This window comes from Lepisma saccharinum, chromosome 21 (genome assembly GCF_977018435.1).
Source record: "Lepisma saccharinum chromosome 21, izLepSacc3.1, whole genome shotgun sequence".
In the NCBI taxonomy this organism is placed as follows: domain Eukaryota; kingdom Metazoa; phylum Arthropoda; class Insecta; order Zygentoma; family Lepismatidae; genus Lepisma; species Lepisma saccharinum.
The window spans coordinates 29,256,875-29,328,963 of NC_139249.1; the positions used below are offsets into that span (position 1 = coordinate 29,256,875).

At 36.5% G+C, this 72,089-nt stretch overlaps 1 protein-coding gene across 1 annotated transcript; it reads right to left on the bottom strand.

Moving 5' to 3' along the window:
* Positions 1 to 11,672: 11,672 nt before the first annotated feature.
* Positions 11,673 to 45,224, bottom strand: Non1 (nucleolar GTP-binding protein 1). The gene is made up of 13 exons (XM_083142551.1): positions 45,044 to 45,224; positions 36,365 to 36,535; positions 34,769 to 34,872; positions 33,607 to 33,690; positions 33,152 to 33,305; positions 32,228 to 32,470; positions 28,603 to 28,644; positions 25,108 to 25,263; positions 19,655 to 19,787; positions 17,897 to 18,096; positions 15,979 to 16,257; positions 12,921 to 13,058; positions 11,673 to 11,926 (listed from the first exon to the last, which is right to left on the bottom strand). Exons 1-13 carry the CDS (start codon positions 45,089 to 45,091, stop codon positions 11,771 to 11,773), a joined length of 1,908 nt encoding a protein of 635 aa, XP_082998677.1. The 5' UTR covers positions 45,092 to 45,224; the 3' UTR covers positions 11,673 to 11,770.
* Positions 45,225 to 72,089: the final 26,865 nt, after the last annotated feature.

Genomic DNA, 72,089 nt, shown 5'->3' on the forward strand with positions numbered 1-72,089 from the left:
GATGGAATTCCTCTGAACTTCAATCGACCTTTTCTGAGGTTCTATTTGTGGAAGGTGAAGCTTCAACTTCCATTTTTTGTTTCTTTTGGAAATAATCTAATAATGTATTTCTCCTCTTTTCTCTATCCATCTTTAGTTCCACGTCAAAAATCTATTACACACGCAGAAACATAACACACAAAACAACCACTTCGACTTGCTACCTTGCAGACTGCAACTTGCTACAACCCCAGTGAACACCAGGACTTGGGACAAAGACGAGTGTTTGTGGTTTGGTTTGGAATGTCTGAACCATGCATCCAGCTTGGTCCAGCTCAAATTACGTCACCAGTGTTGACAGCAACCAGTAGTGTCAGTGTCAGTAGTGCTGGCAATTGCTAAATTATTTACACAGAAATTCAAGTGACATCTTTCACAAATTTTACAAGAAAATTCAATAAACTGAAGGCTGGAAATTGGTTGAGGAAAAAAAAATATCTAATTTGTAAAGAGCACAAAAGTAAATTGTATAATATTTTGGCATATTAATTGTTTTTATTTTGTTTACGAAACTGACTGGGCCAGTTGGGCTATATAACGAATCCCTCACCCCCTCCCGCCCTCCCGGCATGCTATTGTACAAAACTTCGCTTGCCTCGTTCGTAAAACCATGCTTCGCTACTGCCTGTGATAATTATTATTATTATTATTATAATTATTGATATTTTGAAATAAATATGCATCCAGGTGCGAGATAAGATTTTGACTTACTTTGCCTACTAATTGCAGTGATTCAAATCTCACAGAACTTTGCTCTGCTGGCATAAATGGTATAAGAAGGGGAAAGAAAGAAAAGGGAAGTTAGCAGCACTGTCGTAACAGGAAATGGAGGGTCATTCTCCTAAGAGGGTCATCGAGGGTAAAAGAAAGGGGAGGAGGGATTCCTTCAGTTTGCATTCCAAGGATTACGGCTCTTTTCTTGACCATACTGAGAAGGAAATTCTCCTTCCTTTTCGGTGACTAAGGAATGAATGAATGCCTGTGCATTGCTGTTACTCAACTCCAATATTATCAAAAGTAATTGAAGAAGCAAATACATTTCTCATTGCCAAATGTAAATATTTTACAATATTGGCTATTTGGTACTCAAACACATTTATTAAATAAAATTTATTTCACTTTTGCTTTGAATTTTTTAAAATGTCGAAACCAATGGGGGGTTAACCCCCACCAACCCCCCCCCCCCCTTGGCACGCCACTGCATGCCAGTACTCTTTTCCTTCAGATAATGCAGAGTTGGTTTCTATTTAAAGTCCACTTTATACACAGAAACGCTAATCAGTACAATTGAAAGTGGGATCCGAGCCACATCATGTGCACTGGCTATCGAGCACATATACTGCATATCCCACTTTAAACTGTAGGTCCAGTCCCGATTAGAATTACTGTGCATAAAGTGGACTTAAAACACCAAATCAATCAATCAATCAATCTTGATTAACACCACAACAACGCAACAACCTGACTATAACACCATCAGGGAGGCCCGAAATGAGCAAAATTGTTCATTTTCATGTTTTCTACGCTGAGTGTTTATCTGTGATTCATGCCCAACATCCCCACCCCCTCCACCACCAAGGAGCAAGAAAACTACATAAATAATACTGTATAGAATTTAGGGCTACATGAAATGAGTCTCTCATCCCAGAAAATATTCCCAACACCTCTGCATCCTTACTCATTTTCTTCATCTGCAGTCACTGAAGAAAGAATGTAGCCAGGGGCAGATGGGGGAGCAGGTGGCATGTGCCCTGGATGCCCTTAGATTGATTGGGGCCTTATCCCCTCCTCCTCATCCCCTAAATGTGCCTTCATGGCATGGTGCTATACGTATGGGGAACTTTTTCTTTCTTTTCACCTTTTACCTCACTGTTAGATGGAAAAAGGTCTAGCTGCTATTTCTACCTCGATTAATGCAATAAGTCCTTGTTGGAATGAGGTGATTGGTAGAAATATCCCTGTGCATTGCATCCTGCCATGAAGGCATAAATGGAATATAGATTAAGGTCATCAAGTTTTCCTTTATCTGGCGCTGCTCCGATTAATTCATTTAACATCCATTTCCATTTACTCATAATGTACGAGTCATTCCATGCGAAATCAACCAGCTCACAACCTGACCATCTCCATTTTTCATGAAATTTGGGGAGTTGGAACTTAGTAACCGTGTAAATTTTGAGTCTCGTTTGTCTTGTAATTATAAAATTATTCAAGGTCAAAGTTTGGAAAAATTGCCCCTTCTGAGCTTGTTTAGCTATACTAAATGTGATGTAACTTTGCTCCTATTTGGCCTAGGAAGCTGATAAAAGGTAAAGTGTTCCCCTGTGCATAGCACCGCGCCATGAAGGCGTATAGGGGGTGTGGGGGTAACGGCCCACACTTTCTTGATCCGGTCGTGAGTGGGGGTGATGTGATCAGCATCACGCCCCTGACCGCCTTTACCACCCAGGGTTTCCCCCAGGTACCCATGTTATTCGACCCATGTTATACACGTTGTCGCAATCATCTGATATTGTGTTTTTCTTTCCCTCCTCCTGGTGGAGTAATGTGTCTCTCGTATGCCACATGACATGATTCGTTCATTCCTCGCGTGTAACTGGGGTATGCAACCGTGCTCAACTTTTCGGATTTTGTGTTCGGTGCTCATGTTTTGATGTTTGAGGTCGGGATGTGCTGTCTTGAACGCATTTCTCATTGTCACGGTCCTTCTTGCTGCGTTACATACCCTTTCCATGTATTGTTCTTGCTGGAAATCCCCAATTCCTTTGAGGACTCCATTGCGCATGCGTGCAGTGAACTTTTCATAGTGACTTCCGGACTGAGCACATATGATTCCTTTATGATTCTCTTGGAACCGCCTCTCTATATGTGATAGTAACAGTCCCAGTTAGGTGTGACGATCACTTTGTCACCTTTTGCGAGGCTCCTATCTCGGAAATGAAGCCTCAGTCGTAAAAATGGAACTTAGACTTTTTGCTTGTTTTCGTGTGAGGAATCACCTCCCAAGCGTTGTAAACGACCTTTAGAAACACCCTGAATATGGATTAGAATGACAATACTTCATGAGCATTTACAGAAAGGAACCATTTGTAGCTCTACAAGAAGCATAGTCCAATGGACCTTTTGCTGAACTAAAACCTAACACTCAAGGGAAGGGAAGGGGGGAGGTTAATCTCTGGAAACATCTATGAACAAATTGAATAATGGCAAATATTTTAAAAACGGTCCAAAATATGCACTTAACATCCCCATACTTACCCCCCCCCCCCCAAGAGAAAAATCCTGGATAAAGGCGTCATTACAATGTACTAGAGCGAGTCAAAAGTCCATTAACACCCCCTATAAACATGTAAAGGAGTTATGTTGGGTACAATTGGTTATGTTAGGATGAGGGGGAACCATAGTTTTGTGTATCAAGCAGAGGTCCACCATATTGGATTCAATTCAAACATTTCAGTAGAGAGGTAGAATTTCACAAGAAATGCAGTGGCGAAGGTTTTTCCAACGTATACTTAACAAGCAAAAAGGGCATGTTAATGGACTTTTGACTCACCCTAGAACATTGTAATGAGGCCTTTTATCAGTCACATAGCTACACATATTATTTTGTATCTTCTGATTCCATTGCAGTCTCAGTTTGATTTTTCCATGTGTTTTAGAGTAGAGCATAGTAAGGGGCAATTTCTGCGACCTTTGACCTTGAATAATTTTACAATTACAAGACTAACGAGACTCAAAATTTTCATGGTTACTAAGTTGCATGCATAGTTTCCAACTCCCCAAATTTCATGAAAATTGGACATACTGGTATCTGTGTTGATTTGGCATGGAATGACTCGTATACCAAAACCAAGTTTATTAAGACTTAATTTTTATTTAGAGTCACTTTTCTGCCTCTTTTGGAAAATCGCAATAATAAGGATGAGTGATGATATGGTGAAATTGATTGAAGGGACACTCACAAAGAACTCCCATGCACAGGTTGGGATTTAAATCTGAGACCCTTGGTGTCATAGCATGTTGTAGTAACCAGTATGCCATGGCAGTCAGCAAGTTTATTAAGAGAAGCCTGTGGCACAATTTAATTCATTACCTCAATACAACTGTTTATGAGATTTTAAAATTTGGTTATTATTATTCTCAGAGATGTACTCAATTTGAGTAGTAGCTGGAGCAATCATGAAAGAGAATCTATCGTTCTATCGGATAAAATGAGGCTGAAGTTTAAGGCTCTGTGCAGTCATAGGGAGATGTGGTGATGACAAAGCAAAATAAAAATATTTCACATTAAATCTTTTACAGCTACATGCCATGGTAGAACAGTCTAGGGTTACCAGACGTCCAGTTTTCCTGGACATGTCCCACATTTTAGCCTTATGTCCGGTGTCCGGGAGGAATTGGAAAAATATCATACATGTCCTACATTTTGAACTAATAAAATGCATGTTGCAGTTGAACAAAGATAAATCACAGCAAAATTATTTATCTGCTAATGGATTTTCGCCCTTACAGCCTGGCAACCTTGATAACCTACAAGTTTGCACAGTAGCAAGACGTTAAATATTTACCAGTCAGCAGCTATTGCCGTTATTATAATTACAGCTATACTATAATCTATGTTTCGGATGGTTTGCATTTGCATTTATTGGTATACAAGGTGGCTGATGGCAATAATGCCGAACACAGACATACATAGGATTTTCTTTCGGGAGCGGCTGGACTTCTAGAATTGGATGGTGCATAACTGAGGAAACCACAAACAACAGAGATATTTGATCCCAAAATCTGGCCACGTAAGTAAGATACCTACCTCGGAGCACTTTCGCCATTTTTTATTTGTAAAGAAATGATTGTATTCCATTATTATTACTATGACGAAGAAAAAACCTTTGTGTAAATGATAATGGCATGAAACTTAGCAAACCTAACACAAAAAGAAAAAAGAAACTTCTAAAATTGCTATCAGCATCAAACCTATTACTCCTAATGTAAAAACATAAAATTTCCAACACACTTTTAATTATTTTTTCGTAGGTATTTCCAAATTTTTACTGATTTTTTTTTTGCAAGATTTATAGGAGTACTAGGAAATGCTTTAGATAGATAGATTGATTGATTGAATTGAAAATTCTGAGCACGTCAGCTCTTAGGCTATTTTGCAGCTGTCACATTATGTGTAGCCCAGCCCCTTATCATAACTAAAATAACCACGTGTCTGAAGATTAAAATATTCTTACCTGGGTTAAAAGCTGAGTTGGAAAGGGACACTCAGCACATACAATGACAAAACAAAACACAAGAAAACACACACGGTCCTACAGAGGATTATACGGGCCGTAGGTCCAGACACCAGAGCATTGTTGGCCTGCAAAAGAAACTGTAGGCGAATTGTCCATCACCATTTTGGGCATTTTCATTCGGTCTGTATTGCACAATATGATGATAATGAATTGAAATAAAGACGTCAATAAGCAGAAGGCAGTGCCATATATGCACCAACATAATTTCATTCCTTACAACAACACAGGATGTAGAATAAAAACTAATGAAAATAACGATTGACAATTTGACTACCATTATCTTTGCTGTTGACTGTACTATGTGAAAGTGAGGTTGACATTTGGGTGCCTTACCAGGTCGCCATTTACATGCCTGAAATGCTTTAGAATATTGGAAATTTTGAGACTGATGAGTGGAGTAAATTTTTCATATATTCTGTGAAGGGGTTGGTGCTTGCTCAGTATAATTTCAAATAATTTGATTGTTGTGAGTTTTATAACTACATTGCGACTAAGCCGATATTTTGGCTACTCAGAGAAAAACAACTGAAAACGCATGTAGTAAAAAGTGTATTATATAGCAGTTTAGTTTTGGAATTTTGTTTTTTAATAAATCGTTAAAAATTCATTACTTTTTAAACTGAAAATGTGTAATTTTACATTATTTGGTAACATGTTCTAATAATGTGTATTATTTACTGTGACTGGTGTCCTACATTTCCCTTGTAGCGATCTGGTAACCCTTCAACCAGAGGTGTATATTCGGGACTATCTGCGAAGCCCAGACTCGGGGAATAAAATACAGCAAAAATATCTATCAGAAAATGTGCATAAAATTGTTCATTTCAATAAGAAGATGAACCTGATTTCTTAGAAGTTGGAAACATTGCCCGCTTTCTTTGAATTCGCGAGACGGCTGGCCCCATGGTCTGGCCCAGCTGGCGGGCAACTCCACGGGGGTGACGGGTAAGCTTGACAGGGCTCCAATCAATGTTGCAAACCAATTTTTCCCACCATGTAATTTCCCCAGGATCAGGGAATTGTGGAGTCAAACTGTTACAGGAGAGAGAACAGGGTTGCATATGGCGGGGAAAAAACCCTCTGAACTTCCTCAACAGTCTGGGTCAATGTTGCAAACCAATTTTTCCCAGCATGTAATCTTCCCAGGAATGGGGAATTTTGAAGCCAAATTATTGTGACCAAAGGGGAAAGTGTCATGAGGCAGGGACAAGAACATCATTGAACGCATGAAGAGGAGTTGAAAAAGAGGTCGTTGATCTTCAAACAACTAGATACAGTGGTAAGTAGAAAATTGTTGGCTGAGTAGGAATGGTTTACCGAAATGACAAGGACCAGTTCTAGTCTAGATCGCGTCGAGTGGTCTTGGTGCGTGGAATTTATTTACTGGCGTGTGTAAAGTCCCCGCGTTTCTTATGTCCCCATCGGCAACCCTTTCATGAAACTTAACACTCACAACCATAGCAAACAATAGCCAAACCGCTCCCGATAAGCGCATGCACTCAGACGTTGTTGCCACATTTTCTTTACATTTCTTGTAGTTGCAAGACGTCTCTCATTATTTTTGCTCCATAACCACGTGTGGGGTTGATTTTTTTAACTAGTTGTGTTGTGTTATTTCATTGTTGTGTTATGCTGCTCTTTTGTTGCTTTGTTATAGTGTTGTGCTTTTAGTTTTTCCCTTAGACTTTGCATAATGCAAGATATCACTCACGGCTGCTAGTGAAAATCCCAAGTATGAAGACAACATTGCAGGACATTATTTCCTTCATGGAGAGCAGAGGCTAATGTTTATGTTCATAAGGAAGTTCATAAACAGAATATTCGATGATTTTTATCTGATAACCCATTTTCGACAGATCAAAGCTGAATGGTTAGTGTTGGTAAGTTAATGGTGTGGCGTGCTGTGTGGAACACGATTGGTTAGTCAATTTTCCTTCAACGGAACCTTAAATGCTTAGGGCTACTTGGATTTGTTAAATAAACAGTTTTTTTCATCCTTGCTTATGGAAGAAGGTAATTTTTACAGAGTTTTTTCAATAGGGAAGAACACCAGAACACTTATGGGAACGTTATGAACCAGTTTTTGTCCAAAGTTAGTTATCAGATGACAAGGGTCACATATTCTGTTTATAAACTTCCTTATGAACATAAACATTAGCCTTGTCACTGTGAAGGACTTTTAATTCAATGGAAGCGTCACACTGTAAATTGTTCGCGACAACCATTCATAATGCACAGCTCTTCATGGATGTATCCGATTAAAATAATGTGCAATGGCATGCGAACGTCTCTCCATAGACGTCACTTTGATCTCGATGCATTACCGAAGCGCTAAACAAATTTTAAGGCATTTTTCTAACACCTCGAAAAGGAGCAAATTGGTACAAGAATTCAGTCATAACTTTTTACTGGTTAAAGATACGTCGAAAAAACCTTCACCATTGCATTTCTCGTGAAATTCTAGCCCATTTTGATATGTCGCACGAACCCCTTCCCATTTAAAATTCTGAAGTTGAATTCAAGATGGCGGACATAAAGATGGTCGCCGACTGTTGTGGGTGGCGTCAATGTGGTTCCCCCTTGGCCAGATAACGATTGGTCATCGCCAATTTCAAATTCCATGCCGCAGTGGCCTTGTACTGAGGGTGTTAAGTGAGTTATTGAGCCACCCTGCATTGCATTTAAGTGTTGCTAAACTTAGTATGAATGGTGCATGTAGCAAACGCTGTAGCATATTATGACACACATGGTTAGGACCATAGTTTCCAGGGAAGGTGCTGTAAGAGCATCTACGCTCCGAGAGAATGTAGTTAATCGGCCACTGTAGTTTTATAAGTATTTTACATGGAAAATTTCGGTCATCCGTCTGAGCTTCAGAGACTAATATGAGAGACTTTTTTTTTTTTATTGCAGGAATTTAATCTTTTCTGTCCACTGTTAATAGTGAAGGTTCAAGTGTTTCGTTAACTGTATTTTTGTCACGTGTTGCAAGATTGAGGCAAATATTTGAAAATAGAAAAAATGTAAGCAAGTCAGTTGAAGGCAATGGTTTTACCTCTGGTCTGAGCTTCCGTACCATACTACAGCATTGCATACTTTAAAGACCTGTCACTGGAACTAAACAACCCACATTCATTAATATATGCAAGGCTTTACATCTTACCAAAGAAAGAACAGCGAGAACATAGTTACATTCCTATGGCTCAATGTGAAATGTGACTGATTCAAAACATTAGACTTCTTGCCCATTCTGTGCACGAGTAAGAGAAATGAACTATAGTTTGCAACTCTAGCAGACACCCTCAGTGGGGAGAGCAAAATCAAATTCTTCCTTGCTGTAAGAGTGGCCAGAGCCCTGCATAAACTTACCAGGTGAAACTTGGAAAAACAACTGTGCTTCTGGGACACTCGTTTGAATGAAATGTCACACTGATTGTAGCCTTTTATTTTATTACTGTTCATGTGGCAAGAAAATAATTATTGAAACTATTAGACATACAGAATTTCTAACAGTTACTCAAGACAATTTTGAGTTTGGAGCAGGTTTTCTTTTCATTGTGTTGCTGCTAAAACTTGGTGCTTGTAACAACCAATGCTACAAAGGTGTGGTAACAATATCTTAGTTATGAAACACAAAGTTTGGTGTGAAAAAATTGTTGCACAAGGAGGTAAGGCATTTTTCCCTCCCACTCCTCTCAACGTCTTGACAGATGTTTCACAATTGAGAAGAATATTTCACGAGAAGCTAAGAGGGAGGGAGATGACCCCTGGTCCCCCTGCTAGATGTCCAAAAAAAAAAAGTTCACCAACTCCTCCCTTCCCATGAGAAAATAGTTATTCCACCAAAACTTGCAAGTACACGCAATGTTGTCCGATATGAAAATGCTGAATGACCAAGATTTTTTTTCATGTACAAATCTTCAATTTCTCACTGCCATATGTTGGACAATGAACAATAAAATCTACATTCTCAAGTTTGCAGCACTAAAAACCAAGAGGGCAGAGTAGGGATATTATCATGACGAGGTCTGGCCCAAAATCTAAATTAGTACATACATAAAAATAGAAGTAAAACTCACCAGTCTACTGATTTTATATCAGGCGACTGACTTCAGTACTTTCAATATACACTTTTTGCACATGATTTATACTGAAAATTAATGTATGCACAGTTGTATCCTTGGTATGGAAGGAAAGCTGTATTCATCACAAACTGATGTGTAAAGAAAATTATTTCCTTGCATTTCCTATGCCGGAACAAACAAGCTCAAATACAGATATTCTACTCTGAGCAATAACTCTTTTCCCTGACCAAGCCTCAATTCGGAAAGAGAAGGGGAGATTAACCTAGGCAAAGAAATTTCCTCTCTCTCAACTATGTACTATGTCTCGCGTATGTGTAATGTTTTTCATGGCTGATGAGTAGAGGCATGCAAATTTCGTTTTTGACTAAAACATGAAATAACTTGCTGTAATGTTCTTTTTTCATGTTTCTGAAAGGTCTGAGGAGCATTTTTCTACCCTGTTTTGTCACGAATTAATGCCAAATGAACTGCAAAATGCGAAATAGACTCTTAAACACGAAATTTACCATTTATATACTGATGCGACACTTTCTGAAGTCTGAAGTATCCTGTGAATTATGCAATTCACGGAAAATTGATTATTTCTGCTGTAAAGATTTGAGAAGTAAAAATGGACACCTTTACACAGGAATAAACTTAATACTCTGGTAACAACATAAATGCACTATTAGAAGGGATAAGTTTATTTTGTGTAATAAGTGCAGTTTTTAAATCAAATTTAGGATTATATTCACAATTTTAAAACCAAAATGTCATTTTATATAGCACTTTTGATGTGATTATTCACCGCTATAACACCAAAATTTTATTTTATTTACCGCTTTTGAACCCGAAATCGACTGTTTTTGTACCAAAATTTTGCTTTGTTATTTACCAAAAATATGTGCCTCTACTGATGAGATGACCTTTTTGACTGCAGTAGGGGGAGGAGCAAGACCAAAAGAGATATTATACCCACCAAGACTGAAGTACCAGGCCAGAATTCGAACCCTGCTAGCACAGGCAACTTGTTGTCTACTGTGACCTACATGAAAGAATGCAGTCTCACGTGTTGTATTGTAACCTAAATTGAATGCACCTTCCTGACCTGTGCTCCTATTGACTGAGCTTGAAATTTTGGCTGATGCCAAAAAACTAAACAAGATTTCTTTTAAAAAAATATTTGAATCTTCAATTTCTTATAGATATGTGTTTCAAAATATTAGGGCCCAATATGAAATTTGGGCTGATACTGAAAAAGTACCAATATAAAATTTACAGATAACGATAACCGATCCGATATAAAATTCCAAATGGTCATTGAAGAACCTCAATGGATCATTCATCTTAATAAATTATTGTTTCGAGGTGAATGGAGTGCAGAGTTGCATATTTAGATATTTATTTTTTAAAAAGGAGGACATTCAGATTATCAATAAAAATTATAACAAAATGGCAGAATTTTGCATTAAATTATCAGATATACATAGATATATCGGATCAGTAAAATAATCTGCAATTTTACCAATAAACCGATATGCCTATATCGACCGATACCGATAAGAGTACCAATTAATCTGTTCCATCCCTACAAAATATAGAGTCCAAAGTGAGAGGGCAGAGTATGGGTGGTATTAAGATGGTACTTGTCCATCCCTTGTCTCACATATGAGGTTTAACTTATTCTGTTTTGTCTCCAGTTGTACAATGGGATGCACAAGCAATATCAAGCAAATTGTCCATCACAGTGTTCATGCACTTTGTTTTACTCAATGGGAGCATAACAAATTGAAACAAACTGCCAATAAAATCTATCGACAGTCTCTGCACCAGTGTACTTAAAAAAAATTCCATAAAAAGATGTAGGATGCAAAAGGAAAACCAATGAATGTAGTCAAGGGCAATTTGCCAAGCAATACTTGTGCATCTCACTGTACATGCCTGTCTTGTGCACCTTAAAACACCTTCCGTTCTGTTGCGAGTTTCAACTTTAAAGAAGCCTGTCTCATTTCAACAAGCCTTGAAAAACCTGGTCTCATCAAAGTCTTTCCACCTCGACACTTGCATCCACGCAATGCACTTGGAGCTATCCTGCTTGCAAGTGTTCTCAAACCTTCACTACTTTACATGAATATCATAACCTTACAGTTAACTGGTGAATAACGTGTTGCATAGGCAAACATGGTTAGAAAAATGACCCCTAAGTGGAATCTAAGGTTTCGAAAGGAAGAAATAAGGTCTGGGTATGACATAAGACTAACAAAAAGCATCAAATTCAATGAATTGTTTATGAACTGTTCAAAACAATTCCAACAATATAGTACATGAAGATTGATAAATAAACTGAAGGCTAACAGCTGAGTGCAGTTATCTCCTCTGTGTCTTTCCAATTCCACGCTTCCCAGAAAACAAATGCTTGGGCATTTTATTGCCGATGAACCTGTCAGATTCTCCTTTGAGGCCCCTGTTGTTAATCTTCTTTGCAAGTGCCTTTGTTGCTATCTTCTTCAATTTCACCTTCATCTGAAATAGAGATTTAACATTTCATTACCATAAGGAACAAATAGAGAAAGTGTTCACATGCCAATCAGGAAGATATTGCTTAACTATTTAGTTTTTGACAAAAACATGAAATGTGAAATAACACACTGTTAATGTTTATTTTTCATGTTTTTGAAAGCTGCGAGGTGGATTTTCCTACCATGTCTTGTCACGAAATGATGCGAAATAAACTGCAAAACAGAGAGAGAGAGAGAGAGAGAGAACCACTTTTCATTCTTACCCTCTCTCTCCTCTCTCTCTTTGAAAAAAGGGGGAAAAGAAAAGGAATCCAGAAGAGAAGGAGAGGGGGGATTTTTTTATTCTCTCTTTCTCTCTCACCCTCCCAGGAGCAAACTCTTAAAACACAAAATTTATAGTATTATTTACCATGCAACACTTTATTATTTATTATTATTAATGAATTATCCTGTGAGTTATGCAAATACAGAACATTTATTAATTCTGCTGTAAATATTTGAAAAGCTAAGATTTGCTCCTTTACACAGCATTAAACTTAATACTCCGATAACTACATAAATGTGCTATTAAAAGCAAAATGTTTCTTTTGAGTAATAAGTGTAGTTTTTAATATTTAATTTAGGGTTATATTCAGCATTTTAACATCAAAATGGCATTTTATATACTGCTTTTGATCCCGAAATTTACCCATTTTTGTACCAAAATCTAGTCTGACAAACAGGCCCTTCTGGAATTTTGGAGACTTACCCATATCTCCTCTCTTAAAGTGAACACTGTCTGGAAACTAGGAATATATAAACAGATCCTGGTGGACATTCCTTACCAAAATTTAACTACACTTTGGTGAAGAAACTGTGTGTGTGTGTGTGTGTGTGTGTGTGTGTGTGTGTGTGTGTGTGTGTGTGTGTGTGTGCATGTTCAGAGAGATTCTTCTGCATCACTTTTCTTTCAATACAAACTATGTAACAGATATGGCAATTTGCCAAGGAAAACTCACAGCAACATCCTTCACGCCCATTTCATCCCGTGGAGGTCTTGAAGAACTTCTTGATCGACCCTCAGAGTCTGTACGAAGTCGTTTCATTGGAGGACGAGACAAGGACCTGCTTCGGCTCCTTGCCCTCTTGAAGTTAGCCTGAAAATAAAGGACACATCCATGCATTAATAAAGATGCTCAACACAGAACAAAGTTTTATGTTTTTAACTCACATAGTTTGTGAAGCAATGATAGCTAAAATTTTATTTATTTACTTGCAGTGACGTGCGGTGACGTCGATACTTGGGGTAGCAATCAGTGGCGTGCTCAAGGGGGGGTTGGTGGCTCATAATTTCCCCCATTTAGGGCCCAGTATTCCTAAAAATAGAACATCAATAACAGGAAAAGATTGCAAAATGATGAATGAGTACTAAAAAAAGTACACGTAACTCCCACCCCATTTGAAAATAAAAAAGATTTGATTTGACTACTAAACGAGAGATCCTGGGTTCGAATCTCGGCTTGGCCATGGGCATTCTTTGAGTGTGTCCCTTCATCAATTATATTGTATCATCTTCGCGATTAGCCAAAAGTGGCGGAAAAGCGAAGTAAAATAAACCAAATCAAGCAATCAATCAATGATTTGATTTGATTTTTGTTACTTAGCGTCGCTTTTTAATCACATTTGGTTAATTACGAAGATGATACGATAAATTAATGAAGGGACAAACACAAAGAACCCCCATGCCCAGGTCGGAGTTTGAACCCGGAACTCCTGGTGAGGTAGCGCGCTGTGATAACCACTCCCCCACGGTTGGTTGATTTGGTGTTTTAAGTACACTTTATGCACAGAATTAAAACAGGTAACAAAACACACTTTTTGTAGTTTCTTCAATAATATTCATTTGGCTTCTTGAGTTCTGAGATACATTTTTCATATCAAATTATTTCATTATTCACTGCAGAGTACAACACAGGAACAAGAATGCACGCTCATCACGGGTTCGAATCCCGGCCTGGATTGTTCGAGGTTCTTTCATTAATTTCATCACATCATCCTCATTTTCGCAATAACCAAATGTTGCAGAAAAGCGAAGTAAAATAAACCAAACCAACAACAATATGAATGTGCGTTCTCTTGCCCAAATAAATACATCCGTTGGAGGCCAAGAGATTAGTATACGTATAAAAAAACACACAACTAAAACGAGAGCGAGAGAGAGCCTGAGCAAATATTTGTAATTTAATCATTATATATTCCATATTTAATAAAATAAAATAAAATAAAATAAAAAAAGCATAACATTATTGTCTGCACATAACACGTTCCCATTTCATAAATAATAAAACTACATCCCATATTATACATACATATTGTACAACGTGTAAAATGTTGTGTAAATACAGAGATCATAAGTACTGCAGAAAATTTTCCCTTGAGTTCTTTAGATGATTTACAAGGGAATCGAATGGAAACCAATCCCCTATCTGTCCTATAGGAGATAGACTGGGGGACCTGAAAGCACGGGCTTTCAATCATTGCAGCGGGGAGAATGAGACAATGGAGGTAGAGGCAGAAATCTTCCCTTTTCCTTCGGAAACCCGTTTCTACCTGGAACTGCTAAGGCGGAAGAAGAGCGAGCTAGGCCACTTTTGCCCGCGGATCCCACTGAGGGACGAGGCGCGCGTGAAAAAGAAAGTGTTGCATATGAACTGTGGCTTTAACAAGACAATAAATATTGTGATTTGAAAATAATTAGAGATGCGAGATTGATTAATCTATCTCTGCTAGACTAGCTACTCCTCAGTGCACGTCACTGTTTACTTGCCACCTACAGAGAAAATTTCTGCAATTACTGTGGCAATGATAAAATATAAATGAATACAGTTGAACCCCTATTTTATATAATCACACATTATTTGTGGTCCCAGTAATACTCAATCTTTTACATGCTGCTATCTCTTTCTAGGTAATTACTGGGACTGTGGAACGTAACCCTTGCGACTAAATTATGACTGAACAGCAAGCGGTGATCGAGTTTTTCATGCAAGAAGGGCTTGCACCTAAGGCCATCCACACCCGTTTGGTCAAGGTATGCACGGACACTTCCCTTTCCTTGCCACTGTTTACAACTGGGTTAACGAGTTCAAGAGAGAAAGAAAATCCATTCTATATGAACTAGCTTCATCATCATCGAGAACTGTCAGAATTCCAGAAAACCTTAAAAAAAATTAGATGAAGTAGTAATGACAGAAGTTTAAAACTGTCTGAATTAGTGCAGACAATGGGCCTTCTGAAACCTGCAATTCACCAGATGCTTGACAGAGGATTTTGTAAGAAAACTATCTGCACGGTGGGTGCCAAAGTTGCTCACACCGCTTTAAATGCAAGATCGGGTTGACATTTCGAATGAAAATTTGGAATTGGTGAGAACAAAAAAAATTCTGTCTGACCTAGTAACCTGGGATGAGACATGGGTACACTATTATGACCCCAAAACTAATCAAGGCTTCTATGCAGTGGAAGGACAAGAGTTCTCCTCCACCCAAGAAGGCAAAAGTTGAAAAATTAAGACGAAAGCTGTTGCTATTTTTTGGGACTGCAGAGGCCCACTGCTGATCAAGTTCCGTCCCAGAAATACCACGATCAGAAACTTTGGTCGAATTGCATCCTGCTATTCACCAGAAGACTGGGACTAATGACAGGTAATGGGTGAAAGTGTTGCATGTTAATGCACCACCACACACGTCTCACATTGCTAGGGCTGCTGCAGAAGAACAGAGGCTCAGGATGATTAGTCACCCCCATAAAAGAAAATGTTTTGCATCCTTACAGGTTACATTTTAAAGACACTGAAATTTTGATTCATCTTCACATTGACTATGAGCGAACAAAATTCCAACTATATGCAAGATTTACAGATAAAACAGAACTATTAGTAAAAGCATTTTTTATTTTTAAAAAAAAAATTGGTTGAATTATGAAGTGTGTCACAGAGAATATCTGATTGACAATGAGCCTAAGGTGTAGTTCTAACATATTGCTCACAAAACTTATTAATAATAATGATAAACTTACATTCTTTGTGCCAGACATATCAACACCGAGATCCTCCATCTCCTTACGCAGACGAGAAGCAGATCTGTCACGGACACGTGCTGCACTTGACCTTGGTATGATAGGCTTCGAGATGTTCGTTTTCAGCCTGGCAACCTGTTTGTTGATGGCTATCTTTTCTCGGATCTTTTTAGCAAGGCGACGGATCTCCTTTATAGTTTCATCCTCCTCGTAGTTTGGAATATCGTAAACTCCAGCCTCTATTCTCATCTGCTCTTCCTTCTCCAATTCCTCCAATTTCTACAATAAAGGCATACATTATTACCTCAAAATAACGACTAATCACAACAATTAAGATGGATGTTGATTAGATGAAATTGCTAAAGGAACACCTTCAAAGAACATCCATGCCTGACTCTAATCTGGGAACTTTGGTGGCAAGATCAAAATTCGACCACCTAACACAGTCAGCCATCGGGTTGGCAACATGTGAAAGACTAGCTTTTAGTTTAAACTCATTAAATTGAGATTTACTCTCCAAAATTATGTCCTGCAAAGTAAATTTTCATTTAAAATTCTTCACAACTGTCCATGTTACCGGATTAATTACCTAATTGTAAAAACAATTTTTATATATCCTACTGTGGTCTCCACTAATTAACATTAGTCTTCATCAGGACAATATTAAAATGGCAGTAAATCTAAGATCAGATTGATAAAAGATAGAAAAACATAAAAAAGTTAACAGGATAAAATTAGGTCTGAACAAAATGACATAACAATGTAGACCACATCACTGAGATGATAATGTACACATCATTATTATAATTATGTACAATTTTTTATTACGAAGGGAGGCTGATAAGTATTGAGTTTTACCCAGAAAAAAATGAGCTAGGAGGTTCAAATTTGCAGGGGGTACTGGTAAATTCTTCTATAGGTGCAAAAACTGACTTCCTATGATTTTAACTTCCCTTTGTCGTTCAGGTCCAAAGTGAAAAGGCAGCACCTCCAGAAAAGAGCTCCAAAGGCATCATCCTGTTGCATGACAATGTCTCGCCACACACTGCAGGTAAAACAATGGTGACACTGACCCCCATCCAGCCTATTTGCTGACTCCCATCTGAAAAAACACCTAAGGGGACACCGATTTGGGAGTGTTCAGGAGGCAACTAATGCTGCAAATGAGTGGTTACACCAGCAGTCGGAAGAATTTTATTTGCAGGGATTTAAGAAGCTGCAGGACAGATTTCGCAAGGGCATTGACTTCCTGGGGGAATATGTAGAATAGTGTGGCAGTTACAGCTTCCTAGCTCAACTTTTTTCTGGGTAAAGCACAATATTTATCAGCCTTCCCTCGTACAATTTGACACGTTCGTTTATTTCATTTTATAATGCACAATTAGAGACACTGAATATTCATTAAAAAAAAAATTCCAACCACCCAAGATTGGGAGGGGAGGGGGGGCACTAAGACAATACTGTTTTGGGGTCTGACAAAATGATATGCACCAGTTTTCCAGTCAACATATCCTGGAAATTATGAAAAATACACAATTTTCAATATTTCTACATCAATATTATGTCCAGAAAATAATTTTCTGATTGAGTGATTACCTCATGTGCAATTATTTCAAAACAAAACTTGCAATGGAAAATTTATATATTAAACTTGAAATGTCCTGTAGTACTTTAAATTGTTGCAATTTTTATGTATTTGTTGAAAGTGATATTGCTTTGGAACTAATTTTTATAAATACTTACCAATGTATGAAATAAATGAAAATACAGTTAAGTAGTTGTCAAGAATATCCCAAAGCACACATGGTTCGCAACTCAGTATGCTCTGAAACGTGTCATATAACTTAGCTTTTAAGCCACATATAATTTTAATAAATCTACACTTGTTGCTCGAGGATAAATGATAATATAAAGGTACCTTTAATATATCTGGATCAATGTAATCTGCAAGGTTCCTCCCTTGCCAGAATTCAGGAATAATATCATACTTGTACTCATCTGGTATATCGTAGTTCTTCTTCAGATCAAGCACATAGTCGTCACCCAATTCCATTTCAATCTCTCGCTCCAGTTTTCTCCTGATCCTGCTCACTTCATTTTTCGGCTTCAGGGCTTGCTCTGGAAAAGAAAATAATTTGAATGGACTGAAAGAGATATTGAGACATATATTGGCAATGATTTCCTGAAGCATTGTAATTTTCATTATACACTTTAACAGGGATATTTCATACTTTTTAAAGAAAATGTCATTCAGATAAATTGAAGATTTCTTGGAATTTTGCTCTAAATGTAAAAACAGAAGTTCCTCAATATTCTCCTGAAAAGTTTGCATAACCACTCTTGTATAAGATAAAATAATACAATATATATTACTCTTAATGTGTTTTTCATTCTTATAGTGACATTTTGTTCTGGTTCCCAAAACATTCTCAAGCTTACGCTAACAAGATATATAAGTTTGATTGACTGATTGGTTTGGTTTATTTTACTTCGCTTTTCTGCCACTTTTGGCTAATCGTGAAGATGAGGATGAATCATGATATGAAATTTATGAAGGGGCAAAGAATGCCCATGCCCTGGTCGGGATTCGAACCTGTGCATTGTAGCATGCTGCACTGACCAATCTGCCACAGTGCATGGCAACAAAATATAAACATGTGCACGCATGCACACATACCTTAGATGGACAGTGACCATACATGAATCTAACATGACAAGATTATTAAAACAACAAAAAAGGACATTTCTCATATTTTCCTGAAGGAAAAACAGAACAACAAAACGTACATGTTTTAATGCAAAAAATTGTTGTTTTAAATACTTGCATTTTAAAACTAAATAAATACTGTGTAAATAACTTATATAATATGGTATCTTTAGAATTAGAAGTCATTCATATCTTGATGATGAATGGATCTTCTTCACTATATCCTTCCATTCAAATAACATTTTGCAAAAATTTTACACAGTTCCAGGTAAACAGAACAGAAACTCAAATATTTTAAGAAAATTGGAATGTGGCACATTGTTGACATTGAAATAATTTCTACCCAACTATCAGTAGGTGATGTTTTTTCCAGCTTCCATTTAAATGACTGAATGTTACTATGCCATAGTTCATGGTAATAGTAGAGAAGGTCTAGTATTGTTGCAGTAATTCTATGCTATGATAAGTCATTGTCACAAAAAGGAACACTTTGACATCCCATTTTATGTTGTTTTTTTTTAAAAAAAATAGGGAACAAACACAAAACAAGGGACTGTACTGGCTAATACGGGACGGACGTCTGGCCATCTTAATCTAACAATAGCTACCAGATTCTTTATGAATTTCTAGTGATCAGGGGATTTGGATAATAGATGCTGCAATTTTTCGCATCTACAAAGAAAATTCACATATAATTCAAAGAATTTCCACTTGACACCCTGTATATGTCCAATATACTAATAAAACACTGTAAGTGTTCATTATTAACAATAATAAATAATAATAATTACCCATGGTGCATCAACCCGTGAGGGTCAGAGCCCACATACAGACTCCTGGCAACACTAATTCCTCTTGAAATGATTATTTTATATCATATAAGTATAATATTGGGTTTTCAGAATTTTCCATCAGCCCATCCATGCATTTCATAAACACAAGCCATGAAAAATTTATTTACTGATATACCTGGTATGAAAGGAGGTCTTTCAACATCGTCCCTTGGAGTGGGCATAGCCACATGCAGCCTGTTAAGAATATTTTCAGTCTTCTTGCTGCTCATTTTCTTCTCCACACGGAAGCTGAGTAGTCTCTCACATGCCTGGAAGAAACCAAAATATTTAGCCATATTTTGTATACATCAGTAGTGTCCACTGAGAATAGGCTGGGCAAACGCCAATTGCATAATTTTTCCAAAGCTCTCTCACAATATTTTCATGCATTTGTTGCTTTCTGTATGTTCCATGAAAGGTTAAAAGGGGCTGAACCCCAGTTTGGATTCATTTACAAATTTCTTCATGCTTACTTTTCAATTGTACTGCTTCTCCATTGAGGAAAAATGCAATTCACCTATGTTTGAATCTGTTCCTATGCTCACAACCTATCCCTCACGGAACTTGTGTTGTGTTTCCACATTTCTCCTGTAAGTTTATGCAAGACTGCCAGCCTTCCAAACTGTGGGTGTCTGCAAAACTTGCAAACTCTATGCTGTAGTTCATTTACCTTATTCATATATGGGAGTTTGAGTTAAGTTGTTGTTTTAAGTCCACTTATGAAATGAAGTTCGTGAGGGAGCGAAGATCAGCAGGTTTGCCTGTAACTCGAGAGTAGTTATCACTTAATGCTTTGGATGTTGCAAGAACACGTGGCATTCTTGTGTGACAAATTTATGAGGAGAACTGGGCTAGCTATGTGAAGGAGAACAACAATTTGTCAGAAATTACTGGCTGATTTTGAAGATAAGCTCGTTAAATTCCAACGTCATGTTATCAAGTTACAAAAATCGTACAATTACAGTCTGGGACAAATAGACAATGCAGATGAAACACCAGTGTATTTCGACATGCCACGAAATTACACAATTAATCAGAGAGGTGCCTGTGAGGTCCGTATTAAAATGACTGGATATGAGAAACAGAGAGTCACTGTTACTTTGTGTCACAGGTGATGGCCATAAGCTACCGCCGTACATTGTGCCGAACAGAAAAGCAATACCAAAGAACGAGGTGTTCCCGAAGGACGTACTTCTTCGTGCACAAAAAAATGCTCATGAAAAACTGGGTGAAAAGTGTGAGGAAAAGATGACCCGGAGCTCTTCTGTGCAAACGAAGCATGCTTGTTCTGGATTCATTTCAGGGCCACATCACGGAAGGCATGAAAACTTTGTTAGCTGAGAGTTGTAATTCCAGGAGGCATGACGAGCCAACTACAGCCTCTGGACGTGTTAATCAACAAACCATTCAAAGCTAATGTGCGTAAGCGGTACGAAGCTTGGTTGACATCTGAAGACCACACCTTCACACCATCAGGGAAGATCTACTTCCACGATTGCTCACTGGATTTCCGATGCCTGGGAAGAGGTCCCTGCTAATACCATAATACAATCTTTCAAGAAGTGTAGCCTGACCAATGCTCTCAATTGATCAGAGGAGAACCTGTTGTGGGAGCATACAAGTAAACCTGATTCTGACCTGAGCCCTGCAATGGATTCTTCTGCTGATGGCGAGAGTGATGGTGAAAGTGAAGAGACTGATTGACAAAACAATTGTGTAAAAACAGAAGTTACCGATGTTGCAAGGTAAAGTACCGTATACCGTATTTGTAAACAAATAAACATGTACCCTATAGATGTTTAAATAAACAAAAGAATGTAACAACAGAAGTTACCAATGTTGCAAGGCAAAGTGCCGTATAGGTATTTGTAAACAAATAAATATGTACCATATAAATGTTTAAATAAACACCACAAACCACAAAGGTTAAAATATGAACGTCTTTGTGCATATTCCTGCACCTTAAATTCGAAGATTTTTTTTCTGAAAAAATTAGGCGAAAATTCAGGTGCACCTTAGATTCGATGGCGTCTTCAATTCGAAGAACTACAGTATTTAAAATGAATTATCATTAATGTAAACTGTTTTCGACTATGTTTAAGCATGATGTTATGTACTTGCTTGTACGGTTGTGTGTAAAACGGTGGGCATGTCTCTATGAGCTCATTTAAAAATTGTATTGCTTTTTTTTTCTATTTGATTAGCAAACAGATGTAAGACAATATCAAAGTAGATGGTTAAGTGGAAAAAAGACATGTTACCTTCGTCATGTGTAAAAAACAGAAATAAATAAATAATACTTCTTTTACTTTCCTCACAACCAACTTTGTAGATGATAAGCAATAAAAGAGGGGGAAAGAAACACACTGAAAGGTAGAGAGAAAGGGAAAAAAATAAATGAGTGCTAATTCACTACATTACATGTAGCTTTACTCAGGCGCGTCGCGTGATAATGTTCGCATGAGCACGTGAACACTCATGTATATGTTTTAAATTACGTACATATTAAATGCACACACACACACATATATTTAATTGAAAAAAATACTTTTTTGATGTTCGAATATATACACACAATTTACTCGGAGTTGACGTCTTTCACGTCTGATAACTTTTTTAGATAGTTGGTAACACTGACTCCTGTGTTGCACGGTTGCGATGAACACAATTGCTGTGTTGTGTGTTGTGAACTGGCAGCTAACGGGCTGTTGGCCACTATACCGCGGAAGTGTTCACTGGTCTGTGCGAACATATGGTGCTGGGAGCCCGGATTTTCAAGCGGCAATACTTCTTGCATTCGGCACCAGAGTGCAGCATATACAAGGCATGCCTAGGGGGACTCGAGACGGGCTGCACTACATAGTTGCAAACTTTAGTGTGAAGTCGCTAAACCTGGTGGATTTTAAATTCCAGTGGGCGCTAAAGTTCACGGAATAGTGACGCGCGACTTTTCTTTAGAAACTAGTCTGCAGGAGTTACATATCTTTCAAGGTTTATATGATTTGCGCATGTGCGGCTAAGGGCCATTCAGACTGTGCAACTTTTTTTTAGTAATCGACGTTTTTAATGCAAAAAAAAGAAGAACTCTCACCGAATTAAATTGCAAAGGAAAGTGCCGACTACATTTACATCAATTGAACGCGCATTTTTATGGTAACTATACTCAGAATAGTATGGAGTCCTAGGCCTAAATAGCTGTTACCGTAAAAAAATTTAATTGATGTTAGTAAATTATTTTTACTATTCTCTACGTTATTGGAATATGCTTATTGTGAAGAACAAAATATAACTTTCAGAATACTAGAGATGCATTTTTGCTACACATAATATTTTCTTCTTTGAAGTTAGAAAGTTAAAATGAAATATGCATAAATTCTCATTTGAAATTAAGTATTTTTTTAATGTACATATAAACGCACAAACATTGAAATTTAATTTATTGGTTGGAATAAACCTGATGTAAGTTGTTCTTTACAGCACTTTTTAAAAATATATTTTGCATTTTTCACCAGTAAATTTGATTCAGCAACTTTTAGCGCATGTTGAAGATTTAGCAACTTCTGCGTTTCAGTTGTTGGCAACACTGTTGCTGTGGGAGACCTGCAAGGGACACGTTATTTTTGGAAAGGTCAAGTTCCCTTCCTTTTGCGGGGCAATAAAAAAGCCTATGCTCTTTGGCGGCAACCGGCAAAACGCGGTTAGAGTGGTGTCGACTGTTGGAGAGCGCGATATCTATTGGCAAGCGGTTGGGTGACCTTATGCGCATTGGCTTCCAGACGTGCGTGCGTGTGTGTGTGTGTTGTGCCGTGTGTGTAGTGTAGTGTTGTGTTTTGTACACTATGAATACTGTTAGGAGTTTGAAAGAAACTCCATTTTCGCGAATGAGCGAAGCAGAACGAACTGAAGTAAAAAGGATGGGCCCTCACCAGCCGGACCTCTACATTGTACAAGAGGTAAAATACAAGTAAAATTCACCACAGTGGTTGCAACAGAAATTACTAAAGGAACTGTATCCTCTATAAAGGTAAGTGCCAGCATAATGTAGAATTTAGTTTCTCTTGATATCATTATTAAGTGCATTGTGCGTCGGTGTGTGGCGTTCAATTACTCGACCCACAGTGAGAATTTTATTTTTTTCTGTGTAATATCTAGAGCTCAATTATAAGTTTCGGCCGGTTATCCTTCAGGAGGGAGTTCATGTGCAAATGTATAATTGAAAGTGCATATTTAGAGTGTGTTCTTTGGCCACTTATTCGGACAAATCAGTAAGTAGTCTTGTTTGTAATAGATACATTTAAAAAATATTTTAATATATCTAAAAGAGAATTGTTATTCTTTTTTCATCGGACAGTTCTTGTAATTGAACAATTCACTCGAAGCATGGATGGGCAAAGGACACATTCTGGGCGTTTGTTACCATTTGCACATAGCTATACAAAAAGACTGCCTCTGGAAGGATTAGTTTCGTGCAATGCATAAGATCAAGGATGGTAAATATGTTTGATTAATTTTTTTGGTGTTTTAAGTCCAATTTATGCTCAGTAAGACTAATCGGGACTGGACCTACAGTTTTAAGTGGGATTCGAATAACTAAGTTCCTCCACGGGTATCGAACCGAGGACCCCTCGATTAGAAGGCAACGACGGGTAAATATGTTAATAATAAGAGTGTGCCGCGGCATCCTGAGGGGCGCAGGGGTGCTGCGAAATGTTCCAATATTTTCACTGAATTGTTAGTCAGTGCTATGGATGTTTCAAATATGTGCTTATTTAGTACATTTTTACATATGAAATGTTTCTGAATTTGAAATACGTGTTTAATTTTTAACTTAAGGCATGCAATCTTACAAGTAACTGACTGATGCAAGTGTTAGAGAGGGCTACATTCTGGGCGCCGCGGAAAAATCTTGAAACGCTAAGGGCCCCGTGAAGCAAAGAAATTTGAGAACCCTTGCATTAAATGGTCAAAATTCAATCTCTCTGAACAATGGCAAAATGATGCTAGGAAGGAAAATACGAAACACGAGGGAAGAAGGAACATATGGAATGTCACATTGATCATAAGCATCCCAACCGAGTTATTGTGGGCGGGGCGAGGTCATTCTGTATAATTCCCAAATATCTTACATACAAAATATTTTTTTTCTGGACTGGACGCGTCCTCCCCTCTGTCCCGCTAACGATGCACGTGCTTTCAATGCTGAATGAATGTGGTTGGTTAACATATGGTCGGTGTAATAGAAAGTAGATTGCGAAGTATGGTAGTCTTGCATTGTACATACCTGAGATTGCATGTTATACTAATTAGGTTGCACTAACCATTACTAATTGTAAATTGCGTAATTAAAAGGGTATTAATTGAATAAAAAAAATGTGTTACTTCAAATATAGCGTGATTTTTGTGGGAAATAGTTGAAAATAAGTTGAACTGTTATTCCTACTTTTTCAATTGAAGATGAAGTTACAAGGGAGAGGAGTAAATCTCCATTCAGTATAAAAAAATTATTGTGAACACCCGTATGTGAACAGCACGCGATGCCACTGGCTTTACTCCTTTTGCTAAATTCTTTATGTAAGGAAATGTAAGTACCTCCTGTTTTATTGTCATTACACCTTCTTCTGATATGGTGCTCATCTCATGCATAGGAATTCCCTCGTCCCTGATGGGGGCTAACGCTTTAAGCCTGTCCTCATCTAATTCATCAAGTCGTATGATATCCACCTTATTCAGAGCAACCAACAGGGGCTGGAAAAGAAAATACACAATGAGAAGTGGAAACTAGTCAAAGGATCAAAATTACAGACTTATTTTACCAAAATATATCTAAAAAAAAATATTGGCAATATATAAATTAGTAGGCCTATTTTAAAATGAAAGTGAGGTTTTCATTAAGAAAAATACATGGTATTTAACATCTCCACTGTCTTTCATTCTGTTCTAAAAAAAAATAACATTAATGTAAACAAAGGTTGTTTTGCAGCATAACATGGTAAGAAAGAAAAATCAATATGGCCTTTAAATTATATTAATTTTTCGAGCATGTACACTCCTGTTTACATGAAGTGGCACATTTTGTTAGGTTGGACAGTTGTAGTATGTGCCACTTTAACTAAAGAGGAGTGTACAAACAAGCAGTGCTCAAGAAGCACTTTCATAGTTGGGTTATGTTATCAATACCATATAATTACTACTACATTAGGATAAATTATAAAGAGAATGTCTTATCTGTAACTGAACTAAAAAAAAATTGCCTTCCAACTGAAAAGTTGCCATGTGTTCCCAAAAGATGCAATAATGAGGGAAATTAAAAATCCCCGATTCCAGTTAAACCATCATTAAAAACACAAATTACTGACCAAGCTGAAAACTGAGTAATACTGTTGTTAACACTTTCCACTCTGGCATAATTCAATTTTAATATCTCATAACAATAAAAGTTACGAGGGTCACTATTTATATTTTGAGCCTAACAATGAAAAAACAGGAATTTGGCATTGACAACTGCTTTATTGTTTTTCGAAGTATTCTCCTTTATGGTCAATACACTTTTGCATTCGTTCGAACCATTTGTCAAAGTAGTTTTTCCAATCTTCTTGAGACACCTCCATAATATGGTTTTTGAACGCATCAACGGCATCTTTCGCCGACGAAAATCGTTGCCCATGCAATTTATTCTTGACATTCGGGAAAAAGAAGAAGTCATTGGGTGCCAAATCAGGACTGTACGGCGGATGACCCATCAATTCGATTTTTTGACTGTTCATAAAGTCGGTTGTTAGACTAGATGTGTGACAGCTGGTCTTGTCTTGATGAAGAATGATCCGACGGCGTTTGTTTGTTTTCCGTATTTGACCGAAGACCTCTGGCAAACAAATTGTTGTGTACCATTCAGAGTTGACCGTTCTACGTTCCTCTAAAGGCACAGTTGCCACATGACCAGTTTTCCCGAAAAAACAGGCGACCATTTGTTTCGATGTGCTTCGAGCATGAACAACTTTTGTTGGATTGGGTTCATCTTGAAACACCCATACAGTCGACTGCTGTTTACGTTCCAGCTCATATGCATATATCCATGATTCGTCACCTGTTACAATCTTATATACGTCTTTTGAAGCACCACGATTGTATTTATTGAGCATTTGTTTGCACCAATTGACGCGAGCGTCTTTTTCAGTTTTTGTCAAATTGTGTGGGATCCAACGAGAACATACCTTTCTCACAGCTAAATGATCATGTAATATTTTATATATGCTGGTGGAACTAATGCCTATGGTTGCCTCCATCTCACAGTATGTCACATGACGATCTTGCAGTATTAGGTTTTGCACAGCATCAATGTTTTCTTGAACAACAACTGATTTTGGACGACCTTCGCGAATCTCGTCGGTGAGCGAATAGCAGCCATGATTAAATTCGTTATACCAGCGTTTCACAGTGGCAAAGGATGGGGCTTCATCGCCAAATGTGGAAGTAAGTTGATCGATGCACTCTTGTCTTGATAATCCACGTCGAAAATCGTAAAAAATCATCGCACGAAAATGTTCACGAGTTAATTCCATTTCATTGTTGTCGCGCAATCTCCAAGGCAACATAAACAACACAAATGAAGCTATTGACAAAACATTTGAAGTACGTTATGGTCAATAATGCCAGACGATTCCGTGCAAACGTCAAATCGCGCCTAACTTCAATCAGTGTTGCCAAGGCTCAAAATATAAATAGTGACCCTCATATCTTCAACAAAAATAAATGGGCACGTTGATGAAGAATTTAAAAATTTACTGGTAGGTTATTAGGATCCAGAATATGCAAAATATCTAGCACACAAATATTCAAAGTTTATGATGAAAATTGCATATCTCCCTTTATTTTTAGATTCTGTACATGCCACTTGCAACATTCAGGTACTCAACAGTCATACAACTTAAAGTCTACAGTGTCTTAGCATTACTCATATTTCTTAACTATGATGAATCAAGTACTGTGCCACTTAAGAGTTGGTTCAATGGCTGGTAAACATTTTGGTTATTCAGCACTGGGTTTTTCAATGCAAAAATAACCAATGGCACAATAGGTTGGGCACAGCAATTGTGCTGGACGTGGAATTCGCTCTTGTCTCAATTCGAATGAATTACGATAAGGCAAATGTGGTTCATGGTTTACATTGTAAATACAGAAATTCGCACATGCATATTATGTATTATTACAAAGAAATACATGTGAGAGGGAAGCTTTTTTTTCTAAAACAGATCAATCACACGAAATGCAAAATATTACATAGTACAAATAATTATGATTTTTTGTGGAACAAAGGAAAGGAGAAAACTTAAAATATAAATAACTCCCACTTGGGAATGTAATTTTCAGAGGTGGGCATTTTGCACACATATTTTGTCGACAAGCTTTGTACCCTCTTTGTGCATATTTCATACTTGGGAGAATCGAACATTCATTCTTTGTAAGCAACTTGTCTCTACCTGACAATGATATAAAAAAGCAACAATTTTTATACAATGGTAATCATTGTAAATAATAATCTCTCTCTCTCACACACACACACACACACATATATATACACAAAACATCTGGTCAGCACTGAAACTCATGACAAAACGGAACATGCACTCCAACCTACAGCCTACAACCATACCAGCAACTTGGTTTCCTTCACGATATAACAGATATCTATAGCACGGGTTTACAAAGTGAAGTCTGCCCACCATTATCCTTTCTTTTACCTGTTACTATGCACATAAGTTGAACCCTGCGAAGGAAAAAGGGTTTATTTTTACACCAATGTAACTTTTTATTGAAATATTTCTCGTTCAATCTGACTTCACAGATTGTCTGGTGTAGATCATTCTTTCGATGAGGCAGACATATTCTTTTGCAACTTCCAGTTACCTTACTTACCACTGAATAAAGCTCAAATTAAGAGTGAACTACGCATGAAAAACTCAAAATTTCAGTAACCTCTACCTAACCTAACCTATGCCAACTCGAACTGTGTCAACATACTCTAGAAATACAAAATAAATTATATTGGCTACAATTAGGACACAAGCATAATAAACATGTTCTTACCTTGTTTGCAAACAGAGGTCTAATATTTTCAAACAGCTGAACCTACAAAAAAATTAACATGGATTTAGTCAGAAAATTTACAAGATTCATACACTAAAAAAAAAAACAATCGAACATGGTGCATGTTAATGCAATCTTAAGTATGTTTTTGCTCTATGCACTGTCAGTGATACTTTTGAGCTCCTGCCTAGCCAATTTGCTAGCAGTCTTGAATTTGTTGCAGCAGTACTGGTTTCATTCCCTGGTGGAAGGTCAAAAATTTGGTACTGACCCAGCATCGTAATGGTAACTGGGGAGCTATGAAAGTAAAAGTGGTGGACTTTGGTTTCAAAATACAGAAAACAGTGTTGATGGAACATGACGCACTGACCACACATCAATCAACTAAAAACTGCTTGGCAGGTTCTGACCCTCAAAACAGTTGTTGCACCAAGGAGTAGATGCGTTCCATATCATGATTACAGTATGGGTGCTACATACGGTATAGTACAGAGTTAGCATAAATAATGTAATAAATTTGATACATACACTCTGTAAAAAAAAATTAGCATCACTTTGATATGTCAATTTGTAATGATAGTAAGTAAATACATTGACTAGTACTTAGTATGGCCACCCCTGGCCTTCCTAAGTGCTTCCAACCTTCGAGGAATGCTATGAATGAGATTTTGACAATATTCGTCCTCAATTTCATTCCAAACATGTACAATTGCTGCCATAAGTTCCTCTTTCGACCTGTATGTCTGATTACTAAGATTTTTGCACATCATAGCCCAAAGGTTTTCTATAGGATTCATGTCTGGAGAGTTGGGCGGCCACCAAAGTCTTTCAATATTCATATCATGAAACCAGTTATTCACCACCTGAGCACGATGACAGGTTGCATTATCGTCTTGAAAAATAAAGTAGTCCAAATTCTGTCCAGAAAAATGATGTCCTGCAGTTTGTAGAACTTTCCAATTCAGGATTTCCAGATATTGATCAGCCTTAACGGTCCTTGCGCAAATATGCATCCTGCCAATCCTTTTGCAGAGAAACATGCCCAAATCATAACACTGCCACAAAACTTTTGAGTTTCTAAAATACAAGATTTTGCAAGTTCTTCTCCCTTCCACATCCACAGTTTAACTGAGCTGTCCCTCCCCAGCAATTTGAATCGTTTTTCATCAGAAAATATCACATGTTCCCAATCTGTATCATTCCATGCGCCATAACGTGTGACAAACTCACGTCTAACTGTTGCATGTGCGTCAGTTAGTCTGGTTTTTTTACGTGGGATGTGTTTAGAAACACCCTGTTTCTTTAGTCGGGATACTACAGTAGCATGAGTAAGATTAATTCCCACCTCATTTTGAAGTTTATGTTCAATTTGGCGTGAGCTCATTCCTCTGTTTTTCAGTGCCATGTCCTTTATCATACAATCCAGTCGAGGTGATGTCTTTTTCTTTCTGCCAAAGTGACTTCTCAGTGATGATTTTCCATGTTCTTGTTGCTTTTGCAGGCAGCGGCTAACTGTGGATTGATGCATTTGAAGTTGTCGACCAATTTCTCTCTGAGAATGACCATCCATATGCAAAGCAAGAACCATTTCTTGCTTACGTGGTGAAATGTCACACTTTCTGCCCCTTTTTGTCAAGAAAACATGCTCAAATACACTACACAGCACCAGAACACTTCACAAATATGATAACGTATACAAACTGTCAATAATGAACATGTAGTTGCAACATAAAACACGTCACAAGTTGCACTACTAACAATCGTTTTACAGATTCCTGACAATTGATTACAAAGCCTTGCAGCAGTAACTGATTGCAACACCCTCTAGCGGACACTCCAAACACTAAATCAACATAAGAATAACACCACACTACGCAGTGAATCCAGACCAATACTTCAATCAATTGATTTCAAGTTTTGCAGGAAAGATGCATGCATGTGAAACTCAAAATTGTCAGCATCCGTAATAAGAATACAGTGATGCTATTTTTTTTTTACAGAGTGTATAATAAATCCATGGTGCAACAGGCAGCGAGGGGCAGGGCCTACCTACCGAATGCCGGCCTCACTCCCATTTGCCGAGTCATCCAACCAGTTACAGGGTGCAGTGTGGTCAGCCCAACTAACTGCCAGTAGTCGTCGTAGGTTTTTATGACCAGGTTACGCCACTCATTCGTAGCTCCACAATTCCCTCACAATAGTAGGCGGCCACCGGTCCCACACACAGGCCGAAATTTCAGGAGACTCGAACCTGTGTGTGCACGTTTAATTGAATCAAGATGAAAAAAAAAAAAAAAAAAAAAAAAAGTTTTGTTGGTCTACCTTGCAGCCTTGTAGTTTGCACCGTTCACCACCAGGGGCGATATTGGAGACAATGGCTTACATTGAAGTGAGGAGAGCTTCCCACATATACAAATCTGTAATTTGTGTGCAACATTTCCTTACAAAGTTTGCTGTATATCCATCCAGTGATCATGCAATTCGTAAGTGGAACTCCTAATTTACAAGAAGGGGCTTCATTTGTAAGATAATGTCAACAGGAAATTCCAGCAGAGGCACCAAGCTCCCGGTAGTGAACAATGCATGCTGCAAAGTAGACCAACAAAAACTTTTTGACTAATATTTTATCCGTACCAATTTTATGTGCCTGGATTCCATTTTAAAAACATGGGTAATATATGTGTTTCAAATTAATAACATATTTTGTGCATCTTAATAACACAAAAGGCAAGTCTGATACAGCACTCTGCAAGTAATTAAACATTTATAAAACTATACGATAAATATTCTACTACAGGTAGTTATTTTGAGTGGAATATACTCAGAAGGTTTGATGCTACTCAAATCATGAAAAATCTTTCAGGTCTTCAGATATGGGATTGTTAACCCATATTTAGTAATGTAGATGATAGTACTGCCATTTCCCAATCAATATATCTGTTTTGCTTGCTCCACATATAAAGTGAGATGCATAAATATTACCAGGCAAGTTTTCATTAATGTTCTTTTAAACAATGTGATGTTCAAGAACTGAAATAAAATCTCTCTGTACTAGCATCATGTAGCATGTGCAAGAAAAATGAAATTAAAGTACTGATGATAAATTTGCCTGGTAATAACTTATGCATAGAGGCATGCATATTTAGTCTTTAGTAGAAACACAAAATGTGAAATAACATCCAATATTTGTAATTTTTCATGTTTTGGAAAGGCATGAGATGCATTTTCCTACCATGTTTTGTCATGAATGATGTAAAATAAACTGCAAAATGTGAAATAAACTCTTAAACACAACATTTGGAGTTTTTAGTCTCAACACTTTCTTCAGTCTGAATTATTCTATGATTGATTAATACAGCTGTAAATATTTGAGAGGCAAAAATGGACCCCTTTATATTGGAATAAACCTAACACACTGATGTACTATTAGAAGGGATGTTTATTTTGTGTAATAACTGTAGTTTGTAAATCAAATTTTTTATTATATTCACCATTTTAACACCAAAATGTCATTTTATATACCACTTTTGATCCTGAAATTGCCCAGTGTTTGTACTGAAATTTTGAACTTTTATTCACCATAAATATGTGAAGTGCTTACGCATCAAAGTGAACTATACCATACCTGCTCTTCTATGGAGTGACCACACTGTTCGGAAATGTCTAGAATGTACAAGACACATGCACGCAGATGAGCAAGTGCAGTGACGGCCTGCATTTCAATGGTGTTCCGATCTTCCAACGGATGGTCCAGGATTCCAGGAGTGTCGATCACTTGCCAGCGGAGGTACTTGTAGTCCATATGACCCACATACAGAGACTTTGTGGTGAAAGCATATGGCTCAACCTCAACATCTGCTCTTGTTATCTGTAATAATAACATGTCACTTCAAATGTGAAACTATGCCTTGTGCCAAGAGGTACATGGTTTTACCAAAGTTAAAAACAGTGTGAAAACCAAAAACAACACACACCAGAAAAATAATACAGATCTTGGGCTGTTTTCATACTCTGCAGTATTGTATTTCACGAATATGCATATAAATTGTAAGTTACCAGCAAAACTTTACTATGTAATCAGAACAAAAATAACACTGTCAAACAAAGAGGGCCTAAAATATTTAGTGAAACCTCAATTTTATGTTTTTTAGGGGACCACAGGGGAAAAAAATTTAAGATTCAGGAAAATGTAATTTTATATCATTTTACCCAACTTGGATCATGAAGATAGAAGGTACAATGTGGAAAAATGTGCAATCCGGGAACATAAAACAAGGATTGCAGTGTATTTAAAACATTATGATTCAAACAATAAAAATTACAAATGCATGCAAACCTGAAGGACTTGTGGTCACCATTTATTTACTTGAACCTCTCAACACATGAACATCAAATTAAAAGCCAAAAATATTCAGGTATAATAATATTATTCTGTACATAAACTTTTAAATATTGACCAACTGGTAGACTTTTCGCTTCCGCTCTTTTACCTGCATGAAATTAAGGTAGAATTAATCAATCTCACCAAATGATGTCAAGTAAAACTTACCTTGTTAATAAAGCTTGATTTTCCAACATTAGGAAAACCGCAGATTAATATAGTCCTGGTGTAAGGGTCAATGGAAGGCAACCGAGCCAGATGCTGTCTCACCTGCTCCAAGTACTGCAAGTTTTGACCTTGTTTCTTCGTTATGGTGACCATTCTGCAACAAACACAGTATCAGAGTCAATACTCAATCAATTTAGTAAGGGCAAAAATTCAACAGCACGAGATTTGAACGCACCTCAATGCATTTCTCTGCACCAGATATCATCAGTTCTTGGTTCTGGTTTTACATGCTTTCGGCAAGACAACTGTAACTTGTGTAGATCACAATGTAATTCAATCATATGGAAATGAGGTTGTACAAAAGCTTAACAATTGAAAAAAAAGCTGTAGCTAATACTTAGCTGTTACAGTGAATGAAAATATGGCAGGTAAATTTTGAAATTGGATTCACTTACCTTCCCAGGGCTGCTCTTTTCAGCTGTTTACACCGATACAGGGAATCACCAAATTTCAACAGTTTCACATAATCCTTGGCCACACTGTCAAGCAAGAAACAATAGATTATTATAGGATTTATAGAATCCAAACATTTACATGCACCAATGCAATGTGGTTGTATATCTGGACCAACCACATTCTAATATATTACACACATTTCATAAAGGATGGTAAAAAAAAGTAACTCTGTGCATCATATTGGAGGTGATGTGATCAACACCATTCTCCAGCCATTAATGAGAGCATGGGTCAGCCTCAGAAGCACCTTGTCCACAGATACCAGAAAATATCTCACTGGATATCATATACCCTGGGTTCCCCACATACAGTCAGATATCTTCTTTACTGAACCCCCCCACCCCAATTTGTACTATTGGCAAGTATAACCTAAGTGTTAGCATTCCAAACTTGTACGCAAGATTGCCACTTTGTACATGTCTCATTGAACACTTTCCAGACTTCAGGTTCAGCCGAGAAGACCGATTCAATGATTTCCTTGGTCACAACTATAAGGCTGAGCTGGATCTTTGGCCGATGCTAGGGAAGCCATTTTTGAAATTTCCTTTCCTTTTACAAAATCACTATGATATTCCAGATTCTGAAAAAATTTGTGACGATTCTCCTAGAGCATTCACATGAATCTTCATGTGGTTTTCTTTTGGTATTTGCTAGATATTATCAATAGTTTAATATGTCTATGCAACCACAAATCTATTGTGAATATCTAAACAACGACGAAAGCAAACCACATGAAAATTCACATGAATTTTGTAGAAAGAATTCTGAGCAGATGTAATTTTTCAGAATTTGGAACATGATAGCGTTTTTTTTCAAAAGGGGGAGAAAATTTCAAAAACTACTTCACTGGCCTCAGCTAAAGGTCCAGCTGAGCCTTAAGCTAAGTTTTCTCCGTTTACCTAGTTTGACCTTGGACTTAAACAAAGGATAAAAATTGCTCAAGTTATTACTCAAACATGCATTTCTGTTGAACTATCATCCACAGGGTTTGTGATGTAGAATATATGGAATTATATTGATCTGGTAGTACGTTCCTAATAGCGCAACTGCAATAATAGCAGAAAAGCCCACTACTTGCAAGGCAATTAAAATGCAACATACTTGTCAATCAAATGTCGTGCTGTGTTTAGCTGTCCCAAAGCCAATTTGTAATGGTCCCTATCATACAAGATATTCAAAAGGTCAGCATAGAATGGATGGATATCCTGCAAGAGAAAAAACAAATAAATAGCACAATTTGAAGTAGATTAATCCAGAGCAATACTTCTAACATCATTTGGAAATTTGACACCTTTGTATGCAATAATTAGTAGGTAAAATTCCAAGCTATGGATATGGAATATCATAACCCACCACCAAAGTTATTGGTTCATTACCAAACCCAATTGTTGTTTGCAAATCTCACTGGGCATTACAAAATCTATTTTATTCAAAGGTATATAATTTCTTGCTTGCATATTTATTGGAGAAAAATATGTGAGGCCATTGGCTCACTGTACCCCCTCGAGAATTATGTTGAATATTTTATAATCGATAGATTTTGGATAGGCTTACCATTTCTTTTTTGGTCCAACCCAGGACATATTCGCACTTGTTAATGATGAATTTCAGTTTTTTTTTTTTTACAAAAATAAATTGAAATGACTTAAAAGACTTAACATTTTATTGGAACATTAAACTATAAATTGTACAAAAAAATATTAACATTATTTTCTAAAATCAATTCATTCATTTTCAAATGTTTAATTGAATAATACATTTTCTGATGTTTAGGAAGCCTCTCTGTTCTAGGTAGCATTATCTGTTAGTTGACTCAGTTGAACTTTTCACTAGACATGACTTTCTTTCAGAAATGACTTGCTTGTTTTAATAACATCATAAAATTCACAACATGAAAGTTCTGAATTGATTTTAACATTCAGCAGATGTTAAACAGTGGATACTAGAAGTCTACCGCTTTCTGCAGACCAAATATTCCCCATAATTGAAAATACTCTCTCAACTGGAGCAGATGTTTCAGGCAAAGACATAGCAAACTCAACCATTTTAGAAATGTAGTTACGTGAAATATCAGTCTTTTGAAACACCTTAAAAATTGCTTGCCACTTCTCTTCAATAGTATCTGGTACTTTTTCAGAACTTGAAGCACAACCTACCTTTTGGTTTTGAATTACCTTGTTCAACAAATAGGTCATCAATATTTACGGCATCTTTTACAATTGCATTAATAACTTGTGCACTCTCTTGTAAATCAGAAAAGGTATAATCAATCCTTGCCGGTCATACATTTTGGTCGTGAATATTCTATACCAGTAGCTATTTTCATGTTCAGATTCTCAAAATCCCGGACAGCTCAAAAAAACAGGACTGTCCGGTCTAATCCCAGACGTATGGTAAGCCTAATTTTGGATGTCTTACAGAATATAAAATTAAAATAATGCAAATATTTGATCCCAAAGTATGGCCCGCATAAGTAAAAACCTGCCATCTCTCAGAACTTTTGCTGCTTTCTATTAGTAAAAACTGGTGTATCCACACTCAAATATCTATCATCATGATTGTTCTTTCATATTTCGGTAAACATGAAAAATCTAACACTCTGGGTGAGGTCTTTTTCATTTAGCAAACCCCACATTAAATAATAATAATAATAGAGTAAGGTGTCACGTTATCAATGAAGTCACATGAAATACTTACATCTAATTTAGGAAACTCTTGTATGATCCGTGACAATCTATCATGGAAATTCTGTTGTGTGAATTTAACTTTCCGCATGTAGAACTGACGAATTCTTGATATTTTGTAATGCTTGTGTATTACAGTTGGAGTCTTTCTCTGGGTCTTTGAGAGCATTATATCAACGAAGTCCTGGAAAAGCACACAGTGTTAAGCATTTCATTTCACAACATAATGTAGTCTACACAAAATGTTATTATTCCTAGACTTGAAAGATTAAATAAATTAGTTAAAAAGGTAATTACACACAACAAACATAAAACTGCACTTTACTTAGAAACTTTTACTGTCAAATGTATGAATGCAAACAATCTTACTGATACCATAACTATTAATTTTCGCTAGAAAACATTGCAGATATACAAAGGACCAGGGTAGATAAAAATCATGATTTTTATTTAAAAAATAAAAAACAAGCTTAAAATTGCTTGTAAGGTCTCTGGCACCATACAGAAAGGCTCTTTCTGGTAAACGGCCCTGTTTCAACAGTTTGATTAACCTTTATTCTGCCGCGCGGGTCTGATGAAAGTAAGCCCAGTGTTGCCGAGGCTTTTGAGCACGAAATTTAAATTTGTATACTTATTGGAGAAAAATCGTAATAACTCTGGCAATATGGGACCAATCTACTTGGGATAACTTTTGTTTTGAAGCTAGGACATCAGCGCATGCAACTGTGTACAATTTGGAACGGTTACGGGCAGGTGGCGCAACCCCCCGAATGTCAATGAAAAAACATAAAAATGTAGAGTTTGCCCCCTCTTTCTTCGCTATTTTGGGAATATCACATGAACTTTTGCCTTTTTTTCAAGGAATGGACCTTTCGCAATAGAAAGAAACTTGTTTCATGTTTGTGGGTGCAATACAATTTGAATAATGAGCCAAAATGTAATTTTTTTTTTTTTACAAAAAATAGCCAATTTGCATATTACTCATAAAATTGTTATAACTCTGACACTATGGGACCAATCAACTTCGGATAACTTTTGTTATGCAGCTAAAACATCAGGACATGCAACCGTATACAATTCAGAACCCCCAACCGATGGAGTTCACCCCCTCTTCTCCGGCTATTTTGGGAAGAAGACACAAACTGACCCCACCCCTTAGCGAGACCTCCTGTTGAAAGCAAGCTCCCAAACTTCAAGAACAAAGATGACTCTGTGTGTCACATTCGGCATTGTTAGATTGAAGGAAAACAGCGTCATAAATAGCAAGCGTTTATGGCTTCTCTGCCAACTCAGGACTCGAACACATCAGGTGGGCTTGTTGGAAGGGAGAAAGTTTGGATGACATGATGGCAAAAATTGTTCGGAAAACGACTGTCAGTCTTTCCACCCCAATATAAAAATATAAGTGTGGCAACACTCGATAATTTTATCTAAAGCTGCATGGTTCAAAAATAAACCAAATTACGACAAGACACTTATTTTTTTGGTTTAAATTTAAACCAAATTTCAACTAAAGGTTAAAGCAAATTAAAAATTAGGCTATAGACATTCATCTATTTCCGATATTGTATATATGAACCTATTATGTAAATGTTTGTTTAGTGTATTAATGAAACTATAATAATTTCAGTAGCTTTTCTTTCAGTGAAAATAAAACATTCTGGAGTACTATATACAACACATTCGTTTTGGCTCCTGGTCGAGATAGCACATGACTGCAGAATGGTGAGGCATGGCATGGATACTGGCATTTTCGATCCGTAACATCATGTCGGAAATGTGTGAATGCAGTTGGCAATCACTTTGAACAACTCTTATAACACAGGTTAGTACTCATTATGCAATTTAAATACAATTTTCTGCATGCTAAAGATATGTGCTTAAAAATAAGTGGAACATCTTCTTCTTCTTCTTTTGCTCTACAGCCCTTGGTGGGCTCTGGCATCCCAAACAATCTTCCTCCACCTCGTTCTATCTTGAGCTACATTTTTCCAATTGCGTATATTCATCCTTCTCAAATCTTCCTCAACCACATCGATCCATCTTCCCCTCGGTCTTCCTTTTGGCCTTGTTCCCCACAATTTCTGATTGAATACCAGGCGTGGTAGCCTATCCTCTTCCATTCTCATCAGATGTCCCGCCCATCTTAAGCGTTGAGATTTTGTATATCTCACCACATGTTCATATTGAATCAATCCTTCTAACTCCATATTATTCCTAATTCTATAGGATCCATCTTCATTCCTAACGGGGCCAAAGATCTTACGTAATATCTTCCTTTCAAAACACATTACCTTGCTTCCTGCTTTAGATGTAAGTTTCCAAGATTCTGCACCATATGCTATAACTGGTCTAATAAGTGTACTATACAGTCTTAATTTTGTGTTCCTAGAGAGGTTTTTTGACTTAAATAATTCTATATGTGCATAATACTGTATATTTCCAGCCTGTATCCTTTGGTTAACAATCTCTTCTTCTTCTATGTTGTTATGTAGAAGAGCTCCAAGGTAAGTAAAAGTGGGTACTCCCTCAAATTGATATGTAACTACATTCAAAGCCAGAGAGTTTCGTCTGGCTGGTGATCTGGACATTCTCATATATATCTTGTTTTAGTTTCATTAATTAATAGTCCTATTTCTCTGGATTTAATATCCATCTTTAAAAAAGTGCTTTTAAGATCTGCAAGTGTCCTTGATATTATCACAATATCGTCAGCATACGCAAGTATCTGTGTTGTTTTGTAGAATATACTCCCCCTTTTTTGCAGTGGACTGATAATATCATGTAGTACAATAATGAAAATTAGGGTGGACAGAGCATCCCCTTGCCTCACTCCTGTTTCTATATTAATGGTTCATGAGACTTCTCCCTGCACCATGACTCCCGCTGTTGTATTTTCCAAGGTTACCTTTATCAATCTTATTAATTTATCTGGAAATCCTACTTTCTTGAATACTTTCATGATCCCAGCTCTGTGTAAGCTATCAAATGCTCGTTGATAGTCTATAAATAAAAAGTGTAGATCTATATTTTGCTCATAGAATTTTTCCATAATTTGAGATATGGTGAAGATGTGATCTATGGTAGATCTATTTGGACGGAATCCACATTGATATTCCCCTAGGATTTCTTCTGCCTGCTTAGATGCTCTCATATATAGGATATTGGAAAATATTTTGTATCCAATATTTAATAGTGTTATCCCCCTGTAGTTGCCACAATTCCTTTTATCACCCTTTTTATGGATGGGGAAGATAACTCCATATTTCCAACTACATGGTATTTTCTCTTGATCCCATATCATGCAAACTAGCTCATGAACTTTCTTCCAAAGTGTTTCTCCACCCTTTTTAAATATCTCCGCATGGAGCAAATCTTCTCCAGGTGCCTATTATTATTTAATTTTAATATTGCACACTTTACTTCTTCAAAATATGGTCTTTGTACCTCACATTCTGTAACTTGGGTTTGGTCTTCATCTGCATTATCTGTTATATTAAATTTAGGTTCATAGAGCTTCTGAAAATATTCTGACCATCTTTCCAGACATTTGGCTTGATCCGTAATAAGCTTCCCATTTTTGTCTTTACATAGGTTTAACCATAAGTGGAACATAACGGGTCGAAAACAGCCAGCATCCGTGAGGCACTGCGCCTCACCCTTGTGCAGTCATGCGCTAGCTCAGCCAGGGGTCAAAATGAATACACTGTAATTGCAACTTAAAATATTTTAGTCTTTGTTCTTGAATTTTGGCATTTTTTAAAATGATAATTTGGAAAATATCAACTGCCATGTTTATTTACAGTTTAATGATAATGACACTATGTATGGTTTAACATGATTACTATTTTATGTATTATTCTGCACAAAATGTGTGCTATTCTTGCCTATAAAAATTATTGAATTTTAAATCAAGAGAAATTTACATAAGTGTATTTGCATTTTATATATTACATTTCAGCTTCACCACATCAATACATATATTTTGTTTCCTTTCTTAGAGCCTAATTAACGCCATTAAATGATTACAAGATTAATGTACTTTCACCAAAAGTAATTCCGATATCTACAAAATCCTTATGTACATTATTCTATAAATTATCTATTTAAAGTGATTGAAATCAATCCACTTTGCAAGTGGATTTACAAAGGTTTGGGGTAGCGAATTTACAATATAGAGAGTATCTCCAATTTTGTTAATATTTGGTATGCTAACTAATTTTGGCCTTCTAATCACAAATCTGTTGTTAAAATGCGGGGGGTCACGTGTGTAAATTGGGAAACGTATGGGGCTACCCGTGAATGGTTTGTGGGGCTACCCGTGCATAATGTACAATTTCTACACGTGACCCCCGCATTTTAACAACAGATTCCTGATTAGAAGGCCAAAATTAGTTAGTATACCAAATATTAATGAAATTGGAGATACAGTTATCGTAAATTCTTACCGGTTTGGGAATGAGTGTAAAAGTAAATTTCAATAAACTTAATTTGCCTGTTTTAAAGTCTTTTGTGACAATATGAAAGCAATCAAACTTAACCTACTCAAAATGAACTCATTTTGCATCCTTGCGGTACTGGATTCCCCAGTGTAGTGTTAATCTGAGTGGGCTGAGATTTTTTATTCTGCCTTCATCCATTCAGAATGGTAATATCTGTTTTACAGATCTATACAATGTCTCGAACTGGATGATGAAAAGGGTGAAGAAAATGATGTTGACATATTTGGAGAAGAATGCAGTGATGATGATTATGTTGAAGAAGATATGGTACTACTTTACTATACCGGAGACACCTTCCAATGATATATTTCGCAATTTTTTACATTGCTAACGTACTATTCTGCATTGCAGAACATTTCTTTAGGTGAAATAATGAATTTCTAACAAAAATAATGTATATTTCTTACATTAACGAGTACTTACTGTTGTTCCTTATTTCCCACAAACCATCCACGGGTAGCCCGAAAAACCATTGACGTTAGACCAAAAATTCACGATAGCCCCACGAACCATCACGGGGACGAGGTATGCCTACTAGGTTAGGTTCCATTAGCACTCCTTTCATTCAATTTAGCATATACGGACAACATCAGCTTGTACCAGCAGCAATAGTGCGTCGGAAATAGATTTTCATAGAAAACCACATGCATTCGCATTAAAATTGATCAAAACTACATTCCCGAACATCAACAACGCTACAGAAAATTATTTGTGTAAGTACTTTCTCCTGTAAATTTTAAGAAATCCGTCTCCGGTATAGTCAAGTGTTACCGAAGATATTCTTGCTGATAATGAGGTGGATATTGAAACTGATATAAACAGTGACAATGAAAGTGACTGACTACAATAGCAATAGTATGGTAGGAAAAGAAAAAAATGCAAATCTATAGTTTACTCAAGAGGGAATAATTGTGACTCTAAAACAAACTCTGAGATAATCATTTATTTGTAGAGGATACGTGGAACACTTTCTAGCGTACGCCATTATATGTAAGGAACATTTCTGGTTTGTTATGAGATGTATTTGTTTTGACAACAAAAATACTGTGTGTGTGAGGAAAGTAGTGGTCCATTTTCTACAATTACAGTACTTACCAACAAGTTTGTTTCTAATTGTCAAGAAATGTACACTCCATCTACAACTGATGAACAGTTATTGGCTTTACGTGGGCAGTGTCATTTTAGAGTATATGTAGCTAACAAGCCAGTAAAATACAGAATCAAACTCATGTTATGTGAATATGATATCATACTGTATATGTTGGAAAGACCACACATAATTGTAAAGTTCCAATGGAGGGCTATTTTGTGAAGAAGTTGTCAAAACAAATCAACAGCACAATTACCATCACAGATAACTGGTTTACTTCTGTGCCACTTACATCACGATTGCTTGATGAACATAACTTGACCACGGTGAGCATGTTGAGGAAGAAGTATAAGGGAAACTCCCACAGAAATTGTAACAATTAAAGTAAGAAAATAAGAGACCAATTTATTTTAAGAGAAACAAAGTGTCGCTTCTCCCTTCTACTATTCATCAGAGCACAGGAATTGTCCCTGATTGAAAAAAACCTGAACGATCAATTTTTACAAAAAAAAAAAAAAAAAAAATGGCATGGACAAACTTTGATGTACATACAGCTGTTCCATGGTCTCACGAATGTCATGGCTTCAAAGCAACCCAAGAAAATGTCATCTACATCCTGGGCGGTAAATGTCTGTTATATCGGAGACACTTTCCTTCAAATTTACAGGCAAAACTACTTACGGAAATGAGTTTCTGTTGCATTTAACAAACTTCGTGGAGGTGTTTTGTCACTATGGAATGCTGCACAACAAAAACTAATCACTTTTGATGTAATAAAGTAGCCTTTTGTGCGAAGCGACAACATTATGCCGTTGTTTCTATTATGAACCTGCAGATGGCGCGAGTGTCGAAAGTCACGCGGTCTCGCGAGAGGAAGAAGTGTTTCCAAACGTGCCTTTTTTTTACAGGAAGAAAGGGTTTTAAAACGCGCCTTTTTTAACGACAAAGTGGGATGTCCTGGATGTGACGTGAAATTGTTTTCGGTTGTAGAAGATCCCTTGGATTTTGCAATCCAACACAGCGTAGTGAAAGAAGAAGTAGATTGTGCAAAATGTGGTAGTCCATGTAAGCTGCATGTTGGACGCGATGGAAATTGGTTATATATTTGTTCTAAGAGAATCGAGGTACATCGAGGTAAATTACGTGGCAAGAAAGTTCCGTGTGGGTTCAAACGTTCCGCAAGAAATGGCACATTCATAGGCTCTAGTAAATTATCGGTGGATAAGATAATAAGTTTTTGTAACCTCTGGCTTCATCTGCCTAATCCAAGACAAGTTTTAATTGAAGAAGAATTAGACATGAGTAGATGCTGTTGTTAATTGGTCTAATTTCTGCAGACAAGTTTGTGAGGAATGGGTAACCCAAAATTCTCGCCCCATAGGAGGCCCAGGAATTGTTGTTGAAATAGATGAAGCGAAGTTCGGCAAGACGAAGAGGACGTCCGATTGAGAAACAGTGGGTGTTCGGTGGAATGGAAAGAGGGAATCCCAAAGCTTTTCTCATGGTTCCAGTTGAAAATAGAGACGAACAAACTCTGCTGCAACTTATACGGAAATTCATTCTTCCAGGTACAACGATTATGTCAGACTGCTGGAAAGCCTACATAAATTTACAGGGAGCAGGCTACAGGCACCTGCGAGTGAACCACAGTAGAGAGTTCGTGGACACACCTGCAAGTGGACATACACATCAAGAAAACATGCGACGAATGTTGCGCGACGACATTCCAATACACTCCCAAAACATCGAAAGAGCATGGCGTAATGTACGTTATTCTATACCACATTTTGGACGGAGGAAGTACCATTTCTCAGGCTACCTAGCAGAGCACCTATTTAAAATAAATTTCCCAACGAAGATAAGAATGCACGGATTTTTCAAACAAGCCGGTACTATTAGATACATTTAAATTCAAAAAATGTAAAGATGTGTCACGTAATAAAGATCCGGAAGAAGCTATAATGGTAAGTTAATATCATAATTTTTACTAATGTAACCTAACCTAACGTTGCATGTTTTGAGACTTTATAGCATAATTAGAAAAACCAAATAATTCGTCGATGGGATTTTTTTTGCATCATGGATTTGGAAACACTGAAATTCGAAAACAAAAGACGTGATGTCATCAGCAAAGCAAGCCATATCGCACAGTTGCGTGCGTTTGTTAGCAGCTACGAAATGGCAATATTTTCGTGAAAATAGTGTGTGTTTTCAAGTAAAAAGGATAATGCAACCTTGAAATAGGTTCCGCAATACACAATTGGTAAGTACGAACCATTTGAAACTGAAAATATGCATTAGAAAAGTGTCTCCGATATAACAGACATTTACCTGAGCAATTTGTTTGCAATGCTCATAAAAATTTGTTTGTCACAAATGCACATGAGTATGATAGTTAATGGGACCCGATTCGATCAATGTGATAATTCATGTTCTCACGAACGTAAATAAATCACCTTGGATTCAGGTGCTCTCATTAACAAAAGTATTAACAAACAATGCTCTCCCTCTGTCTTTAAGGCAACTGCCCTTTTTAGAATTCAAAAGAAAAGTACAAAAAATATTAACCGATAACTGTATATATAGGGTAGAAGAATTCTTTGAAATTAATTGTATTAGGTAAAATAGTTATGATTGTAAAACAATAATGTTAACAACTAAATTTATGTAAGTGGTGTTACGTTTCTAAAATGCTTTTTGGATGTTTTTTTTTTTTTTTGTAAGATCTATAGATACTTTATTTGTACATTTCTGACGATTGTAATACATGTGATGTTCTCACATGTTTCTACAATAAAAATTATTATTATTATTATTATAAATATATACATTAAAATTAAGTTTTCGTTTTATTTCCTTGTATAGAGTACATTGTATTTCTTAGTAGTATTCAAGGCCTCATTAGCCCCTGCAGTATGCCAGGGATAAAGTAGCATCGTGGTATTGAGATTGCACACTGTAAACAATGAGTCAATATTTCCAATTGTGCATACAGTCTGACATATTTTGCATGTATTTTGAGTGTGGCAAAAAATTCAGGGTTCCTAGAATGCGACCTCAAATTACACACACTAATTTCAATTTATTTTCTTATACTTACCCTTGAAGCCGGGACATTGGCTATTTGCTTGAAATTGTACTGCGCCATCTTCTACAAAATATTTTAAACAAGTTCTTTATGTACAACTAATTAACTAATTTCCTTGAAAATTTAAGACCAGGCACACGTTGCACGCCTTCAGCACATGGCGGAAGAGTCCTGCCTGGCGTTGTGATGATGTTACAATTCATCACGCACTCATAAAGGATGACACAATTTTCGATAAAAACGTGTTATATGTTAATACATTCAGATCACATTCAGTGAATTGTGTTTACGTTGTTAATTTACATCTTATATTTCTCAAAAAATGTACACATTTATTGTTAATTTTTCAAGCATGGAACGTTTTTTGCAGTTTGTTCTCCGGCGATGGACAATTAATGAAACCCTCCACGGGAACAACGGGGTATGACTCATCGCACGTAAGTCAAACACCCTCTCGGTCAAGCCCAAGGGAAGGAAGTGCCTTCGCGGGAACACCATAATGGACATTTCCACTTTGACATGAAAAACGTTTTAAATCCATTCATTTTACAGATAATGACACAAACATGAGATGTGCAAAATATCTCGGCGATATTTGTTTCGGTTCTCGAGAAACACGCCTTCAAACATCGCTGAAATTCACCTCCTACGTCACAGATTTGAAAACGTTCTCTCCACAGACAGGAGGTCCTCTGACGTCATCACTTAGAAATGCGTGGAGGCGGGGCTTCTGCTCGTCCCGTCAACTTAGCTTGAGCCGCGGAAGCGACAGAAAATTCACTTGTTACTGTGTAAAACAAGAATCTTACAACTTCCAGTGCAAAAATCTGTGCTCCATTTCTTGGAGATGAATTATGCCCTAGCAGTATAGTAGTATTTACTATAATTCAGCCACTCGGTAGAGGGTTTTCCCATTAGGCTGACAAAGCAAACCTTGTAACAGTCAATGGCTGAACACGTGAACAGCCTTGTTCATTGCGAATACATAGGTTAGTTGTGACTGGCAAGAACTTATGTTATAGGAATGCCTTTTCTGGAATTACAATTATTTTCGTCATAATATTTTCTTCACAAATTTTAAGATAATACTTTTAGAACACACTGGTTTACACGCCAATTTCTGCAATATAAGAGGTGATACGGTATAAAAAGGTACGGTGAGTTTTTAAATTTCCTGCAGTAAATGACAGTTTTCTTCAGTTAATATATATTGCAAATTTTTGTATTTAGCCTACTTTTACGTCGCTTTTCCATTCACTTTGTTTAACCGCAACGATGAGAACGCATGGTTAATTTATTATGTATCATCTCTAACATCACATTTCTTCCCACTTTTGGCTAATCGCTACAATGAAGATGAATAACTACAAGCAGTATTCGAAATCGGAGTGCAGGAGTACACCCCCCCCCCCCAACACACACACACTACCACCAACTGCACAATCTAAGTATCACCCAACCTGCCATGATAAGAGACGAACTTTTTCTTCTGTCCCATCTCATTTCGAAATCATTCACTTGTCCCATCTCCTTTTATGAGACGAGACGGAACATGCCTCGTCTCCTGATCAACACTAACATCAACAATAGAAGCATCCCCCTAGCTGTCCCCAAAGTCTCAAGCAAACATCCTCCCATGTAACAATTTCCAGTTCAATGAAATGTCACTCACAAGGAAACAGTCATGCCCAGGTCGAGTCAAACCTGGAACATGCGACTTCCTCAGATAGGCATGAATTTTGTGTATAATAATTACAACGCCAGTCCATTCCTGGTAATTCTGAATCTGCAGTTTGGTTTGCATATATGAGCAGGATAATATTTAGTTTTCGAGGGCTGTACCGTCGAAACGAGGAGTCAAAAAATTATATATATATATATATATATATATATATATATATATATATATATATATATATATATATGAAAGTTTTTTTTTTGTATTTATAATGATAAGCCTTTGCATACGTTGTTAATTCTATATTTTTCTAGACTTGAGACGAGAACGAGAATTGCCCTCCAAAACCGAGACGGATGTTTATAAATTGAGACGAGACTGTCAATGAGACATTTACAAATAAACACGAGACAGACATTTTCAACTCTCAACGAGAACGAGACCAAGGCTGCCATGTCTCGTCTCGATAGGATCCTTAGTGGTGAAGTTGTGAACCAACCAATTAATGCGAGGTAACGAGATGAGGCGGCTTTTTTCGCAGTACAAAATTCAAAATAATTATATCGTACCATTTCAGTATGGGATATTGTTATACACATGGGCGTATATATAGTTCACTGGGGGAGGGATGGATCAACTTTTGGTATGATTAGGGTTGCTTTATTTCGTAAGTGAAAATCCAGGACACTGCTGGCCGGAAGCTTGTTGGGGAGCAGGGGGGGAAGGGGGTGCTGGTCCCGACAAAGTTGTGTGTATGTAGTCACACTACTTATTAATATTGATACTTTTCTGTTCATCTTATGTCACTACGTTTTTAAGAACCAAATTTCTTTAATATGATTCGAGGGGGGAAAAATAACTGATTTGACAGTCTCAATGTAGTTTCTTATCGCAGAAATTCCGAAACTATCAGGAAATTGCAGATATTGGTCTGCAGTCCCATCTGGTGTGTGGAATCACGAAATTTCCTTCCCATCCGTATCCCGTCCTATACGTCTCTAATTTAAGGAATTTTTCATGAACAAGCGGATAGAACAAGGAAACTGGTAATTTTAGTGAACCAAAAAAAGAGAGGGGTTGGACCCGTTGAATCCCCCTTAAATACGCCCATGGTTATACACATGATTTCCTTGTAATAATTATACATAAACTAAGTATAGATATGTACTGTGCAACTAATGTAATCTTCTCAATGTATTTTCTCTTATCTGCACAAAAATATTTTATCATAATTTGCGCAACAGAAATGGAACACAAACTGAAATTGCTTTATGGAAAAGAAAGTTAAATAGGCTTTATAAATAAAGTGAAGAATGTGAAAATTCCTATTTTGCACTACATAGGTTACGGTAAATATCGATAAATATAAGTTTAAAAAATATTTTTGAGTGTCTGGTCAGCAACCAATTTTATAAGCAATATATTTCGCATGGCCTGAGAACACACACGCAACTGAACCCTCCCATTTACCTTGCACGTGAGCAGCACGGATATTTCATAGAAGAATGATCATTACAAAGCATAGCTTTCCTTTCTCCTATCGCTCCTTCTTCCAGTATTTAAATCGGTACAGATTGTAAAACTGCTGCACGTGTTCGCTCACCGTGGGCTACCCATCCGGAACTGGACGCTCGAAGCAGACGACAAACGAGCTTTCCCTAAGGAGTGACGTAGTAACATGGCGGCGTCGTGTTTTCAGCGCAACGCTAGCCTCACAACTTTGGAAGTCTCGTTTCTGCCTTAAACTGGACGCAGAGAAACGCGAGAACTTGCAGGGGTCATTTTTCCAGGGTGTAGATTTTAAAATTGTTGTAAAAAAAAATTGAGTGGAAATGTCCATTGTAGCACAACAGCTTGCGGTTCGTAGGCTCACAACATGCCGCTAAAGGAAGTTAGATTGTGTCAAGCAAGAAAGAAAGGGATGGGTGTGTAGCATAGGCGTAGCTACGGGGTGTGCCTGGGCTGCTTTATCAAAGAGAATTAAATACACATATTTCAATAAGAGAGAAAATGAGCGGCATCTTTCTTTTTCCAGGACAAAATTATTAAAAGTAGATTATTTGAAATATTGAACTCGCTGAGTTTATCCCCGAATCCCGCCCCCTTCCTCAATATTGGTTAAAACTTACCTATATTTGTGGAAATAGGTTATTTTCTTTACTGAACGCTCGAAATTTAAAACTGATATAATACAGGGAAACAATATGTATAACAATAACAACAATGTGTCAGTAACATATTTGCTGCCAACAATCGCCTTCCCCTCCATTCTCACAATCAACTAATTATCAGTAAACATTTTGACAATGCAACTACATTGTTGCAAGTTTATTTATCAATGTCGCTGGTGGCTGGTATTTAAATCTCTTTCCTGAACCGACGTAGTTTACTTCGTTGTAACTGTCGTTGTACTTGCTTTTTCGGATTCTGTTGCAATTCGTCTCTCGGAATGATCGAAGGAGCCATTATTTGATGTAAATTGCCGGTTGTGGACATGATATTTCGTTCGTGTAAACTTACCGTACTTTTTTTAAATAGTGAGTTTATGCTCTAAAAGAAGATGGATCGTTTTCTCGTAAGACTGAAAAGAAACGAAGGTGGTCCTGATCGAAAGCAGACAGTTGAAAGTTCAAACGCCTGTGATAGTGCCAGTTGTAGTGGTATCGGTGTACTTGTAAATAACAAACCATCTCGTTTCGATGCTCCTGATGCTGAACAAACACCAGGTAAGCCTATTGACATATCAGTAGATCCTTGTGACCCTGTCAATGCAATACCACATAACAGAACAGAATGTGATGTAAGGTTGAAATTAGGACCTTACCAACCAAACCTGGTGGTTTTTCCTAGAAGTAGAATAGGTGGGAAAGAAAGGGCTTTTCAATCTAGCTGGTTTCACAGTTACAAATAGTTGGAATATAGTATAGCTGTTGACTCTGCATTTTGTTTTTACTGCAGAGTTTTTGCTTCAAACAATGCATTAGTGAGAGAGCACCTTGATCAAGCATTCATCACACGAGGTTTTAAAAACTGGCATAGAGCAAACGAATGTTTTCGGAGTCATGAAAAATCTAAAAGACACCAGCAAAGCTTAAGTTCCTGGCCAAACTACAATAAAAATAAACCAATTGACGTAAGAAGGCTTTTCTTTCAAAGCAAGAACAAACAAGACTGCAAATTCGACAAATCATGGAGAGGATAATAACCATAATTCTTTGTTTTACAAAAGGAGGCTGCCCATTGAGAGGTCATACTGAGAATAAAGAAACATACGACAGGAGGTTATTTCTAGATGTAGTTGATTTCATTTCCAAATATGACCCCATTTTGAAAGAACACTTAGTGAACGGGCTAAAAAGTTGCACTTACTTAGGTCCACAAATTCAGAATGATCTAATCCGCAGTTTGAAAAATGTTCTTGTAAGGAAGCTGAAAATGTCATTACTTGGTACAAGCGTGTGCATTATCGCTGATGAAACGAGTGTTGGTGGTCATCATGAACAGATGTCTATAGTTTTTTCGACTTTTTGATGTCATTAAACAGTTACCCGTTGGCTCTTCGTAAGTTATCTTCTGTAGATGCACAGACAATTTTTAATACGTTAGCATTAGTAGTGTCAGGGTTTGGTGTTGATTGGCAAAATGTTCTTTCAGTTTGCTTCGATGGAGCCTCAACAATGTCTGGGACACTATCTGGGATGCAAATGAAGTGCAAAGAAAAGAACAGTTCAATAATGTACGTTCACTGCTATGCTCATTGTTTGAATCTTGTACTTGTGGACTCATGTAATTCGCGACCCAAAAATAGACTATAGTGTAAATCACCAACCCTGAGACCTTCTGTAAACAAACGGTCTCACCGATTCGATGTATCACTCCGCGTCAGCTGATTCATGACCGAAATCATGCTGTTACACTCATAGTTCGCCGCACCTATTCATTTTATATAAGAGCCTATGAATGTGAGAACCCGCTCTCAAAACATCAGACGAATATGCAGCCGCATACATTGTTACTCTCCCGGTCATTCTCTCTTTTATAACCCTTAAAACTGCAGACACTGACACACCACTGCACTGGGATGCGAACTTAACCACTTCATTTACTGGTTTCTCAGGATACCACTGACAGAACGTTACATAAATATTGAGTAGAATCTGTCCCTCACCCCTTTTCAAAGGCTGTCCTTGCTGGTGTTTTGAAAACAAGCTCGGAGAACACGGAGACCTTCCCGCATGCATAGAACACGGCATGTTATTTTTCTAAGGATAAGTCAGGCAATATTACTAAGTTGCACTACTTCCTTGCTGTTCACATGATTATTTTTAGAAAATAACCAATGTTATAAAATATCATTATGTACACAAATCTCTAAGCTCATTGAAAGTTACAATGCATATTACTACAAAATGTTCACACTTATCTTGCCTTGCCATGTCACCAAGTTATTTTACGAAGTGCACTATATTTGGCGGAACAAAAATCGTTATTAGGATGCTTGTCAAAGTTTCCAACCGCAATAAATTTACAAACTTTCTTAGTCTTGTTTTGATCATCATCATCAATATATTTATTGGACTTACAGCAATGCATATGGCTGTTTATGCCCATTATATATTTTATTTACATAAGATACAATTTACATAAAATCTACAAACAAATTTCAAATACACTCCTATCTATATCATCCTTAGAAATATACATTACCATGTTATATCATTCTGTCTAAAAAAATGCAAGTAAAATATTCATACTTTATTGGTTTTAGCTGTTATACCAGCTCTACACCAAGTGTCCTAAAAATATGTCATGCATGACACTGTTACACAAATTACAAATTTTGAATATATACAGTTTTCTTATACATAATTTATCTACATCATTATCATACAAATTTAAAATTGATAATAAATACAATTGTTATATCTGGTGACTATCTCAAGTTACACATTTTGAATATTTACAATTTTCATATGTCTATATTAATATCATGAAAAAATCTACAAATGATAAATACAATTGTTACATCTGGTGACGATATTAAACAGGATAAAGAAGTTGGAAGAGGTATTCCTTTCTTTATTAGATTCTTGAATAACATCTCCCTTTGAGTGGTATAAAGTGGACATTGAAATATAACATGATGAGCATCTTCCTGATCTAGATTGCACTTGCACATAGGTGAATTTACTAAATTAATTTTATATAAATGGTGATTTAAACGTATGTGACCTGATCTCAATCTTAGTATTAAAACTAAAAACTTTCTGGGTATATTAAATGTATAAAACCACGGAGTCTTATTGTTTAAATTTAGTACATTTTTATATGAATGACCCATATATGTAAATTTTTGTTTGACCCATATCTCCCAATCTTGTTGAATTTTGTTTTTAACTCTTGGTAACATATCTGTATATGATAATAATATATTCGTTCTGTGATCCATAATTCTTGCTTCTTTAGCATTTTTATCTGCCAGTTCATTATAATGAAACCCTGAATGTGCTGGTATATATGCAAAATGAATTGTCCTTCCCTCTGTAGTTAACTTACCATACAATCTTATTATGTAAAGTACCAATGCTGATGCCTTATATAACTTTTTATATGAAGATTGCACACTGTACAAAACACTTTTAGCATCTGTTAATATTAATATCCTTTTATCTGGAATATTATTAATGTACATCAATGCACGATATATTCCATATGCTTCTGCCGAGAAAATAGAACACTCTCCAGGTAGTCTAAACTTTTTAATATTTCCATTTGAAGAGTCAATAAAAGCACATCCTACTTCTTCTTTATTTTTTGATGCATCTGTGTATATGAATCTATAATTCTCCCAATTTTGTAAATATAATTGAATATTTGCATAACTTCTTAATGAAACATTCCTTACCGGTATTTGATCATATGAAATTTCATAAATTGGATGTTTGCTATGCGTTATTATTGTAGAAAATAAATCTTGAAATTCTATTTTACATTGTAGGAAAGTTGAATATTGTCCCTTTATTTTGTTCTCTTGATATAAAATCCATTGGTCTTGCATAAGTTTATTTACTGGATGTTCTTGTGTTTCCCAGCACTTGAAAACGAATTTATTTGTAATCCATTTGCATCTATACTTAAAAGGTTTTTTGTATGGATTCTAAATAAACTCCTACATTGGGAGCTGAATTCATGAGACCCAATGATCTCCTCAAGACTTTTCTTTCTAAACTATCTATCTTAGATAGAATTCTTTCTGTAGCATTTCCATATATGCTGCATCAGTAGTATAAAAACCCATAGGATGAGCGCACTTATAGGTGTAGAAAAGAAGAGGTCATTTGATTAAACAGCCCGATTTGCCCACACTTAAAATTATGCCAAGATCCTCTTATTCCCCATTTCTTCAAGTGTGATATGCTCTTAATTCTCAAGAATTTTGAATCCTAGTGTAGAAAAGAAGAGTTCATATGCCCCGATTTGCCCACACTTAAAATTATGCCAAGATCCTCTTATTCCCCATTTCTTCAAGTGTGATATGCTCTTAATTCTCAAGAATTTTGAATCGTAGTGTAGAAAAGAAGAGTTCATGTGCCCCGATTTGCCCACACTTAAAATTATGTCAAGGGGGGGCATATAACCCAATCGGCCATGTGTGTACATATTTAAATCTAAAGAATTTTGAATTCTAGTGTAGAACTCCCCTCAGACAGATTTGCCTATGTGTGTAAAAGCTACATCTCTCAGTTTGTTGTCCATAAACTTGTCAAAAATATGCCCCCCCCCCTTGATATTGTTTTGGCTACACTTAAAAACTAAGGCAAAAAGTCACTCTCATCCTCTACAACTTACAAATCAATACAATACAAGGTCAGGCTGCAAATTGTTTCATGTTCTTTCTAATCTTTGATCATGTTTCATGTCCCGGCCGGCAATAAATCATGCACGGCTGGTAGATTTTATCTCATGCATGCAAGCATAAGATAAAATCTACACTGTGCCCTTTCAGGGAAAATTCTCTATGCATGCCTTCATGTCATTAACTCCAAGGGAAATTCCTAGTAAAAAGAACATTGGCCTCTATGCATGTTGACATATATGCCTGAAATGGAATCAAGTTTTGTCTTGTTCTGATAATATTTACCCGAGAGAGACTTACAGAAATATTTATTCCACATTTCAAAGTCCAACTTTGAATTGTATTTAGCTGATATAGAGCTCAATAACTCCTGGATTCTGAGACCCAGTAGAGTGTGGTGCATAGCCCCATGGCTTTTATTGCCTTGTAATCAAGAGGCTTCTGGGTTTGAGTCCTGATAAAATGTGAAGCCTCCCCTGATGGCAAAGTGTTAATATTGTTGCCTTGTAAACAAAAGCTCTGGGTTTGAATCCTGGTAAAATGTGAGGCCTCCCCTGATGGCAAAGTGTTAATATTGCTGCTTTGTAAACAAGAGCTCTGGATTTGAATCCTGGTAAAATGTGTAAGATTGAAATACATGTGGCAAAATAATATGTCCACACGTGAGATTTTGAGAATATTTACTGCTAGCTGATATACAGCTGAGGTTTGAAACCTGGTAAAGTGTGTTGTACAACAGCATAAAAGAGCAAAACTATTTTATATTGGGGATCACCAGAGCCTAGTTATTGCTGTTGTTTGGGTATAAAACCACCAGCTCAGCCACTAACTGCTGTTATAATTGTTTTGGCATATTGTCCATATATAAACAAACAACAAAAATGCCAAATCAAAAATATTGCAATCAATGCAAAAAAAATATATATCTAGTTCTAATTGGTCTAGGCACCGGTTTAATTGTGACCGTAAAAAATGCAGAAAGGCCACAAAAATGTGTCCAAGATGCCATAAAATATTAAGCAAGGCATATTACAAATGGCACAAGTGTAATTCTTATGTACAGTCATCAATATTGCCCTCACAACCATCTACATCTGGTCTGAAAAGAAAGTATGAAGCACCTGTTAATGCTAGAGCAGCAAAGCAGCCACGCTATGCACTACCTATCCGTAGCAGTTTTAATGGCCAACTTAGGGATTATCGGTTTGTATCAGAGCCAAGATGTGGTATTAAGAATTTTTTGAACAGTATAAATCCAGATGTGCAGGCAATTCTAAATGCACAAAATGGCTCTTATAAGCTGTCCCTCAAATTGTTTACACAATATAAGAAGCCAAATGGCACAAAATTTACACAGCCCCACATAACAGAAACTGTACCGGTATATTCAAATGCAAATTCAGACAAAATAATAAGCAGTTTGATAGATCAATTGAATATTAAACACTCTGAATTTGCAGCAAAAGAGTCTGGATGGAGCCTATGCGGTTCTCCACACAAGTTATATATTAATATAAATGAATTCAGCCCATTACAAGGTTCTACATATCTGCCATTACCTGCCAATATTAAAAACAAAAGAGCCGTGGTTAATATAAAAAATAATGATGAGAAATGCTTTTTGTGGTGTATTTTAGCTGCTTTGTATCCAGTTTTAAAGGATCCTCAGAGAATAACTTATTATAAGCAATATGAGCATGATTTTGATGAAGCAATGGAGGGTTTAGAATATCCAATGCCTGTTCAGAATATTGATAAATTTGAAAAAAAAGGCCAGGCATATCAATGGCAAACAATTATCTATTAATGTATTTACTTGTTCTACTGGCCGTGGCAATTGCTTGATAGATCCTCTCAGAATCAGTACACTTGATGATGATTCTGCTGTTCCGATTGATCTGCTCTTAATTGAAAAGGATGGCACATATCATTACACTCTGATACACAGTCTTGAAGCTTTAGTCAGAACGCAACTAGACAAATCCAATACAATATTCAAGTTGTGTAGAAGATGTTTGTCTGTATTTGATGGTGAAAAAATAATAAATGGGGTTCGGGAAGTGAATGCAGAAATTGCTAAAAACAAGTTAATTGAGCATCTGAAATACTGTGGCAACCATAAACCTGTTCATATGGTGATGCCTAATCCAAGTGAAAATGCAAAATTCAAAAAGTTTGAAGCCCTGTTGGAACACCCAGCATATATAGTCTGTGATTTTGAATCAAACCTCAAACCCCTTGCATTCTGCAGCCCAGATCCTGATGAATCTTCAATTACACCATACCAGTTACATGAACCTTCTAGTTTTTATTATGTGATTGTACAGGATGGTGTTGTTAGTAAAGAATATTTATACATGGGAGCAGATGCCATCAAAGAATTTGCAGATAGAATAGAAAATGAGTGCCGTTGCATAGCATCTAATGTCTTATTCAAATCAAAACCCATGTTGCCTTTAACAGAGGAACAGATTGAAGATTTCAACAATGCAGAAAAATGCCCGGTATGTGATTCTGAATTTTCAGATGCAAATATCAAGGTTCATCACCATTCTCATACAGATGGTAAATTCTTAATGGCCCTGTGTAATAGCTGCAATATTAAGATCCAGAGACCAAAATTTGTTCCTATATTTTGCCATGGTGCATCCAATTATGATTTTCATCATTTGATCAGGTACGAGGGGTTTGACAAGCAGAATTTAAATATTTTAGCTGAAAATAATCAAAAATATATTGCCATTAGCAAAATAATTAAAGTTAATGGTGTTCCTATTCATTTAAGATTTCTTGATTCATACAGAATTTTATCGGCTAGCCTGGCTACACTGGCCACTCAATTATCTGATGATCAATTCAAAATCACATGTGCTTTGTTTCCAAATCAGGAGCTGAAATTAATTAGGCGGAAGGGTGTATATCCATATGATTATGTTACAGATTTTTCTAAATTTGATGAGTGTTCTCTGCCACCACAACAAAAGTTTTACAGCAAACTCAGAGCATCTGGAATTACTGATGATGATTATCACCATGCCCAGTTGATGTGGAACAATTTAAAATGCCAGACATTTGGTGATTATCACAAGGCATATTTAAAACTTGATGTGACCCTCTTAGCTGATATACTGCAGGCATTCAGAAAATCTTCCATGGAAAATTATAAGCTGGATCCAATGTATTTTTACAGTGCTCCGGGCCTAGCATGGTCTGCAATGTTTTTAAACACTAAAATGCAATTGGATCTGATCCAGGATCAAGATATGTATCTGTTTATGGAACAATGTATAAGAGGAGGCATGGTGCAATGTTCTCAGAGATATGCCAGAGCAAATAACAAGTATATTCCCGATTATGACCCAGCACTGCCATCAAATTATATACTGTATGTAGATGCAAACAGCCTCTATGGTTATGCCATGATGAAAAAACTGCCATATGCAGGGCTTGAGTGGGTCGAAGATTTCAATATTGAAGATCTTAAAGATTTTGATGACGGTAACTATGGCCTGTTCTTAGAGGTTGATCTGACAATTCCTGATAATTTACACAACACATTTTCTGATCTGCCCCCAATTCCTGAGGTTAAGTGCTCACCTGGCTCTAAACAGAAGAAATTGATGATGACTCTAGAGCCGAAACAGGATTATGTCATATATTACAAAAACCTCCAGTTCCTGATGAATCATGGTGTTCAAGTGACCAAAATTGGAAAAGTTTTGAGGTTCAGGCACTCAAGATGGTTGAAGCCATATATTGATACAAACACAGAGCTTCGAACATCTGCAATGAGCCAATTTGATAAGACCTTGTTTAAATTGATGGTCAATTCAGTGTATGGCAAAACAATTGAAAATGTCAGAAAACATATTGATGTTAAAATAATTACTGACCCCAGCCGGAGCAAAAAATTGATTGCAAAGCCCAACTTCAATTACAGAAGAATTTATGATGAAAATATGGCATTTTTCAACATGAAAAAAACAAAGATTAATTTTGATAAGCCTATTTATGTAGGGGCTGTGATATTGGAATTGGCCAAATTACACATGTTAAAATTGTATTATGATGTGTTGAAGCCTTTTTATAAGGATCGTGTAAAACTGATGTACATGGACACAGATAGTTTTGTTCTTGATATTCAAACAGAAGATGTTTATCAAGATATAGCACAGCCTGAATTGTTTAAATATTTTGATACCACTGAACATTCAAAAATTAAACCCCACAACAAAAAGGTGCCTGGCAAGTTAAAAGATGAGACACTTGGTGATGTTATTGTGGCATTTGCTGGGTTAAGAGCCAAGATGTACAGTTTTGAAACATGTAGTGGCGCTGTTGCCAAAAAGGCCAAGGGCATTGGCAAAGTAACTGTTGACAAAGAGCTTGAATTTGAAGATTACAAAAATTGTCTCAAATCATGTAGCACAATCAGAACATCAGAATCCAGAATTCAGAGTGTGGATCACTTGTTGACTACAAATATTGTAAGAAAAGTGGCTCTGGACCCACATGATGATAAGAGATGCATTTTGTCATGTGGCATACATACTCTACCATGGGGTCATTGTGATTTGAAAAGTGGCAATCAATGCCCAATTACAGAGCATGATTTGAAATAAATAAACATGCCTATGAACTTATTTGGGTTAAAAAAAACAGGCTATTATGGACCTGCCAACACAACAACCCTTTTCTGATATAATATCTAAACTAAGTGCTTTGTTAATTATTCATCTGAACAGCATACTTACAGATGTTGATGATGAAACAGGTAAAACATTGTACATATTTAACAATAATTTAAATCATTACCAATTACCTGTAGGTGGTCAATTGCAATTTATTACAACTCCTGAGGGTAATGTCAAGATTTCAGTAGGGAGAAATATTTATAGAATTAAGCACTCAAACTTGATTTCTGGCACTGTATATACTGTTTCTGCTGGTGACTGCTTATATATTGAGGTCCCGGGATCATATGACAAGCTTATACCTTTTTTTATAGAATTAAGAATCAGATATTTAATAATAAATAACCACTAAAACAAAATGCCTAATGATATATTTGGCCATACAAGGCATGAAGATCACAGTGATGAGATTCTGATGCTTGATGTCAGAGTCAAGAAATTAAGAAGTGATTTACAAGCTTTACAAACCACACTCAATGCCAGTCTTCAACTAGAAATTACAAATTTACAAACACAATGCATGGACCCTCTTCTTAAAATTGACTCAGAACTCAAAGTGCTGCTTCAAAAATATACTGATTTGGCAACATTAGATAATTTTCAAAGTTTAGAAGAGGCTGTAGCAGCTCTTCAAGCCAAATTTAAGACCCAGGCCACCAACTCTGAGCAATTGAAACAGCAATTGGAAGAGCAGATAAATAATGTCCAGACACAGCTCCAAACAATTGTCAAAAGCATAAAATCACAAGAAGATTTTGATCTAGTGATTTCCACTCTAAAAGAACAGATTCAATCACTCCAAATACCTAATCTGGACCCCTTGAACAATGCCATAGCCGAGGTTAAAGAAAAAATTGAGACACTTGAAAATTTTATGAACAACTTGCCATCTTCTGATGCTTTGAGTGCAATAACTCGGAGTGTTGCAAACATCAAGCTCCAACTTGAAACATATGAAGATTTTGGAAAAATTCAAAGTACCATAACCCATCTTGAGGGTACAATAGCAGCAGTGCAAAGTGATTTGTGAATAATGTGAAATTGGCACTTGAATCTTTGCAAATACTGTATCAAATCTCCCGACATCACAGGAACTTAAAAATATTAAGAGAGCTGTGAATCGCATATTGAAATCAGAAGATATCAAGAATATCCAGACAGAGATCAAACAACTTACTCAGACAGTGGCCACTCTACCAACTAATCAACATATTAATGAACTGCATGCCCTGTTTGAGGATATCAGAAGACAGGTCCATGATCTTACTGCTCAAAATTCAAAATTGGCAGTTATTGAAAATTTGCAACAAATTGTAGCTAATATCAAGCAACAGCTAGGGACCATGGAATCCAATCAAGCAAATGCTCTGTCTGTTTTTGCCACCCAGCTTCACGAGATTGTGCAACAATACAAGAAACTTGTTGTGGACATAAAAATTAAGCCAGGCCATGATGATGTTGTTAGGACCATCAATGAGCATCTTGAATCTGTAACAAGCAGATTGCTTACAGCAGAAAAAGAAATAACAGGCATAATTGAGAATCCAAAACATACAGTAATTCTTGAATTGTACAGCATCCCCAACAAAGAATATGATTCACCATTTACACCAGGTGGCAAAATATATATGCTGTCCCCTGCACAATTTTATTACCAGTTTTTGTTGGGGGCACACTGAGACCAATCAAGATCAAATATTGGCTTCAACCACAGGCACACCACTACCCTACCTTATCAATAACAAATGCTGATAACAAAGCAAAAATCACCAGTGTAGAGTTAGAGGATTTTACAGACCCCAATACATTAGAAACAGCCTATGCTGAAGATGATGGCTCTCTGGAATTTAAAATACAAATAGGGGACAAATTATATTTAGAAAATCCTGTAGTATCAGCTGCTGAACACCCCATAGTTGCAATATTCTTGTTTTCATATTATGTCTAGAGAAATTATTGTTGATGAATTACACAGACAAGCCAGACATAATTATAAGAGACTGCCAGTAGTTACAAAAGGCATAGATGATTTATGGCAGAGCGACTTGATTGAGATGGCAAGTGGACAGCTGAAAAACTTAGACAAAATCAACAAGGGCTACAAGTATCTACGCACTGTCATAGACACATTTTCAAAATTTTCCTGGGCTGTGCCACTCAAATCCAAGACTGGAAAATGTGTTACAGAAGCCATCAGGACAATCATCAATCAGAGTGGAAGATCACCGCGCTATTTGCAAACAGATAATGGCAAAGAATTTTATAATTCTGTGTTCCAACAATTTATTAAAAGCCAGTCAATAAAACATTACTCGAGTTACAGTGATCTCAAAGCCTCAATTGTAGAGAGATTCAACAAAACCCTAAAAAATCTTATGTATAAACAATTTACACTTCAAGGTAATTATAAATGGCTTAATATTCTTCCAGAACTTCTACATAAATATAACAACTCGGTCCATTCCACAATCAACATGAAACCCTCTGAAGTAACTTCATCTGATGAGCAAAAATTGATCAGGACTGTTTATTATCCTAGATACCAGCCAACAACAAGAAAGGCCAAATACAGGGTGGGTGATCAAGTAAGAATCAGCAAATATAAGCACTTATTCAAAAGAGGCTTTACAAGAAACTGGAGCACTGAATTATTTACAGTGGTTCAAGTTAAACCTGGGACCCTTAACACATATATAATAAAAGATCACCGAGGAGAAATTCTCAAAGGCAGATTCTATGAAGAAGAACTCAGCAAAACTAAACAGCCTGACACATATCTCATAGAAAAAATCATCCGCAGAAAAGGCAACAAGTTATTTGTCAAATGGCTAGGACTTCCAGAACACAGCTGGATCGATGCAGACAAAGTGATAATATGAGCACCTGGGATGTTATAAAAAGGTTGCCAGAACCTGAACAGCAGATTAAGAGAAATGGCAAGTTGCTGCCTGAAAATATTAGATGTCTTATTATTGGGCCATCAGCTTGTGGTAAAACTACACTAATGATTGATAATTTTTTATTGGCACCCAACTGGTTAGACTGGAAAAACAGGCACTTGTATGTTTTCTCTAAGAGCTTGGAACAATTAAAATATCAGCAGCTGATGAAACTATATGATGGATTGGATATAGCCACTTTTGAATCAGATGTTAAGCCACTTCATGAATGTCTCGATAATTCTGTTGTTGTGTTTGATGACATTATACTGGATAATCAAAACAAGGTTAGAAATTTCTTTACACAGGGCCGACACAAAAACATTGATTGCTTCTACCTGGCACAGACTTTTTCTAAAATACCGAAGCAGCTGATCCGAGACAACAGCAATTTTATATGTGTGTTTCATCAAGATCATACCAACCTCAAACACATACATGATGAATATGTAGGTGGGGACTTGAGCTACAATGATTTTTCCAAGTTTTGCAGTAGGTGCTGGAACCAGGGCAGTTATGGGTTTGTCACAATTGATATGACAAGAAAACCCAATAGTGGCAAATACAGAAATAAAATCAACAATTTTCTAGACATTGAAACATATATAAATAACCATGAAAAGGCCAATCATTGATGATCTTAAATTAAGAGATTATCTTGTAAAAAGATTTAAGGGATGGAAATCAGAGAACCGAGGAATTTATGAACAACACAAACAAACAGAACAGCCTATTATTGATGCTATTAGTGAATTAGGTAAAAATATCAAAACTGTTACAGAGCAAAATCAAAATTTGATCACAGAGCTTGTACCTGTAGCTGCAAGGAACATATTAGATTATCCAATCACCCCACTTTCCAGTATTCATACACCTAGTCCTGTTGCTCCTCGAAGAATTGAAGCTACTCTGGATCCTATTGAATTGGGTCTTCTTGCTCAAAAATATTTAAGCACACCTAAAGACAACAAAGATGAGGTCTTTGGCTTATATGCTGACACAGAGCGTGATGGTAGCATCATACATAGAATTGGCAATTTCAGAGTAACATTTATGGGAGATGATCTCATTGTATATTCAGAATCTCATCTTGGAGAAAGAGGTGCTTTTGTTAAATATCCCGGCACACCTGGATTGTGGGAACTGATGACTAGGAAAAGGCCTGGCAGCTATACAGATCAAGATTATGAACACTACAAAGAAATATTAATAAAATCAGATGCTCTATACCAGAACAATGATCCCACACAAAAAAGAGTCAAGTCTAGCAGTGGAGCAAAATACAACAATTTAATCAAGCCCATATGGTCACAGATCAAGACTGGCAGTGGAATCAAACAATACAACACCCTGCCTAAAGAATTTGTCTGGGTTGATGATGTCAGGAAACTTGTAGATAGGTTATTGGTGATAGCTGGGGAGGAAAATGCTGGCAACCACAATTTTTACAATGAAAAGGTTGGAATTATGGACATGATAAGCACAAAATTGTCTAATTTTATAGTGAATGACACTAAGGGGATTGGATATCATATAAAAATTATTAATACTCTACCACCTAAATTTTGGAATATTTCTGAGGGCCGGGGGTTGGTTAATGATATTATAAACAAGCTGCCATTTGAACTACACATTCCAGGCTATCAGTATTGTGGTCCAGGCACAAAATTGGACCATAGATTAAACAGAGGTGATCCTGGTGTTAATCCCCTAGATGCTGCTTGTAAAGACCATGACATAGCATACAACACACATTCTGATCTTGACAAGAGACATGTTGCAGACAAGAAATTAGAAGAGGCTGCATTTGGTAGATTTGTAAGCAAAGATGCTTCTTTGAGTGAAAGAATAGCAGCATTGGGAACCACCATAGCTATGAACACCAAACAAAAACTGGGGTGGGGGCTGTGAATATATATATATTATAAACCTAGAATGAAGGCCAATGGTGTTATGTAACAAATACCTTATGCAGGTCTTAAATCTCTTAAAACTATTGATAGCCTTTTAACCAAAAAGCAGCGGAAGAAAAAAAATTCTTGTCTTGCAAAGGGCCATGGTATGAAATTATTACTTAGTACCCCCCAATTAAAAAAATTACAACAATCTAGAAAAAATTACATGTGGGGAGTTTCATATTTACTATCCCGGCCATCTTAGCAGCACTTGGGGCTGTTGGGAGCTTGGCTGGGGGATCAGCTGCCATAGCAAAAACAGTAATAGATGCCAAGAAAAATAGGGCAGAATTAGATGAATTGAAGCGCCATAACCTGGCCATAGAGAAACAAGGCAAAGGTGTTAAGAGAGCCATGAATAAGTTTAAAAAAAACAAGAGCCCCTTACAAACCAAGATATTGAAGCTTTAATCAAGCCACTGGGCATCAAAAATTTTAGAGGTGTGTACATGTCTGATTCTTTGCCAGAACAACCACTCAACAAAGAGTGTGGCATTGTTAATTTGGATAAGTACAAAAATCAGGGCACTCACTGGATCTGTTATCTTAAATATTTAAACAATGAGGCATTTGTGTTTGATTCATTTGGAGGTTTTCCACCTGAAAATTTAATAAAATATCTAAAATCAGCTAATCTTTATTACAATAATGCCCGTGTTCAAAATTTCAAAGATGTTAATTGTGGACATTTGTGTTTATCTGTTCTTAGATATATGTCTCAAATAAATAAACCATCAATTGAAGATTTTCAAAAAGCCTTGTGGTATTTAAAACATCATGGGTGTATTCCATCTCACCAGCCAAAATTCAATATTGAAACTTAGATTACATGATGATATAGTGTATCCCAAAACAATAGCTCTCAGAGCATTTTATGGCATGTACTTGATCCCTAATATTACACACCACAACAACAAAATTGCAGTAGGGGATCAAAAAATTGTCATCACTCCAGGGCAATATAATCTGTCCACTCTAAATGCTCAATTACCCAGAGGTATAGTATTAACTCAAAATTCTGTCACTCACAGAGTAGAGATTGTATCTGCTACAGAAACAGTGGATCTGGGTACTATAGGAGAGCTGTTAGGCTTTGAGAACAACACAAAACTTGAACCAGCCATCAAACACACTGCTATTAATATACCTAAATTCTTAGCCATAGAGACTCTGAATATTCACTGTAATGTGGCCGAGGGTATGATCACCAAATCAAATGGCATAGGCACTCACAAACAAACTGGCATCATTGCAACATTTAAACCTAATTCTGAATTTATGGAGCCCATCATCTACACTCCATCCCCAACATTATATTTTCCTGTGTGCCATAATAGAATAGATAACATTGAGTTGATGGTCACTAATGAAAAAGAAGAATTAGTTGATTTTGCTGGAGCCACAACAACTGCAATCATAGAAATTAATATTTAAATAAAAATACATACAAAAAAAATGGAAAATATTGAGAGTTATGAGCTACAATCATTCCCCCCAAACAGGAGGACATTTGCAAATTTAAATCAACCCAACACAGAAATTGAGGTTGATCTTGATGTAGGGGATGGCTTTATACACCCCCACAGAGCAGATCTATACATCAAATTTGATGTTGTAAAGCTCGATGGAACAGATTATCCGGCAAATTCAAATATAAGATTGGTGGATAATTTTGTGCCGCATCTGTTCTCTGAAATTGAGATCAGAAAGCATGGTGTTGTTATAAACAGAGTGGATTATCCCGGCATTACCTCCACAGCTTTGGCCACACTAAAATTATCCAAAACCGAGGCGTCTTACTACAAAATAGGTGGATTTGAGGCTGGTGATAAAATTATATCTAAGAGCCACACAGTGCTGTTCCCAATGCGCCTGTTGCCAGGATTCTTCTCAGATTACAAAGATATTATGTGGAAGGGTGGTTTAAGAATCACATTTAGAAGAGCTGCCAATGATAATAATGCTTTGATGAGGTACAGCACATTAAACTCTACAGGGGAAGCTCTGCCCAATACCCTACCTGATGAAGGCAAATGCATTATTCAGACTATGGAGCTAAGAATCCCAGTTGTTGAATATGAAGCCAGTTATGCTCTTAAATACAAAGCAGATATAATAAAAAATCCACAGATTCCTTTACAATTTTATACATATCAATGTGTACAGAAGCCTGCCGCTGGTACTTATTATGAGTTTGATGCTACAAATTCATTCTCCAGTATACAATATGACATGCTGGATTTTGTGGTGGTATTGTTTCAGACTGGAAGACACAATAATCAGGAAAAAAATTCAAGTAGATTTGATAACTGCAACATCAAGAACATTTATCTTAAAAATGGCAGAAATGAGGTATTCCCTAGAGAAAATTATAATTTAGACATGTCCAAGAATGATTTCCTTAAATTATATGAAGCATTTACAGCATACAAAAGGGTCACTACTGGCAATGCTGACATGTATTACACACCAGATGAATTCAAAGCACAGAGACCCATGTTTGTCATCAACACTTCAAAAAGGAAACAAGTTGTGGTTAATGACAGGACAAACATTAAAATTATCTGTGAATTCCACGATACACTCCCCGATGACACCATATGTAGTGTTATTCTCATAGGTGAAAAATCATATGTTTATGATGTAAGAAATGAGAGAGTCACAGAGCAATTCTAGAAGAGCTCTGCTTATTACCGGACCGGAAGTAAATATAAATGGGTGTGGGTGGGTGAGAGTGACTTTTTGCACTAGTTTTAAGTATAGCCAAAACAATATCAAGGGGGGGGCATATTTTTGACACGTTTATGGACAACAAACTGAGAGATGTAGCTTTTACACACATAGGCAAATCTGTCTGAGGGGAGTTCTACACTAGAATTCAAAATTCTTTAGATTTAAATATGTACACACATGGCCGATTGGGTTATATGCCCCCCCTTGACATAATTTTAAGTGTGGGCAAATCGGGGCACATGAACTCTTCTTTTCTACACTAGGATTCAAAATTCTTGAGAATTAAGAGCATATCACACTTGAAGAAATGGGGAATAAGAGGATCTTGGCATAATTTTAAGTGTGGGCAAATCGGGGCATATGAACTCTTCTTTTCTACACTAGGATTCAAAATTCTTGAGAATTAAGAGCATATCACACTTGAAGAAATGGGGAATAAGAGGATCTTGGCATAATTTTAAGTGTGGGCAAATCGGGCTGTTTAATCAAATGACCTCTTCTTTTCTACACCTATAAGTGCGCTCATCCTATGGGTTTTTATACTACTTGCATCCGTATTCTAGCTTAGGCCTAAAAAAGTTTTTGTAAAATAAAAGCATTATTCTTGGGTGAGCACCCCAATTAGTATTTCCTAAAATTTTAAGCATGTTGAAAATTTTTTCACCTTTAGCTTGTAAATACCTTATATGATCCATCCACATTAATTTTCTATCAAAATTAATTCCTAAATATTTTATTTTATTTTGAAATGGAATACCAGCAATTTGTGTCAACGTATTTGGATATTTATGTTCACTTTTGTTATTAAAACATACAGCTGCTGACTTGTTCTGTGATATGATAAAGTTCATTCTCTCCAGCCAACATTTCACTTTATAAAAATTATTTTCTATTTTCTGAATACCTTCATATGGATTACAAAATGATCCTAATATACACAAGTCGTCTGCATACTGAATTATTTTTATTGTAGAATTATGAAATTGAAATATTCCTCTCATATATATATTAAATAATAATGGACTCAGTGGACTTCCCTGAGGTAATCCTTGTGAAGTGGTACGGGGCCCACTAAGTGTGTCCTGAAACCAAAATAATATTTTCCTATCTATCATCAAGTTCCATATTATCTTCATAATTATTTTCGGAGTATTTGTCTGATTTAACATATCAATTAATATATGAGGATCAACGCTATCATATGCACCTTGTATATCTATAAAGTGAGCAAATGTATATTGTTTCTTATACATTGCATTTTTAACATGCAATGTTAATGTTGATAGTGCATCAATACAACCCTTGTTTAGCCTAAAACCGAACTGATAGGGATAAAAATATTGTTCTTTCTCAAAATACCACTCTAATCTTTTTAATAATAATCTTTCAAATATCTTCTCAATTGTAGGAGCCAACGTAATAGGTCGATATGATTCAGCTTCTTTCGGATCTTTAGTTGATTTAAGTATAGGTAGTATCAGATGTGTTTTCCAGTTTTGTGGCACATTTCCACTTCTCAGAATATTAATAAATATTTACAAGTACTTTTAATGCATTGTCCGATTGATGTCCTATCATTTCATACGTTATTCCGTCGTATCCTGGAGCAGTTGATTTTATATTACTTAGAGTTTCTCTTAATTCTTGCAATGTTATTTTTGAATAAATTTCATCACTGGAACTTATATTATTTAAAATCTCGGGTATTTTATTTCTTACATAACTAGGTGTAAACTTTTTTTCAAAATGTTCTTGCCAAATTGTTGTTATAGGTGAAACTCTAATTTTATGTCCTTTTTTAAGAAAATTTATTTTTTTCCAAATTGTGTTTGTTTTAACAGATGGTGATAATGATTCACAAAATTCTTCCCATGCTTGCCTTTTTGCTTTATTAAAGATACGTTTTGCTTTAGCAATTACTTGTTTTAAATTTATCCAATTATTAGGCAAAGGTTGTTCAGCAAATATTTCAGACAATCTTATTCTTTCTTCTTTTGCATCTTGACACTCATCATTCCACCAACTTATAGTAGGAAAGTTGTTTTTATTATTAATTTTCTTCCGTTTAGCTACAATATCCATTGCATATGTTATTAATTGTAAATAACGTTGACACGTTATGTTTTGTTCCTGTTTAATATCTTCCATTGAGATATAAGAGTCCAAAATTATAGAATATAATTCCCAATCGATGTTTTTAACCTGCCACCTTCTAATTGGTAATGAATATATTTTAGGTACTGAGTGTGCATCATTTAACAGTGTAATGAAAATTGGCAAATGATCACTACCCCTATTCACAAAATCTACTTCCCAAAACAATTTATTTATTATATTATTTGACACAATAGTTAAATCTATGGCTGTTGGTGATTTACCATTCCATGGATAATGAGTAGCTGACCAATCGTTCATGAAATGTAATGATCGATCACTAATCCAGTCCAAAATACTACATCCTAATGCATCTCTATAATTACAACCCCATGCTTCATGATGAGCATTCATATCACCTGTGATAATGACATTGTCGTGGACATAATATAATAATTCATTAAAGTGTGTTACTTTAATATGTTGAGATTTATAACTCGATGGAATATAAATTGAAACTATTGTACACTCTAATGTGTTCATCTTAATTTTCACTGCTATTAATTCTACATTAAATAATTTTATCAACCCTAATGATTCTGGTAATGTTACTCTCTTAAATTTTATACTTTCATGTATATATAAACCTACACCTCTTGTATCTTTAGTATGTAAATTAGATATTAACTCGTAATGAGGTATTTGATAATATTGATGCTGTCTACCACGAAATTCGGACAAACTCAATATACCTGGATGATGCTCATCTATAATTTGTAATACTTCTAATCTTCTAGCTGTAAATGAATTTATATTCCATTGCACTATAAAAGACATACCTATTGATCCTCTTCTACAAGTTTAACTTTCTGATAATATTGCAATTATCTTTCCTATAATTTGTTGCATTGAAATTAAAATCTTCTGTTTCTTCCTGGAATCATTTAAATCACGAACTGATTCAATCATGTCTGGTAAAAGGTCCAACAATGACTGATATATTTCCTTTTGTCTACAAGAAACTGATTTACGATCCGAATATATTCTGCAATTTATATTGTCCATATCTTGTTCTTGCTTACTATAAGGGGATTCTCTCAAATATACTGGATATTTGTATTTTATTTGTTCTTTTTCTGTGTCTGATGAGGATGAAGAATCCACGTTCACATCCTTTTTGTTTTCCCGTGGGAGTTGTACAATACGTCTTGTAGCCGTTTTCATCATCTTCTTTGGAGGTGATGTAACAACTTTGCTGTATTGTACTCTCATTTTTTGACCACTATTCTCTTTTGCTATTTTCTTTTGTTCCGCCATTTGAGTTACAAAACTCGCACAATAACTCTCTCTGCCCTCCTTGCAACTATCACTTGTTGGTGCATTCTTCTCATTCACATAACTCTTTTTGATGGGAGGGAATTCCAATCCGCTTCTTCGAACAGTTTCATGTTGAAATTGATCCCTAAATAATTTATTTTTTTGTTCACATGATACCGACGTGGCTCAGTCGGTAACGCGTCTGACTACCATGCTAAAGGTCCCGGGTTCGATCCCCGGCCGGTTCAAATCCGGGAACTTTTCTAACGGTGGGAGCGGCCCCGGCGCCAACCCAGCGTCGAATAACATGGGTACCTGGGGGAAACCCTGGGGGGTAAAGGCGGTCAGGGGCGTGATGCTGATCACATCACCCCAACTCACGACACCCCTTATACGCCTTCATGGCGTGGTGCTATGCACAGGGGAACACTTTACCTTTTCTTTTACCTTTGTTCACATGATATATTTTTTGAATTATTTCCCGTCACAATACCTTTTGCTTCATAGTATGAGATGTTTTTCTCGGCCATAATAATTTGAATTTGCTTTTCATCCTGATATTTTGAGCACATTTTGTTGCAAGCGTTATGATCTCCTTTGCAATTTATACATGTTTCACTCATTTCGCAGTTTCCTTCGTGATAATCTTGGCCACATTTATAACACAATTTTTTACCCTTGCACTGTTGACCTGTGTGAGCAAATCTGAAACATCTATTACATTGCAACACTGGTTTCACACGTGGCACTACCTCAACTATTTGTTTTCCAACTGCTATGTATTGTGGTAAAACTGTCCCCTTAAAAGTTACACATAAGACTTGAGTAGGTTCAAGCTTAAATGACCCATCATTCCGCCATATTTTCTTCTTCATTCTTTCCATCTTAGTCACTAGCACTGGGCTTTCTATACTGCTTTCCAAATACTGCATTTCAAATTCTGTGGGTATTCCAAACACAAGGCCTTCCTTCTCCACTAAAGATTTAGGAATTCTGGCATTTACTCCTAACTTGTCTAATAACACTTTATTTTTCACAAAGTTATTAGCTTCTTGTGACGTGTTGAATAATGCTCGAACTCTATTTCGTCCACTTTGATCTACATACTTTACTTTCACATTATTATCCATCAACATATATCCAACTTTAACTGGATGCAAATTTCCTAACTGTTGGTTTCTACTTTCTATTATCACTAAATAGGGTTCGTTGGCACCTATGTCATACTGGTATATTTTTTCTTCATGATTGGTAGTGTGTTCCATCCTAGAACTTTTGTTACCCATTTCATTTTGTATTGTATTGTTCTTTCTTTTATTCGGCCCATTTACTTTGTGTGAAATGTCCATGACATCATTTACATCATTTTCTTCATGTTTTGAATCAGATGATATTATATCAATATTATCACTGGTTATAGTATTATTGCATATAGCACTATGTCCGTCCTCAACAATATTGCTTCCCTTTTGATCCATTATGATAAATAAACGAGACAGTTAAAGCACATCTCTAATACAATCCAAAGGGATATTGAACGTCTTAAATTGTAATAGATTTGATTATTATCAATCAACTTTTGTCCTTTTCTATCACAATAGATAATAATCTAAACACTACTTAATCTTACTACACAAGTCCTTCAATTAAATCCACATAACATTCGATTCAATCTAGCGAATAATCTTGCTTATTGAACCAATACGCCATTTTTTCCGCTATCGTGCAAGAAAGAAGCCAAATTTCGCAAGTAAAATATATTCAATTCACATGCAAGAAAGAAGCCAAATTTATGGGAAATGATTACTGGTGCAAAGAGTTAACCATAAAGGTAAAGCAATAAGTAAAAAAAGAAAGAGCATTGGGTTTAAAGTGAGACGTCATTTGCGGCATGGTATCCCGTACTACAAATTGGCCATTGTTTTACCTTATGTAAGGAATCCTGTAACAACGCTGGATTTTCGTGTGGATTATTTTACTTCTATGAGTTTGCAATGCTTTCTGTATGCACGTGGTTTTGTTTACAGAAGGTCTCAGGGTTTGTGATTTGAACTTTAGTTTCAGATTTTTTCGGAACAATTCAATTCCTTTACTTTTTAATTGAAGGTAGTTCGTCAAGGCATGCAGTTATTGAAAGTGTATGCCAGGAAATTGGTCTAAGTTTAAGAACACTGAAGTCTTTGTCAACAACGAGATGGGCATGCCGTGCTGAAGCTGTTTCTGCAGTGAAAAGGAACTACTCTGCAATTATTTTGGCTTTGGAAGATATCACTCAAAACAGTCATCAGGGTGATGTGAGATCTAAAACAACAAGTCAGATCGCTTGAGTTCGTCTTTTGTCTCACAATGCTGCATCCAGTCCTACAAATGATCGTGAAGGTTAGCAAGTTACTCCAAAGTCCAGATGTAAATCTGCTTTCGGCTGTATCTAATGTCAGATCGCTTCGCAATTCTGTGCAATCCATGAAAAATTCATCTCAATTCATGGAACTCTTCAACGAAGCTATTAAGGTCTGTGATAGTCGGGAGATTTCAATTCTTCCAGTGAAGAGGCGCAAAATTGCAAAGACTCTTGACGAATCAGTCAGCTCCCGGTATTTGTACGAAACAAAGGAAGATGACATGAGAGTTTCTTGTTATTATCCTCTTTTAGACTCAGTTGTTTGTGGTATTGATGAGAGATTTCGTTAAGAAACTGTTGGGGTCATCAGTGTCATGGGAAATCTGGTTGACTTGAATGTAAAGGATGAATAAATAGCCGTCTTAGCTAGAACATTCAAATTGTCAGGCGA

Bases quoted from the DNA above. Each gene is read 5' to 3' on its own strand.
- Non1 (XM_083142551.1), bottom strand. From the start codon at position 45,091: ATGGCGCAGTACAATTTCAAGCAAATAGCCAATGTCCCGGCTTCAAGG. The intron at 36,536-45,043 runs GTAAGTATAAGA...GTGCTTTTCCAG, and splicing joins CCAATGTCCCGGCTTCAAGG to GACTTCGTTGATATAATGCT. The intron at 34,873-36,364 runs GTAAGTATTTCA...TTTCTCTTGCAG, and splicing joins AAGAGTTTCCTAAATTAGAT to GATATCCATCCATTCTATGC.